We start from the raw sequence: 72089 nt of genomic DNA, 5'->3' as shown, positions 1-72089 counted from the left end.
TCCATCAGAGAGGTCTCCAAATCCGTAAAACTTACATAGTGCAGCTTTACATCCATTCATTGTGGAGAGGTAAATGCAGGGCATTTTAGGGCAAAACAGTTCCCAAAGAAAACCTATTTTTCAGATTTACCACTATCTTACCATCAACATTACATATAAAAACTCAGAGTAGGTTCACTGGTCATTTTGAATACTAAATAAAAGTGCTATATTTGTATTGCAGACATTGTGAACCCTGGTTCCTTTTACAACCACTGTAAAGAAATCCAGGTCTTTCTTATCAATTAACCATTACACAATAAAACACTCTCAATGACTTTGTTTACATCTCCATGTTTCTCAATTATGCAGAAATTTGAAATATATGGTGGAATTCTGCTATTAAAGTTATGAAACAGGAATTCTTTCACAGAACTCTGAAGAACCCTTAAATAAGAGTTCTACTAGTGTGCACCAGTATTTTTGATTCTTGTTCAAAACAGCATCACCTGAATGTGGTCTTCTATACAACATTTAAAGAGATGTTATCTGTGCTTTTCTGATGATGCTGATAAATTCTTAATATGGGCTGCTTTAATCAGCCAAATGATACATCAACTGGGAAATAATATAGATGAATACATACATTAAAAGTGATCAATGCATCGCTGCTCTGTCAGTCAGTGAAACAGAACTTTTAAAAGTTAACTTAGTGCCAGTTTCAGAGCTTGCTAACACAGCTGAGAGAATTCATTTAGCTCCATGGCAGACTGTAAGTGAATCCCAGTTTAATGAAATCTCTCTTTATTATGAGTCACTCTCCCCAGGGGCTTATAGTATGTCCCATACAAGCCCTCAAATCCAGGACGTGTAAAAAATGCACAAGTGGCAGGCAGAAAAGTGAATCCTCTGTAAATATACTATTAAGCAAGCAAAGTACTGAGTCTTACTTCAAGTAGGTCTGCAAAAGTTTTATGGCACAGAATACATGGAACTTTTTATTTTACCTGAACTTATGATGCCATTAATTAGGTCCACTGTCAGAAGTTGGACCAGAACCAAAAAAACTCTAGTGCACCAGCCTGCTGTTGCATTAAAAGCCAATTTATTGAGTTGCAGTTCATGTTTTCTCTGCCAAATCAAATCCAGACAATTTGCTCAGTGCTTGTATATTCCACACAGTGCAAGTGGAGAGTACAGTCTTAAAAATAAAGGTGCCAAAGAGGTCCTTTAGAGCAACAGAATAGAAATGTAATAGAATGTAATAGAAAAAAAAACACTTTTGGCTGCCTAAAGAACCTTCCATTGCAAGGTTCTTTATCCTATTAGTGTCCATGTCTGTTTTTAATATATTCCATATGTTCTCTGAGCTTGCCAGAGCACATTTCTCAAGAAAATGTTCAAATTCATAAAACTGTCTAGCTACAAAGTGAGTTTTTATCACTTAATTAAACTGAGTGACAAGGGAGAACTGATTTGTAACAACACAATCAAATTAGAAAAATCTAATTTGATTGTAAATTAAAGAATGCAAATGACAATAAAAAAAATCAAATGAATACTGTTAAATGTACATCCAATGCATAACTACAAAATTTCATCACTTCAGACCAGTTAGAACAAGCTCTGGGGCATTTTCTCTTAACATCTTATATCTAGCTGTCGGACTTTTGTAAATAAGGTGTGTGAGAGCGAAGAACGAGTTTAAAGAACCTCCACATAATGTAAAGGTTCTACACTAACTAAAGACTTAATGTTTGATGTCATGAAGTGTGCTCTAGTTACTCTTGTGGAAAAAGAAGCATTCTTAAGTACATCCGGAGCTGGTCCTGACCTCCCTCGGGCTCTAAGCAAAATTCTGCAAAGGGGTCCTCCTACCTGACCCGTGAGCCATGTAAACCATTTGCAAGTGCCACACAGTCACACCTGACACCCCAGTGCTCCCACTGCAATCCTCCCTCCTTTACAACAGTATGCTCCATCTGTCAGTGTAAGAATAAGTAGACATGTACAGAACTGAGTGAGGTATAAACAAACAATATTTATTGAACTGAATATTCAGTCTTGTAGAAAAGTGAATATTAACATTAACATAAATACTGACAAATGTAAGCGTAGCCCTGAAAAATGATAGATTATACTATTATTACATTTATCTGCTGTATCAGGCCATTCAAACTGGCTTCCCCAGATTTCCTTTTATACATTTTCAAATATTAAATATTATTTATGCAATGGCTTGGCTGAATACTTGATGGTAATTATTTACTGAGAGATGTGCATCCATATGGCCCAGTATGCCCAGCTAATCGACATTTTAAATGAACTAATATTTCATCAATAGTCAATGTGTCACACATCCCTCCAGACATGACTCCCAGAACCCTCTGTGTGAACAGGTGACGTTAAGGAAGGTTACCTGGTTCCAACTATCAGAGATCAGCTTCCCCTGACTATTGATGTTCTTCACCTGTTTTATCTATCATGTTACTAGATTCAGTTAGTTTATAAGCCTGGTCTTTAGGCTAGGTTAGTTGTGAGGTATTGCTTCTTTCATGGAGCTTCTGAGCTCCATGTCTGTGTTCTGATCTACTTTTGTGTATCTGACCCATTGTTTGTATGTCTGACTAGGACTCATTACACAGTGCCAATCCATTGCCTGTTCATTTTGCATTAGTCCAGAGTTCTAACTAAACCTTGACTGAGAGACTAGATAAGCATTGTCTTGTTTTAAAATGATATTCACTTATGAGGAGTGAGCCATCATGCCCATATATTATCTGGACTGGACAGGCCTCCATAGAGGCTGCTGCTGCAAAGCGTGAGTTTCATCATGAACACATTTACACACAATGCAGTTATCTTAGCCAATCTGCAGATTGTGAACAACCGTTGCCTGTTGATGTTCATTAAACATAATAAATAGTTGCATTTCACCCTCACAGATTACAGAGAGATGCACTGCCCAGCTAGCACAACTTTTATTTGTTACATCATTTGCTAACATCAGACTTGAAGAGGAGAGAACACAAGCTTATCTGATTGCTGTTTGCACAATTTAGTCTCATGTTCCTTTTTTTGTGACCTGATGGATAGTTCCGCTTCATCCTCTCATTGAAGTTGTAATTTGCAGGGCCCTACGCAACGTGTAGCAAGCTTATGGGGCCGACTGACTCTAAGTATATCCAGTATAGTATACTTGAAGTATATAGAGAATACTACAAGAACCTTTTTTTTAAATATTATAATATGGAAATATACTTTTATTCCTTTCTCTGAAATGTATATTTTTAAGCAAAATTAAACTTCAGTAATATGTTATAACATAACATAACATAACATATATGTTATATATGTTCAATAAATGTATTTCTTATTACACTAAAGCATACTTAAACAAACTTGTCATCAACTTAAGTGGTTTATTTAGTGTACTGTTAGACATAAAGGTACTGTGTGGGTATATTTTTTGTTCACCATGGTACAAACAATGTAAATGTATCCTCAAAGGTACAACAGTAGTTTTAAGGTCCAACTCTTTACCTTATATACATTTTTTCCCAGGTGAAAAGTACGTATTTGTCCCTTTTCATAACCTAATGTTTTAAAACAGAACAATAAAATAAAAAGCCTGGAGATGAGACGGGCTGTGTGGAGTCACTACAACTTAGAAAATATAATTTCAATGGATTACAGTACAGTTATGTTGCCTAACTAAAGGTACTGAGACCCCAGTGACAAGAAGGGTACTGCTCCAGTGACAGTTTCATACCTTTATTTCTGAGAGTATAAGTATGTTTTAAAGCAATGACTTTTAAAATATGCTTTAGTACATTTTAGTGGAATTTTAGTTGCAATGTACTAACTAGCAATCAAATGTTGGCATCAGCACACCCAAGAGTATACATTTAAAATATGAAGTAGAAATAGAAGATTTTAACATTATTTCTATATAATTTAAGTATATCTGTTGTGTTTAGTTAATCCATATAATAGATTTAAGAGTATAATTATGTGTTTAATGTGTTATATAAATTACACTTAAATACATGTTTAATTTGTTGAATGTATTAAAGTCTAATTAGTTCTATTAAAATCTAGTATAAAGTGCATTTAGGTACAATGTAACTCAATAAGTAAATGCATTTAATATTTATTTAATCATAGCTTAGCAACAGTTTAAATGCACTTACGTTGTCATGAGTCCTTCCAATATATTACACTTACCATGAAAGCATTTAGTATTTAAAATATGTACTTTTTCACACCAAATACATGTTTGAAAAGTACACTTAAATACATTTTTCTTTCACAAGGGTAGCCATTGTGACATCAAATCAAACTTTATGACATCTGACATGACTGTTACCGGTTAATGGTGACATGACACTCTTACATAACAGAAAAAAAAATCTGTCATGACCCCTCATGACAGCATAAGACATCTGCCATGTCATGTTTATGGCATGCTTATGTCAATGTTATGTAGCCAGGCTCAGGTAAAGTGTTACCGACTTTTTCCTAGAACCATACGTCCATGTCAGGAACCATTTAGGAACCTTTCTTTTAAGGAGTGACCTAGTTTTATTTGGTAAAAAGAATAAATAAATCAATCAGATACAGAAATTTTTTGTGAGATTCTGCCTCGGCTCATAGGTTCCAAGTTCTGACGGAGAAAACATGGCTATTGTGACAAGCATCAAGTGCCTTGTACAAATACTCAGGAGGTCTTTGGCACATGTTCAATATTTCACAGAGTGTGCTGTTTGTGAGACGTTCACAACAGCTTTTTGACTTGGGTTCCAAAAGAGAGAGAACACTCGGTCCCTCACTGCCTCACTGCTCACAGACTGCTTTCCCCCCTTCACTGATGACTGCAGTGCTTTTGAGAATATCACTTATCTGAGCCATAAGCTGAGCAAAGACACAGAGAACATCAAAATGGCTGCCATAGATGACAGCCCCAAAGTGAAGCAATCAGTCAGACCTTTTATGACTGCACCTCTGACGTGTGGCATATGCTCCAAATATTGACGACACTTAGGTTACAGTTTGATTAAAATGTTTCCTAATCCTCATTTTTGACTTTTTGTGTAACGCCTGCAATGTACATTACTTTGCTGAAGCTTGCTACATTTACTGGTTGCCTGCTGTTTCTCTCCTTCTGTTTATTTATTTATTTTTTATTTTCTACCTTAGCTGCATCCTGAGATCAGACAATGAGAGAGTGATGTAATATAGCGGCCTGGCGGACTCTGTAATGCAGTCAATGGTATAAGTCCTGCTGCAATTTAAAACTGCTTATCCGAGCTGAATCCAGATGGGAAATCACTCCCAAACAGTTTTCTTTCATAAGCACTTGCGCCTGAGCTATGTTCATCTCTGCAGAGTAGGCGCTCAAATCGCTTTAGAAAAAATATATATATGTGGCCACACAAGCTCGCCAGCTCACAGACTACTTTCCTGGCTTCAGTGTGCTGGGCCAAATGCCTCAGTCTCCTCATACTGTCACCAGTTTTCAATATCACCACTACCATCATGTCAGAGGAGTGTGTGCACAGTCTCAGTCTCAGTCTTATATTGGAAAATTATTGGCCAAGAGCAGGCTTTGTACAAGCAAGATATAACTACCAGATCCTAGAAATCCCACTACACCAAATCGCTTGTTTCTTTCTTTGGCAGAATTTTGCCTCCTCCTTCCTAAGTCTACTTAGTAGGGATGTGACACAACACCACAAACGCTCTTCAGTACTGCCTTTCGTCGACTTGCTGCCACCATTTCCCCATAGAGAGTTCCCTGAAGCCATCGTTCCATTACTGTATTAGCTCAAGCAAAGTTTGTCACATGTTCACTTTAAGAAGTGAGTGAACAAGTCAACATGAATGTAGTCTTCACTAGCAAAATCAAACCTGAAAAACATATCAGACAACTGCATTACATTAAATCACACTACATTAAAAATACTTTTACTGCATTCAAACTTGGCTTTATGTGTCAAACTAATCTCTTTTACCTCTATACCAAACTGCTGGTGTAACGTGCTCTGCTAGCTGGCTAGCAAGCTAAGGCATATACAGCTAGCAACAAAAACAGGACAATGCATCACAATACTCATTTTAAACTTGAAGCTTAAGCCAGACAAACCGATTATTCACATTACACATAGATTGTGTCCATTGCTTTTGGACTTTTCAAAAAAACGGTTTGCATAACAAAGTTTGCTTAGCTAGCTAATTACCTGAGGCTAGCTTAACCTACATTGTCCTGTGAGTGGACATATGGTGTTATTGTGAAACATAGGTCCTATAAACTTATAACCCTGTTTCCAAAAAAGTTGGGATGTTGTGCAAAATGTAAACTAAAATAGAATGCCATAATATACAAATCATGTATACCTTATATTTAACTGAAAATAGTACAAAGGCAACATATATTGAAACTGAGAAACTGTATTGTTTTTAAAAAAATTATGCTCATTTTGAATTTGATGCCAGCAACATGTTCTAAAAAAGTTGGGACAGCGGCATATTTACCACTGTGTTGCATCAGTTCTTCCTGTAACAACACTCTGAGAAGACCAATTGCTGTAGTTCTGAAAATGAAATATTCGAAGAAGATGTTGAAAAAGATGTCATCTGGGTGGCAGCATACATTCTCAAAACCTGTATATATAATTCAGCATTAATGGCACTTTAACAGATGTGCAAGTCACCCATGCCATGTGCACTAATGTGCCACAAAGATCCTGGCTTTTGAACTGTGTGCTGATAACAAGCTGGGTGGTCTTTAGCCCAGAGGATGCAGTGTCCATGATTTCCAAAAAGAATTCCAAATTTTGATTCATCAGACCACAGGATACTTATCCACTTCACCTCAGTCCATCTTGAATAAGCTCAGGCCCTCAGAAGTTGGTGTTTCTTTTTTGCATGATAGAGTTTTAACTTTAACTGTGTTCATAGACAGTGGTTTTCAGAAGTGTTCCTGAGCCCAAACAGTGATTTCCACAACAGAATCATGTCTGTTTTTAACGCAGTGTTGCCTAAGGGCCTAAAGGCAATGGCTAGCAAATGTTGGATTTGGCCTTGTTCTTTGCATACAGAGATTTTTCTGGATTCTCCTAATCTTTAAAAGATATTATGTGCTGTTGATGAAGAAATCCCCAAGTTCTTTGCTTTTTTACATTGAGAAATGTTGTTCTTGAATTGTTGCACTATTTGCTGATGCAGTATTTCACAGAGTGGTGAACGCCTACTGGTCTTTACTTCTGAAATTATTAACCACTAGGTGTTTTTTTTTAGCATTACACAATTTTACCAGTTTTGATGCCCCTGTCCCAAATTTTTAAAACGTGTTACTGGTGTCAAATTCAAAATGGCCATTTATTTAAATGGACATAAATATAGGGTTTAAATGATTTGCACATCACTGCATTCTGTTTTTATTTTATGTGAAACTGTATTCATGTTGAGTTTAGTACATCATGAGTGTCTTTTTACATTTCATCTACAATTTGAAAATGTCTCTAATGATGAGATTTGATGTCAAAGTGGATGTGGTGTGAACCTGGAAGTTGGTGTGGTTAATACAAGAAGTATCTATATATAATTTGCCTTATATATATATATATATATATATATATATATATATATATATATATATATATATATGATTTATTTTAAAATTTAAATCATTTTAATGCACTGCTTATTTGTACCTGTATTTGTATCTGTTTAGAACATATTATCTGTTCATTTTGAATAATGTATTCATATTCGGTTGCATCCCTGCTACTTAGAACCTCTGTGTTTTCTGATATGGAAAGCTGCAGCGCCCTGATCAGAGTGAGTTTTGAAGCTGTCCAAAGTAGGGGGTATGCTTTTTTTTCCTGGTGTGTTTTTACATGTGATAGATCCACATATTTTCAGGAAGAAGTATTTCCCACCTTTGTGTTTAAGTTTGGTTACTGTGGAGATGCCATCTGAACCGTCACAACTGCAGGTACAATGAGGGTGTGATGTGAGAGCCGGGCGAATGGTACCCCTGGCCCTCTGAGAACAGGATTCTGGTGTGATCATCACAGGGGGATTAGCTAACTATTCCACTGGGTCCCTGACGAGCAAAGAGAGCAGCCAATTAAAACATGAAGGAGGGCACTCTCTCGCTCCTACGAAAAAGGAGGTATTGGGGGGGCTGTAAAGGCAAGGGTGAGATATAAAGATTCACAGTTCTCACAGTTTGCTTGTGCATCAGCCCCGTTTTTCTTCACTGTGTTCCATCTGTATCGGGGAAAAAAAGCCCCGATCTGAAGGGCCTTTGAACCCCTAAAGAAGCATGAACTACATGCCTAATTTGCAGTTTTATGCCAGAACACATTCACGTCAAGCCTACAGAGGTTGTGACATGAGACACCAAAAAAAAGTGACAAACGTGTCACGTCTTCATGATGTTTACCCATTCTGCATTGGTTGCCCTTTGTTAGTGGAGGGGGGCTGGGCTTATACAGCAGCTTAATCTGGCTGGTAGACATGCTTGTGGAGCGAGAGTTCATGTTGTGTGGGCCTTGCTCGTCCCTTGGCACTCCTCACTTCTTGTCGCCTTGAAGAGCCAGCCTGTCAGTGGGCATTAGACAAGAAGCAAGTTGCCTTAGCATGGATAAACTGCTCATTATAAGCAGCTGCGACTCTGAACTGCCCTCTTATTTTGCAACATTAATGCTAACATGCTAACTAGGCAGCAAAAAACAGACTTTGCCTGCTTTTCAATTAGCCCTTCCCCTCTAACCCTTCATTTCTGGCTCATAAAAGACAGACAGAGATCCATTCTATCCATTGATTTCAGTTAAAAGTTTAAACATTAGTTAAAATATTAAATCATAGGCACCACCTTAAGTGGTGTACTAGGTTAAAGTACTGCTTAGCAGTGCAGAGGTGAGCATTAATGGTGGAATCTTTTCTTAAATGCTTGAAGCTGCACTATATAAGATTACCTAAGTCAGTAGAAAAAAAAACACACTAAAATATTGTCTGTGCGCTGTTGCGAGTCAACCTGTAAAGCCTGAAATAATATAATAATTTAAAACACAGAGGCCTCTGGTCAAATTTTTCAGGAGCTTTTTTGTACCATGTCACACGTATTTATGTATTAACTTCACATGCACAGGCTCAAAAAAAGGTCTTAAACGCAAAATCAACATGACAATAGATAATTCACTTACATCTTCAGAAGACACATCCTTCACCAAGTTTTTACTTAGGTCTCTTTGAACCATCAGATTCATCTACTCAGGGAAGGTGTCCAAAGCACAACTGTTGTTATAAAATTCTCTTCCCCACATTGCATGCAATTACAAATTTCCACCATAGAGGTCTCCAAATGTCCAACAACATACATAGGGTAGCTTTAAATCTCAGCTTTTGCTGTTTCACATCAATCACAAGTTTGTTATATATTTTGCTAAAGAGTGCTCAAAACCAGTTGTTATATTGCATTAGACAGTAGTTATGTGTTATATTGTGTCACATTTTCATAATGGTGTAGGGTTTACAAGACTCAAATGCTAAACATGGTCAGTAGTCCAAAAATGATAAAGTGGACAGGTCCATGCATTCTATTCATGCTAGCTTTCATCCAAAGTTGATGGTACCCTCATTCTCTCAACTGTTTTTCACTCTTTTAACTTCTCATTGCTCCTTTCAATGTTTTCTTGGGAGGGTTTGGGAGTGAATAGCAGGGTTTGTTTAATGAAAACATATCATCACCCTGCATGCAGCAAAAAGGGAGTGTTCAGGTAATCAAACTGGCACTGCTCCCTTATGTTTTTCCAAGGTATGCTGAAGCTTGGCACTAGATGGTGTCAGAAATCACTAGCAGTGGTGGCGATGTCACTGATTTGAACAGCAGCTGCTGGGAGAAGCGTAAAGAGTGGCAGTTGCTCGGGCCTCTGTGAAATGTGCCGATTAGCCATCTTAATTAGCTGTCGTCTTCAGCACCAGCCCTCTCTGCATGATGGAAAGTTGCTCTCCAAGGATCGATCACAGGGAGGAGGCAATCCGTTTTGAATCTGCTATAGCTCTGTCCTGCATCTTGGTGAAAGGTTGGCGAAGTTAGTCAAGGATACCATCCTGGGAATTTATCATGGTGGTTTGCGATATCAGTCAAGAGCACTCCAACTGATTTTCTTTTCAATTAAGCTAATGTAGTTTTACCTTGAGGGCATTCGACACAGGGTGAATAAGTCCATTTCTTAAGTTCCTGAGCTGCCTGCATTCCATACCGACCACCTTCTTGGAATCTGCCAACTTCATGAAGGTTAATAGTCTTCATTCTAAGGCCAGTGTTACAGGTATTACTGCACATTATATGGTATGCTAAGTGTGTACTTTGTTACCTTCTTAAAGCTCAGCCTCATAGTCTTCATGGCTAAGAAGAGCCTTTTTGTCCACTTTTTTGGCATTCTGTTCCATACCATATTGTAATGAGGCCACTGTGTCCTGCTTTTACCACACGCTAAGGACCTCACGATCCGAGCATGTATGAGTCAATTAGCGAATAGCGAGGATGAGAATGGGCTGAAGGTTAATGGTATTAGTGAGAGGAGGCGTCCTTCTGTGTTTTGTGCATAGCCAGTTGCTCTAGTAATGTCAGAGCAGAGCGAGCAGAGGAGAAGAATGGGAGTTAATGTCATTAACCCTTTGCGTTATTCAAGACACTCAAATCCATTTCTGAATCATTAGATGAGAGACCCATAAACTGATTCCAGATCAGCGCAAAAAGGAGACGAATGCTTGCGATTTTGCTGACTGACGTGTGTAGGTGGGAAAATCGTAACGAGTGTACAGGGGTGACATCTAAGCACTGCTTCATGTTGCCAATTAGTGCTCACAGATCCATGTTGCAATGAAATTCTGAGCCTGATCTAACCAGCTGAAAGCCTCTGAGATCAGCCCTTCTACAAAGGCTTCAGCAGTGCCAAAGCATTACAATATGATGTCTGTTCTTGTAGCTGGGCCTCTGGTGTCACTCTCTAGCAATGTAACGATGCAAGCATCTGTTGGTGTGTTTGAAATGGTAGTTTTGGGATGGCTGTGGTGGTCTGGTAAAAAGAAGTAACTTTTACTTTTGAGTTCTTCTTCATTTATGTTACTTTATAAATTACAGGCCTATCTAAGCCAGCCCTGTTATATTTTCACAAATATATTATATCCCACATTTTTCTTAAAGTTATGACATTTGTGTGGTTTTATTATTTTATAATTCATGTTCCAACCTCACTTCATCACATACAATTAAACAGGCTGTTTTTGTTACTGTGCCTTTAGGACTGATATATGTAAATGAGCTCTGTTCTGATTAGCTGCCCTAAATTTGAGAAAATAAAAAAGACAAACAAAATAAATTCAAAGTCACATGTTCAACAGGAAATTGCAAAATCAACATTTTCTGAAAATCATGGGAAGAAGAAAAGTAATATTTCTGTTGTGTTTTCATTATTTTCAATGATACTGTGATTTTGACAGGCAGGGTCACTTTGAGTTCAATCCTGTTACTTAATTATAGTTTGAAAGTTAATTATTAATACAGAATAAGAAAATCAATTAATCATTAGAATGTCCCTGACGTTCTTATGCTATTCGCAGGATGCTAACCATATTGTGTGTATTTGCTAAGTCTATGCTAAAAGTTTTTTTTTATTTATGTTATGTTATAAATTATATGCCTATAATAAATCATTAGAATGCCCTTAATGTCCTCATGCTATTAGCATAGATGCTAACGACACTTTGTGTATTTTAATTCTCTATAAAAAAAAAACTGTGTTACTTTTAAGCCATTGTTAGCAGAGAATCCTTGATCAAAAAATAGAGATAGATACATTGCTCCTGAACAACTCTGATTTAATGGTTTAATGAATGGCACCTCAATCAGGGAATCACCCACATATATATTAGATACATTTGCCTTTAACATGCTGTTACAGTATCTGAAAGAATTCATGTGTTCATAATTCATTTTAATAAGCTCAAATTTCATGATATGAAAGTTGTATGGTCAGTTCAAGTGATTACATTCATGATATTACTGCTCAAAAGTATTATAAAAGTAGTTCAACCAATTAATGCTAACATGGCTAATAAAGAAGGCTAATGAAGATGTCATGCTACAGCTCACAAACAGCTAGCTGCAACAGCTTTCCTTCATCGTTATTTATATTAGCTTTGCTTTGCTGAACTAGGCCTTTAGGAACTCTGTGGACTGAATGGTCCTTTATGATAGTTTCTGCTGCTCTTTAGACAGTGAGCTGTGATACGCCAGATGGCTTGATGCTATTTTAAATTAATATTTAAGAGATTTCAGCTGTATACTGAAGTAGAAGGATACTGCTCCTTTTCTCTGCTTTAAGTATGCAAACAGCCTTTTTTGCTTTACTGGATCTGAATTTAATGGATGTCTGCTCATTTTGCAGTGATGATTGTGCCTGAAATCACAGATTATTGATCTGTATTCAGATGAGCGATAAGACAGAAAAGATAACGGATATCCTTTAGAACAGGGGTGTCAAACTCAACCACTAAAGGGGCCATATTAAAAAATCTCAAGAAATCAGTGGGCCAGAGAAAAAAATGTTTTTATATAATTTTTAATTAATGTTGTGCTATAACCTGAACTGGCCATTGTTTATTCAAAATACGCAAAATTTCAGCAGTAAAATACAGGCACATATAGTAGACCTTGAAATATTACATGAATACTTGAAATATTCAAACTTTAAATGTCCCCTGGATCTCAGTTTTTAAACCTACCTATTTGCTTGAACTAGACACCTGGTATCTTTTCTTTGCTGCAAGTTCATTAAGACTTGGGCTCAAGTTCTGAGCTGCTGAGCTGGCGTTAGGTGTTTATATTGGTTGAACTGCAGCCAAAATGCAGCTAGTGCGTTTGGTGATATGACTGATGTGGTACTGAGTAGAATTTTGTAGAACTGAGGTTTAACTGCTGTCCCATAGATTGTCATTGGGGTAGGAGAGTCAGAGCGCTCATTACGTTGCAGTGCATGCTGGGGACTGTAGTGCAGCGCATTGTGAAACGAGTTAATATTAATAGAAAATTAAAATACTTTTGCGGGCTGAATAGGATTGTGTCGTGGGCTTGATCTGGCCCGCGAGCCTTGTGTTTGACACATGGGCTTTACAAAATAGAAAGGCAAGATATAATAATAATACACTGTTAAAATAATACACTGTTAAAAATTGCTGGTCCTGTATACATCCAAAATGTTCCACAGCAAGTTTACACATTTGGGCTATCTAGCACCTAAAAGCAGGTGAGATTTGGCAGTTTTAGAACAGATTTAAGATAGGACTGCATACATCTCCCACTTTCAATCCTCAAAAATCAATAGATCGAACTGGCTATTGAGCATCAGAAAGTCTTATAGAATGTGCAAAACACACAACTACCGAGATGCCTATGGGTATATGCTAAAATGGTAACATTAAATCTTATTACAAGGCCCTTTTGTGCAGCACATAAATGAAAGGTTCCAGTGCAAGCCTGGCTCAATTTTACTGTCAACTGATGCTCTGCACTGCAATCAGTGATTGTCTGCGAGAGATTAAAAGATATTTTCCTCTTCAGGCGGAGTAAATTGGTTTTGGATTAAGGCTGATTGATTGCCGCGGAGGTATACAGCAGTCTGTTTGAAATGCTCAGTTCTGAACACACACGTAATTTCAGCCGAGCTACTTGGGGAAAGCATGCCGGATGGAATCGATTGATATTATGTAGCAGTTAGCAGTATTGCATTGCATTGCTTAAGGTTATCATTAAAGACTTGAAGAGATATTATTCAAAGGTTCATCTTCTTGTGGTTTTGGGTGTATATGAGTGTGTGTGTGTGTGTGTGTGTGTGTGTGTGTGTGTGTGTGTCTTTGTGTATCATGATAGCCTCATATCCACAGGGCGTGTTCATCGACAGTAGAGGCCTATTGTAATGGAATATTTATTGGAGAAATGTAAATAACAGTGACCTCTAAAACTTCAGCTCAACCAGGAGCCTCATCTGTCAAAGTAAAAATGATAAATATTTCATTGCTATAGATATTTTCTTTCACAAAATGCTTCATTAGAGCATCCTTTATTACTGATGAATGCTCCAAACCAAGGATTTCTGAAAGTGATCAGATTGAAACACAGACACGTGGCCACATAAGTGTTGATATTTGGCCTTGTAAACTTTGTTGCAGCTAGAATGCATATCTGTGTAAATCAGTTTTCTTAAGTGAAATAATATTACTGCGACAAAGTCATTTAAAATAATGGCATTAATGGTGTTGGCTTGATCAATAAGCCCTGACATATGCAACTTTAATGAGGGCGGATTGTTTATTATTATTCTCTCAAAGGTAGAATTCGTGTCATAAGTGAAAAATTACCTGTGAAGTTTCTCGTCCCTGTAAAGTCATATCGCACTTTATTTTACTACTATGTACAATTAATTTAAACTTTAGTCAAACTGAACACAGTGTTTGCGTGGGCTGACGTTTTTGAGCATAGCTTCAGGGGATGTTTTATTGCATTTGCTTCAAATCAAAGCTCCTTAGCTGCTAGAAAAAAACGAGAGGAAGTTTTCAGAAGTTTAGCAAAAAAGTTTGACAATTCCTTACTGATCATCGAATGAAAAAAGGATAAATTAGAGAGCTTAAGCTATCATCAGCCTATACTGTTTAGTTGTAAAGAGAAATAGCCTTGATGATAGGTTAAGAGGAGTTTGATCATCACTGAGTCAGAGCTCTTATGTAGGTCACAGATAAAACAGATATGATGTGTTTAGTTTAATCAGGTTCAGAATGGCCTACACTCTTAAAAGTAAAGCTGCTGAAAAGGGTTCTTTGTGTGATGACATTGGAGAACTTTTAGTTCCTTTCAGTGTGTGATTCTTTGGAGAACGAAAGTGCGAAAAAACCTATGTGTGTGAAAACCTGTGAGTGCAAAAAACCTATTTAATGTTTACCACATATAATGTGTATATTCTTTAAACCTTTAAAAAGTTCTTCACAACATCTTTTTCAAACATGATTCTTCTGTGAGTTCACTCAAAGAACCCTTTGCGGCACCTTTATTTTTAGGAGTGTAGGCCATTCTGCACCTGATCAAACATATTGTATATGTATTAATCCTTTTTAAAGAATGTGCAATCATATTTTTCAAAGAAAGTAGAAGAATTAAGTAAATGTGAAGTGGGCCATAAGATTGTCAACTTATACTGTAAGAATAACAATTTATGAAAGCAGTATAGGTTGATACAGTTAGATAAGCTTGATCTGTGAAGCCTAATTATTAAAATTATATTACCAAGAAAAATAATGTTGCTAAGTCATTAAATCAAATCATCTGGTTGTGTTTGTGACACTGAAAATACAGATACTTTAAACTAACGCTTTGGCCAAAAATCAAATAAGACACGTTTGGTGTCTGAAGTTAGCTTGTTTAGTTTGCACTACAGCTATGAAGCTAATAACACTAACAGCTACTGGACTAAGTTAGCATGGCTCAAACTGCATATCTAAGAGTTTACACTGTACACACTATTTGCAGACCAACACGCTTATTTCCTTTCAAGACACGTTTTGCTAACTGTCCTTGTACACTGGGCAACTTGCATTTTATGTGCTCTACATCGCTTTTGTGTAGAACTCTTCAATCACCCTGAAAAGAAAAAGATCGACTGGAAATAGTAAAGTAGTCTATGTCGTTTATCAGCTTCTGTGCTGATAAATCAGACCAAAGGTAAGATCAGTGAACGCTGTAGTGGAGGAGGCATTAGTGGTTGGAGTCCTTCACTGATCAAAATCATGACAAACCAAAACAGCCTATTTTTACATTAGCTTGTTTCTGCTAGCAGCACCACATTTGCTAGTTAATAGAAGCAGTTAAATGTTCTGCTTGTACATGCTGTAACACTAGCTTGCTAGCACAGCTTACGCTGATAGTTATGTTGCTGATGTTGTTAAAGTTAAATGCAGTGACAAAAAAAACACTCTGCAGCGCGATTTAGATTTTTTCTGCCTTCCGAAAAAAGAGTGTGAACCCTGCCTAAATCATCACACACTTGCCTCAAACCACAGTTGTTCAATAATTTTAAATACATTTGCGGTTTCTAACACTGTACGACATACTGTTCTCCTGTTCTCCATGAAGATGGACAAAAGTATGGACAAAATTCAGGATTCAAGATGGCTACTACTACTGTTTCAGCTATACAGTGTACTTTTCCTGGGAAAATCTGATTATCTTGGTTTTACTTACAATGTAACTTTTTCTGAACTTTATCTGTATCCTCTTTCATTGGCCTGCTTGCCCAGGGGCATTGAGCAACCACCCCTTTCTCTAATAGTGTCACATTCTACTTAGATATTCTGGCTCTTGGACTGGCCTTTGCTTTTGTTCAGAACAAATTAATTGCCAGTTGAATTAAGTAATCTCCATCAGTTCCCCCTGGAGTAATAGTAGGACCCAATTTCCTGTGGTCTGGATATTCTTTAAATCCAGAGGGCTCCCCTTAGACCCATTACTAAAGGTGATCCTTCAGACTTTGTCAAAGAGAGCCTCCGTAACTCACAGTAGTCGCCACTCTGCCAAAAGCTAAAATTGGTCTGTGGGGCAGAAAGAGAGAGAGAGTGAGAGAGAGTGAGAGACTCAAGAAGAAGGGAGGGAGGGAAGGCCAGAAAGAGAGATAAAATGGGAAAGAAAGATGGCATTAAAAGCTACGCATCCCTTGACCCTACTTGAGGGTCACCTACCTGAAGCAATTACCAAGTATCCCTCTAAGGAGAGGCCCCACTGGTCGTTACAGCAAAGTCACATGACGTATCTCTATGTCTTCTGGGAGGAAAGAACTTTGAAAGAGGGAATAGATGTGCTTTGTGTGTGTGTGTGTGTGTGTGTGTGTGTGCTAGGGTAGCGTCCAGTTGCAGAAGCTTTATATTAAAAGTACGACATATGTTAAACTGAGAATTTGGAGCAGGCTCCTGGGGCTTTTTTTAAATGTCACGGATGCTCAGCAGAGGGCCTTAGTCAGAAGGAGAGGGAAATAAACCGGCACAATAAACCAACACATGGCGTCGCACCTGGATACTGACGCCCAGCGTCTCCCGGCAAGGGGAATAGGACTCATGCATCTCACACTTTGACGTTATTCTACGCACAGGCACATTAAAGCTTCAGAAAATGGGCAGTGAGGATACTTAGAATCACCTAAACCTTTAAAGGAATATTCCAGGATTCTTCAAGCTCTATATACCACATCTGTAGCATGTAGCTGCTTACCACAGACAATAATTATGATAAATTACCATGGAACTTATTAAACAAACAAACAAAACAGCACCTGCCCACTGGCTTCTATTGTAAGTCTGTATCAAGATTTAGAAATTAGGCTGAAAACGATGGAGTGTTCCTTTTGACCCCTTTAAATCTCATGCTTATGACATACTAAGGCTTATTATTCAGTTTCTACATGGACAGTGCAAACTAAGTTATTCTTAGGTTATACAGAGTGTAGTAAAACTTCGGGCCAACTGGTGGCCATTTAAGGGGTTAAAGTAATAGGACTCATTGATCATGCTCATACCTTACTTATTAGTATCATAAAAGCTACTGAGTAATGGATTGTAGTTACTGTAAAATATGCTGTAAGATTAATACCTGAAGAATAAGCATCATTTTAAGGGTTTGACCTTTTTTGCACATCTTTGTAATATTCTCACAAATTGTGAGATTGCTATAACTGAATACTGACAGTGTTTACAGTATATGCTGTTTATATGAGTTTCGGGGCTTGAAGTCAATTGGCATTCAACAACACAGTTTGTAATGTTTAAAATATAAAATTGCTATGTTGACACTGTATACACCCTGATTTCTAGTGCTTGTATGCTATTTTATAATTATATAAATAATTATACTGAATAATAAGCCTAGGATTATGGTAACTCAACAATAAACCCAGGATTTCAGAGCTTGAGGTCAATTTGCATTGACATTCTATTTAAGATGTAGTTTTGGTACGGTCTGAATGTTAACACTGCTTACAGTCTGATATGTTGTTCTAGACATTACTTAAACTGAAAAATGGGGGTTATGAAAACTTAATAAAAAACCTAGAGTTTAAAAGCTTGAGGTCTATTTGTATTTCACATTCTTGAATCACACCATTTGTGATTTGACATAGCAATGTGTAAGATGTAGTTTAGGCTTTGTCTGAATGTTGACACTGTTTACAGTCTGATTTGTTGCTCTAGACGTAGTATTATAACTAAGTAATATACCAAAGGTTGTGATAACTCAATAAGCATAGAGTTTAAGGGCTTATAGTCAGTTTGCTGTGAAGTTCCTGAACCACACCATTTGCAATTTTCTCAAAAAGCAACAGTTAAGATGTTATTTTGGCTGTGCCTGAAGGTTCGCAAGCTTATAGGTTGATTTGTTGTGTATACATGTACTTTTTCAATAAATCATAATATCTGAATAATCAGCCAAGAGTTATGGAAACTCAGTTTGAGTTCTTAGGGTCAACTTGCATAGCTTTTCTTGAACCACCACAACTTTTGCAATGATCTCACAAAGTAAAGTTTAACATGTGGTTTTGGCTATGTCTGAATGTTGACACTGCTTACAGTCTGATTTGTTGTCTATATGAAGTTTTGTGTTATTATAACTGAATAATAAACTAAGGGACATGATAACTCAATACCAAACCTAGAGTTTAAGGCTTGAGGTCAATTTAGACTGGCGTTCTTGAATCACTCTATTTGTAATATTCTCACAAAGCAAAGTTTAAAATGTTGTTTTGGCTATGTCTGAATGTTGACACTGCGTACAGTCTGACTTGTTGGTCTATATGTAGTTTTTAAGTTTTTATTATTATGACTAAGTAATAAGCCAAGGGTTATGACTCATTAATCAACCTAGAGTTTAAGAGCCTGAGGTCAATTTGCATTGACGCTCTTGAACGCCATCATTTGTAATATTTTCACAAAGCAATGTTTAAGGTGTAGTTTTGGCTACGTCTGAATGTTAACACTGCTTACAATTGGACTTGTTGTGTCTATATGTTGTTTGAAACATACACACACAACCTGTGCTCCAGAAAAACGTGCCTGGCGATGATTGGCACCGAGTGCACCCGCGCTTCCTCTGTCTCCCAGTGTGACGAAACTGTCTCCCCTTTTAAGTGAAGAAGTGTGACATCCCCATTTCCCTTAAGTGCTCTGTGTTTTAGTGTGCTCGCTAATTAGACGGGTAATAGGAGTGGCTCTGATTGGCATTATAAACGCCTCACCATCACTCCTCAAACTGTTCACGCCACCAGCCTCTTCTCCTTTCGCATCGGCTCCTCAGAGTTGCCATCAGAGGAATTATCAAAGATAAAAAGACATTATAAAAAAAGATCCTCCCCTGACAGATATTATCATTACAACCTTTTATCAAAAGTACAAACTTGTTTTCTCTCTCTCTCTTTCTCCTCTCTCTCTCTCTCTCTCTCTACCTCATTCTCTCCCTCCCTCCCTTCCTCCCTCCCTTTCTTTTCATCCCTTCGCACACCATCCTTCACTCTTTCCCAGGGTGGTTTTTCGGCAGGGAGAAGAGAGAAAAAGGAGCTTGAGAGAGAGTGAGCGAGAGAGGGAGAGAAAAAAGAGCGAGAGATGGAGGGAGACAGAAAAAAAGAAGACTGAGCTCTGTCAATTGGAGTGAGCGCACTACTAAGTCTGGCTTCACTACAAAGGTTAGCAGATCTGACTGTCAATACTGTCAGAGGGATGGAGTCTTTGGGAAGAGGAGGAGGAGGAGGAGGAGGTAGTGGAGACGTGGAGGTTAGGTGGTGGTGGTGGTGGTGGAGGGGGTGGTGTGGGGGGAGCAGGAGGGTTTTTGCTTTGAGAGAAAGAGATACTTTGATATTTCGGAATGTTAGAAGGGTGAATGTGGAGAGCTGGAGGTTGGGGATCTAATTACCGGGCCATAATTGGGGGCTGGGGAATAGGTTGCCGTCCTCTCAACTCGCTGCAGATCAATTATGTTAAGAGAACATCTGTAAGTAGAGCTTAATGAGGTCCATTAGAGCAACATGCGCTGCCTTCCCTAACGGTGCTTGTCAGCTTCTTGGATGAGCTGGAGCGCGCTGCTAACTAGGGACCTGCTGGAAGGTGCTTAAATAGGGCCGGCTCAGGTCCGCCTCAACTCTGCTGCCAGAGAGAGGAGACGAGAGGAGAGGAGAGGAGAAGAGAAGAGAAGAGAAGAGAAGAGAAGAGAAGAGAAACAGTCGTTTCAGCAGAGAGGGGAAAGGAAGGGAGGGAAAAAAGGAAAGACGCTGCTTTCTGTATCCATAGGAGGAGATCCAGTCCAGGCTAGACCTGAAGCATACGAGCTTGGCTGCTGCTTTTTCGCTCGGTACGGTATCCTTAGGCTTCTAACATCTTTAAAGTGGCCAGCGTACGTGCACGCGCAAAACAGGCGGAGCGTTTAGTCGCGTTTCTGTGTGTTTTACATATGGGGGCGTGTGTTAGAGTGAGGTTTGTGGACGTGGAGCGTGTGAAGGGTGTTTGGTAAGTTTTTAGGAGGTGAGAAGTGCGTGTGGGTTTGGTGGGTGGGCATGGGGGGCTTGATGTTGATGTTATGTACGCTAGCAGTGGGTTAGTAGGTGTGGTGGAGGTGCTAAATGGGGGCTAATGGTATGAGTTGTGCGTCTGTTTACTTTTTTACTCCAGTATTGTTGTGAGAATATGTTTCTATTTGCCGAGAGAGAGAGAGAGAGAGAGAGAGAGAGAGAGAGAGAGAATGTATTCGTGCGTGTGCATGACTGTGTGCGTGAGTGTGTGTGCGCGCGCTTGCGAGTTTGCGAGCGTGTTTGTCCGAGAATTGTGGACTCGTGCGTCTGACCGCTGTCCGTTCGCAGGTGCACTGCGAGCGGTGCCGGGACTATTTCTCACACAAACAGAGGCGCGCGTGCGCGCACGCACCGATGCTGCCGCTTTCCAGCTCATCCCTCCACATAACTCACATATCTGTGCTGAATAATTGACGTGATAATGCGATAATGCGCGAGATGAAGTGGTAGTGGGGTGGGGGGTAAAGGGGGGAAGGCGAGCCTCGTGCCCCCCCCCCATCTCTCTCTCTCCCTCTCCCCTTCGCGCGTCTCTCCCCCGCAAATTGCATGATTACGCAGATAGCCCGCTTTGAAATAATTCAATCCATGACAAAACCTAATTACTGGCAGGTAATACCCTGTCAGCTTTAATGCATCTCATCACTCATAATGGTAGCGAGGAGCGTTTTATGACCCATCTCATTAGCGCCGCGCTTTAGCCACAGTGATTGGCAAGAGGCCGCGAGCCACCAATGGACCCGATGCCTCTGACCCCATCTCCTCCGCCCAAACTGAGAGAAACGAGAAAAACAAAGTTTTTGGACACTGTCAAAAGCAGAAATCTGTGAATCACTCTCCTTGGCAACGCAGGTATCAATGAGCTCTAACGGGAGTAAAGACTGAGCAAAAGCTTCTGAGTTACTCTACAGAACAAAGACACACGTGTTTACCTCTGGAAATCAGCACTAACTGCAGTAGCGCGTGCTGTAAACAAGAGCCAGACAGCATGAAAATGAACTCTTGCTGAAATGGTCCTACTCTGTAAAGCTGGCTCTTAGTGCAGGCCGGTGGGATAAAGTGGTTTTGGTGGTCAGACCCCGGCCTGCAAAGATGACCACTTGTAGAGCAACGTTGGAAGTGTTTAACATGACTCTTCAGGATTATTATGACTGACCTTCACATCGCGCGCTCTACACAATAAGTCTAGGTGACATCTGTTTGATACAGAACTGAACTTCGTGGCTTTTTCTTAAAGTCTTCCTCTCAGAAAGCGGTGGTCTGGAGTGGCACGTGCACACGTCACTTGTGAAGAGCTTCGTCCGCGTGCATTGGCCGTTTAGAGTTGTAAAGTGATCTGAATGTATCACTTTGCAGCCTGTACGCAGAGAGAGAGAGAGAGAGAGAGAGAGAGAGAGAGAGAGAGAGAGAGTGAGAGAGAGAGAGAGAGAGTTTTAAAAAAAAACTGTAGGAGAGAGTAGACTACAAGGCTCGTTTGTGCGCGCGGCTCGACCTCCCGCACGCGCCAACGAGGAGAGCGCGCGAGAGTTTGTGTATAGACGCGCGCGCGCATACGCTCGCTCGCTCGCACGCACGCGACTCCCGACTATCAGTTATAAGTGAACGACCTTTTTCCTCGCCGTGTAACGTCTCACGCGCTGCGAACGCAATAAAGCTCGCGACTCGAAACTGCACGCGCTGTTCGAGTCTATGAGGGCTCGCGCGAGAGGAGCACCTGTAGCTGTGGGTACGAAGAGCGACTCGCGGAGATCCATGTGGACCTCATTATTTTCCACCTGAAGATTCCGCGGCGCCATGTCGGCTTCGTGAACTTTTTTGTTGTTTTTCTTCGCTCGGAGATATCTGAGAGAGTTGGGAGTGAGCGCCGGACTCCAGGGTGAACCTTCTGCTGAACTGGGCCAAGAAGGTGAGTGAGGTGGCTGGTCGGCAGAGGACACACTTTGGCTTAATTTCGACTTCCTTTAATTAATAAAATTAGTTTTTTAATTCAGTGAGACGTTCTTGAGATTTGATTCTGTAGCTCCGGCTTTATTAGCATTATTTGGTGCTAATGCACTAAAGGATGATGCCCAAAGAGCAGCACTGCGTGAAACCACGTCTTCAGAAGCGCTGTGTTTTTTTAAAGGACTATTTCTTTCACCGCTCTTTATGTGTCAGATAATTGCACCCATGCAGCAGTATGAGTACAGATGCTTAAACACGTGTGAATAGGACAAAAAGGTGTTAGTGAGTTTAAACTTGGGCTTTTTTCCGTTGTTATTACTAACATTAATAACACTGGCACTGAACCTTCGACGATTAAAGAACAGAGCGAGCGAAAAGTCTGTGTATTTTTTTCAGTCAAGCAGGCTAAACAGGCGGGCTGCTGATCCGCTCGTCCCCCTGTTTGTTTTGTCTGTGAGTGAAGCGGCGGGATTATAAACTGAGGGCGCCGCGGAGGGGTTTGCCTGAGCAGATGCCTTTGTCGTCCGCGCTGTCATTTTGCTCGCCGTCACTCGGCTGATGCTGCTGCTGCTGGATCTAATTTCATAGTCGAGCACTGGTCGTGACGAGACGCACGGTGTTAACGGCGTGTGGCGCGAGGCGATAGCGAGTCTCTCTCTCTCTTTCTTTCTTTCTCCCCCCCCTCCGCCACCGGTCCGACTGTGTTCCGCTGATTGGTGTTTTCCTCGTTTTCCCCTCTTTTCTTGTGAGGGCGAAGCTGGATTTGTTACTTCTAACAAAAGCGAACCGCCCTCAAAGCGAGAGAGAGAGAGAGAGAGAGGGAGAGAGAGCGAGCGAGAGAGAGAGAGAGAGAGCGAGCACGCGGCTGCTCACTTTACGGAGACCGAGGGGAAAAGCCTTGGCTCTCTCCTCCTCTTGTTGAATGGTGTGTGGTGGTGTTTTTTGGGGAGCTGAAGCGAGTCGACCAATGCAGAAAAGGGAGAAAAGTTTCGGTAAGAGCTTCCATGTGTGATTTTCTGTCGTTGTCGCGTCATCGTCAGCACTGTGGTGCTAATGCTAAACTGTTTACGCTGTTTCTGCGCTTAGCTAGCCTGTAGTTTACCTCGGAGAACGCGTGTCAGATCGATTTTTCTGAATCAAATCGTTAAACCTACCATGTATTTGTGTTGTGTGTACATTTTTCTCACCAGCAAACGTGTCGTTCGGGCTTCGCGTAGACTCCTGAATGTATTTTTTGTCGTTTTTTTTTCGTGAGGTGATTTCAACGTCTTTAACGGTCTCTGAGTTTAACGGTTTCGTTTGGTCGTGTCGCGAGCTGCTTCGAAAATTGGGTTCTCTGTAGCAAATCTTATTGGCCTTTTCCGAGCACCGCGCTGCCATGGCAACCGTAATTAAAGTGATAAGCGGGTGAAATGTCAGCATCTCCGGCTCGCGCAGCTGTGACGCGCTTCAAAGGAGGGTGGAGGGGGGATCAAATTGGTAGTTTTCTTTTGCTCAAGTCTGTCCAAAATAATGATCAAAAGAAAAAAAAAAAAATCAAATCTACATCAGGATTTCAGTTGTAGAATAGCTCAGTAAAGTGCATGCAGAGTGTCCTTGCCTGGGAGAGCGGGATGTGATGAAATGGCCGTGGAGTAAAGACTAAAAAAGGGGTACACATAAAAGACGCCCATATGTAAGACCTCAGCTTAGGCTAGAGGAACAGATCGTCGCTCAGCAATCAGTAGAACAAATTCTCCTCCTGTAGACCCGCACACAAACTCCCAGACTGGTCATCTGGACGCAGAGCGCTGAAAGAATAGGGCAGCATCCCAAACCACTTACTATACTATAGTATGCACACTATATGTACTAAACTATTTAATGTATTGCTGATGGGTGTGTACTGTTTTGACATGCTATTTAGAGTTGTAGTGGACACACATAGGACATGCATTGTTTACAAAAGAGCCATCGTCTCAAGCTGCTTCTGAAAAACCTACGGCAGGCTGAAGTTGAGGAAGGGCAAGACTCGAACTTCTTTGGCTGGGTAATGAGAGGTGCCGGCTGTGTTGTGTTCCCCGGGCTGGTGCGGATGAGTGCTGCTGAAGAGGAAGCTCGCATAGCAGAGGCGATCAGCCGTGCGCTCCTCACACACACTCACCATCCAGCCAATTAAAAGCTCAACGGCTTAAATGCAATGGCTTCGCTCATTACCGCAAACAGAGTGGCAGCCTTGCAGCTTTTTTTTCTCTTCCTCTCTTTTCACAAAAGCTCCACTTTTAATCGGCTCCTTTAAAAAAGAAAAAAAACTTCTAAGCGCAGCAGCGTTTTGTTTGCATTCAAATGACAAATGTGTTGAGGGGGGTTTGTGGCCTTTTGTATAGTTTGCACACTCATGTCTGTGCATTTCCACTTTTTTGGCTAACCCTTCAACAAATTCCTACAACTTGAGAATGGCTCTGTAGCAGAGGAGGGTCATTGCATGCCGCTTTGCTCTGCCTAGTGCAGCGTAAGATATTTGTTCCGCAGTGATGGGACAAGATAGATTTACTTTGGTGGTGTGTTTGCTTGAATTTCACACATGCTCTAATCTCTTATGTTCCGCATCTGTGGCATACAGTCAGTTACCACTGACAAAAATCCCTTTACATAGAAAAGAACAAAACATAAAAGCAACAGAAGCCATTGGACAGTTGCTTCAGCACCTGCCCATAGGCTTCTTTTGTGCATTTCAAGTTTTTTGTTCTTTTACTAAGTACTGGGAAGTGTGTCAAAATTACTGTCCATGTTAATTGGCTGTATGCTACAGATGCGGCACACAGAGATTAGTATTTCTTTTATGGTTTGAGAATTTTGAAGCATTACTTGCTTAAAGGCTTAATTGTTCTCTGTACTGCTTGTATAATACATTAACTTTAGTAGCACCACAAAACTCTAGTTCCAAAGGCTTCCAGTAGCCCCCTTTACTTAAACTTTGCTCTTACTTCTGCTTGCAGTTTTGCAATTAAGTCTGTAACATATATATTCAGTGTAGGCACTGTAGGCTGTGACAGTTCTCTCTGCAGCACAAGGTGAGCAAGGCGTACTGTCCTGGTGTCAGCACAACAGGCGGGAATCAGACACACTTGTAATGGAGGACAAAAACTTACTGGGGCAGGACAAAAGGGGAGCGGGAGTGCAGGCGTCGGGTAGAGCTCACTCTCCTCTGTATGGAGGGAGAATACTAATTACAGGCCGTCTGCATGAGCCCGCATTGTTCCCTCTCTACCCAACAAAGCCCTTTCAGAGCCTAAATGGGGGCTACACAATGACTGCTCTGGGGGCAAGCTTCTCCTGGCCCCTCCCATAGAGAGGGGGAAGAAAGAGTGAGAGCAAGAGATGGAAAGATGCTAGCAGCTGTGGCTAACTGTTTTTTTTTTTTCTTTCGTCGATAAGTAGCAGTGTGTTTGCATGTCCTTGTTGACTTGCCAGATTTCTTCCCACTAGAGCTGATCTATCCTGTAATCAAAGGTTTGAATATATGGGGTTTTGTTGTTACATCAGTACACTCAAAAAATGACCAAAGGCAGTGAAACGGAAAATATTTCAACATTCATTGCAGTTTCATTTTATGTTGCGGTGACAAAGTCTGTATATACAGCCTCTACTCCATTTAATTGAACACAATTGTGTGCCATAACTAAATTAATACAACAGTTAATTTTTTTGAATGTTGTTCAGTCTATTGGTTGTCGTTTTTTTTTTCCTCATAGTCTTTACTCTTTTCTTAATATTGCAGGTATACAAATGCTCTCCGTCCAGCCGGACACGAAGCCAAAAGGCTGTGCCGGCTGCAACCGGAAGATCAAGGACCGCTACCTGCTGAAGGCCCTGGACAAGTACTGGCACGAGGACTGCCTCAAGTGTGCCTGCTGTGACTGTCGCCTGGGCGAGGTGGGCTCCACGCTCTACACCAAAGCCAACCTCATCCTGTGCCGGCGGGACTACCTCCGGTAAGATCCTCCACCACCTCACTTTACTCTAAGACAGCCCAGTATTTATCCCAGCCAGTTTTTTAATGAGAACAGCGTATCCCAGCCTAATGCGTTTTTCTTCTGTGTCAAACACACTTGCACTTCATGGCATGTGCTTTGTATGTGTACATTATGAACAAACTAATACTGTTACTTTTTTGAAGTTACAGTTACATTGTTGAAACAGATGTGTTAAAACCCACATGTAGTGTGTTATTTTTCAATATATGAGTATGTCTTTTTAAGGACGTCATATTTGTGTTACTTTTGTCATATTTCTCGTATTGTTTCTATAAAACATAACTGCTACCAAATCACAAATAGAGTGTATCAAATACAAACGGTAGGATGTACTAGCAAAACAAGAAAAGACTATGAGAAATTACACTGTGAGAATGCAGCTTTACAAGAAATTTCTCTTACATTTAAATGGGGTCATCAGGTTTTTCCTGATTGATGGGTGAAATCAAACGCTACATTGGCCACATTCAAAAGAGGGCTGTCTGGTCAGTGTTCTGAATGCCTTGTGAAAGCTAATGTCTAAAAGGCCATGATTACTTGCAGCACAGGTGTTCCTACTATTCTCCCTTGCCTTTACATATGCTGTTCTCTTTATATACAAAGGAGAACTTTATGAGCCAATAAAACGTTAGTGTTTCTGCTCCAGTTTAAAGAAATTCACTTTTTTGATCCAATCAGTCTGTGGGAGCATTGAGCTTTTAGACCACCCCAGATCCTGCTAATTTTCTCTCATTGAAAGAGGACTCAGTGTCCAGTCCAGTGAGCCCTACTATGCTTTTAACACTTTTGTAGCAAGGCATACAGTGCCAGTTTGATGTGGGTTCATTTGTTTGCACACTTTTCAGTAATGCTTGGCTTTGCCGTAAGCACATTGTGGTGGCCCCATAACACCATTGATGCTGGCCTTGTTTCTCTTGTATCGCAAAAGTATTTTGGGCTTGTCAGTGAATTTTTTTTTGTTTTGTTTTTTTTTAGATTATATAGCAGGTTAGCACTTTCCCCAACTTGCTTTTGAAATGTAAGTCCAGCTTACAGTTTAATCCTGAATTTTACATACTATTGGCAGCAGTAAAATAAATCAGTAACAGACCACAATGGAAAAAATGTGTCTTGATAAAGCCTATTTTTTGTGTTTTTTGTGAATATAAAAAAACATCTTACTTTTGATGTACTAAAAGATTATCACGAAAATCAGGTTAGCCTGATGCCGAACCATTTAGTATCAAAATTATGTGTGTGCCTGCTGCTGAGTATTTTCATTAAGTTTAGGATATGTTGTCTTTTGTTGATGATAATCATGGTGATAATTATGGTGATGAGATTTAGCAGGAGGGGCTCCAAAGGGCTAACATTATGATAGTTCCCTGCTTTATCTGCTAGATGTTTTGATTCCAGTTCCTGCAGTCTTTTCATCAGGTTGCTTTTTTTGCATTCATAGAGGTGGAAAGATTCTCTTGTAGTGATCCGGTCTAGTAAGCTCTGTTCGTTGTTAATGTCAAAAAAGCATTTAGTTTTACACCAGTGTCACGTATAAGCACGCATGTACGCAAACTCATCGAAGTGCTCCAGGGATGCAGGGCTTTTGTGAAAATGGTAGGAGCTACAGTAGGTGCTCGGTGCTTTTCAAAGTCACAGTTCATTTAATTTGGGTGGGAGGGATGAGGGTCTCCATTAGGCGTGGTGCGCACGAGCAGACTTCAGGGAGACGAGAGGGAAACGCTGCCAGAGGGCTGAGACTGTGCTCAGATTACCATTCTACAGCAAGCCTCATTGGCTGCCCCCTGCTAAAGCGCATCTCCATTCAGGACAGCACACACTAAGGGTGGGCGATTTGGCAAAAATATAACATCACAATTCATGATACGCAATTTGTGTCACAGTGTTTAGTTTTTGTGAAGTTTGCGAATATATTTTAGGTACAAAAATCCAAATCATCATATTGCTGATATTGCTGTTCTATGATGAAACTGCGTAGCCTCTGACTGCATCTGTATTATTTTAGATTAGCACACCGATACATTAATCTTTTAATGATACAAGCAGTTAAAGGTGGGCAATATGACAATAATTTATCGTTATTGTGATAAATTTTGTTATCGTGTCAAACAGTATGCTTTTCAGAGAGTATCGTGGACATCGTCAGTACATAAAGAACACAGATCAGCTGCATGTTTCATTACAAAGAAAGTATAGTTGCTTCTGTTTAAATGGATTTAGTCCAGTACAGCATGCGAAATGTTAAATAAAAGGCATCATCTCCAGGGCGTTTGAGGTCACATTTTAAATGTTGCTAGTACATTGTGTCTGTATGTCAGAATATTGCAGTACATATTGTGTGTCATGAAAATGTTTTAAAATCATGATACAATATTTTTGCCATATCCTCCCCATATGTAGTTGTTTGCTGACGTTCTCTGTATACTCAAAAAAGCGTATACACACACACACACACATTAGTGCCTTAAAACAACAGCAGGATCATGAAGATGACAATAAATCTAAGCTGTGGAAGCTGGCATCTCTTTGATAGAATATAAAGCATAGTGTTCTGCTAATGCTTTTTGGCAGATGTAACACATGAGGCCCATAAGTAGTTTGTGTTAAAAGTGAGGGATTAAAAGTTCATTCCCTTGGTAGCGTTGTGTAATTCTTTTCTTTTTTTCACTCAGTAATTGCCTGAGCTGTTTTGATGTTTGTCAGTGTTTGTGAGGATATAGACACCTCTTGCTTCTTTCTTTCTTTCTTCTCCATCATCAAAGTTCAAGGTGACTGAATTGATTTGATTGTGGCTATCATGAGAGTGGCCCGTCTGCCTGGCATCTCCTGGCTGGCGCTTAATGAATGGCAAACATGGCCGAGGCCCGGCTCCTCACATCGCATTTGCAGCACCACAAAAGAAAAGCAGTCTTCATCGACGAGACAATCAATGGGCCACTCTTACAAAGCACTACCTCTCAACTCACGCCCCTCGATCCGATCGTTCCCTTATTTATTTTCTTAAGTTAACGCTGCAATCGGACACAGAGATAAGAGGGAGACTTAATCCCTCTCCCTCTCTTTATTCTGTGTTCTATTTCAGCGTTCTATTTAAAAGTGAATTATGCTTGGATTTATTATACACAGCCATCCGGCCCCCCCTGCCCACCCCTCCACACAGAATCAATCCAGTCCTGTTTAGCAGTGTGGCATGTTATTAAGGCTGACATAACCAGGGTTAATAGAATTCTTCAGGGGTCTACAACCATGAGCGACCAAGAGCAATGTGATCCCACCAGCTGAGAAATAATAATCCCTATCACAACGAACACAAAAACAAATAAAAAAAAGAACAAAAAAATATATAATTTTTTTCCCCAGCCCATCTCCCTCGCTGTATATTGTATTATCAAATAGAATGTAGGACTTTCTTTAGGCGAAGGGAGGGGCAGGAAGTGTTTGGTCTCCGACTGTCGGTTTCTGAGGAGAGAAAATCAGTCGATTCGTATTCAGAGCATTGAGGAGGTAATTATTGATAGAAGGTGTTATCATATCCGGCTCGGTTCTTGTAATGCACTCAGAATGTGGGTATATGGTATTGGGCTGCCATATCGCCAAATGATTCTTTTGATATTGTGTTGACGTCTCCATTATTGATAAAGGTAATAACAGCAATAACAGTGTTTATGCTGATGTGGTTGCATTTCAGAGCACAGAGTGATAAGGTTAAAAGGAGCAGACAAAAAAGAGACGGACACATTTAAGTTGGGAAGGTGGAGAAATAAACTGTCGCAGCCTACAGAGAGTAGCCACAGACAGAGAAGCCATCCGCCAAGGCCAGGATGCAAGCAGGGGGGAAAAGCTGTTAGGCATCAGTTAATGGAAAACTGTAAATTTCAGGCATCCATTTTAAAGACAGCACAGGGAGACCACTTATTTATTTATCTATCTATTCATTCATTTTTTTTAATCCAACTTCAATTTTCCTCTACAGTGGTTTTACTAAGATTGTAAATGCAGGCCAACTCACAGAAGCCGTCAACATGACTGGATTTATTACCGTTTTGGAAAGCAGGCTATCGGTGGAAGATAACCGACATGTAAAGCATGGTTTAGTTGTAATAACTTCTAGTCTCCCTCAGTCATTCAGAAGCAACTTTGTGGACCACATCCACCTTGTACTGTATAAACTCATGGAAATGAACCATGAAAATGTATCTTTTGACTTTTTTCATATTTGCATCTGCCATATCGTGGCCAGTGCAGAATTCACATGCATTTTATGTGTTGTCTGTCATACAAAAGATCAACAAAGTGTGACACATTTGCCTTATCTGGAAGAAGTTGGGAAGTGAGGTAAATTGAATTGAATATATTGTAGTTTTTTTTTTGTGATGTTCATCTTGTTTCTTTCTTACCAGTCCAATGTTCCTGATGTGTTCAAAGCTTATGAATAGAGATGTGACGGTTTCCAGCTGTTTGGCAGGAAACACCATCAGAGTCGATCAGTGAAGTTCTGTCCAAGTTACAGAGGGCACACGTCTATGAAAGTAGATCATACGTCCACAACAAAGTCAGCCAGTGTTCCTGGCTTAAGTGTAATTTTGTGCAGTTGTCCTTGAAAGGTCCCACAAATGTTACATTTGGGTCAGTGCCAAAAAGGGGCCTAAAGAATAATGACCTAAAAAGACAGAGACAGATTGTTTGGAAGCACTTCTTTTTTATGTGTGCACAAATAACTTTGTCCAATCAGCTGTTTTATTGAACATTTCAGATGTGGTGCAGGTGTGCAATCTTGTGTTACTCTTTGACTCATTCTGTTTAACATTTGGCTTGATATGATTACAAAAAGGTCATGTAGGACTTTGTAAACTCAGAAAGTTCGACTACCCATTTGTGCCCTCAGTAAATAAATCACCATATGATAATTCATATGTCAGCTCATTAATTGTTCACTGATGATACATTGGAATCGTAGTGCAGCAGTGTCGTCAGTGAAAGGTTAGCCTGGGCTCTCCAAGGGGACCAGTGCAATGCAGCCTGCTGTAGTTTGTCATGGGCTCTCCCCCCCTGTTTCTCTGAGGCTAGCTGAAAGATTGAGGCCAGCTCTGCTTCTAATGACCAGTGCAGATGTTCTTATGAAATACTGTCTCTGCACTTCACAACTGTGGGGCACCAGGCAGGACTCGGTCAGTCGCTTTCTATTTGGTCACCCTCCTAATGGTCTACAAAGGGCACTCACACAGATAGAAGTAAGTGCAAGATGCAAGTGTGTATATATGTACATGCATGGAGTTGTGGTAAAGATACGGTGGGATACAAAAGTCCACTGGTGAAAATGCTTCTTTTTTGAATTCCTTTCTAATTTAATAAAAAAAAAATACAATGCAAATGATATTATATGTATAACCATTTGAGTGGAAAGTAGAATCCTTGAAAGTTTATGTGAATTTCTTGGTATTTGGTATGTCCCCCTTTTGCTTTAATGACAGTGTGCAGTCTCACTAATTTGTGTAAAAGCCTCTGATCAGTAGATCAAATCTACCTGAGAGTCGTCTGAACATGTGTTCCAATGGAAGGAAAACATGCTCCTTTTCACAAATTTGCTTTAGTTTGAATACTCATGTGGAAATAGTACAGAATTTTGAATATTTCTTTTGATATTCTTTTTCATTATAATTGTCATAACCTTTCTTTGTTTTAAAACTTTTAAGATTCAGAAACTTTTTGTTGATTATTTCAAGGCTTAAATGAAAAATTAACATATTTTCAGACTCTCTCAGACTTTTGGACCCCACTTAAATATATCCTGCAACCTTTGTTTAACCATATAGTTGTAAAGGCTGTGAGACTTGGAAAAGCTTCATGTCACCTCCAAAATTCTGTAAGACATATTTTCTTATCAATTTATGTGTGCCTAAACAAAAATAATCGTTCACAATAATTATTATTTAATGCATCGCAATATATTGCAAACTGGATGTTCCATTTACAACAGTAGGCATCGTAGAACAGAGTATTGAACTAAAAAGTTGATCACATCAGTTCAGTGTTACATAAATTACTTTGATTTCCATTGAAAAAAATACTCAAATGTGTGTTTATTTGATGCAGCATTTCAAAATGTTACATAAACATTTCCGTTTAATGTGTTTTAATGTTTTTTGTGGTATTTTATGATAATTTAGTTTTTAATTTATTGTTATTCATTTCATTCTGATTCACAGCATGTCTTCATATTACTGATTCATATGCCATTCTTGATGTTATTACCTAATATGTGAATCACCTTGAAAAAAAACCTTGTTTAATCATGCAAACATATTGATGTACATAGCACTGCTCTGCCCTCGATAAGTGTTGTAGGACAAATATTTGCATCGAAAGTGGCAGCAACATTTTTAGAAGTGTTAATGCATTAGTTGAGATCATGGTGCTCACAAAGAATTACACTCTTTGGCAGGTCAAACAAACAAACACCTCTCCAAAACCTTTTATAATCAACCCTGAGTTGGAATTAGAGTAAGTGGAGTTTCATATGTTGTTTTAAATTGTTGCATTGCCTTTTTTGTAGGATAAACAATTAAACTTCTCATTCGGTTCACCTCATGGATGAGTATAGGTGTTGCAAGTGGAAACGACCTACACATGTAGAGACAGAAAAAGTAGGTTCTGCATTGACATACATACATACATACATACATACATCATCTAAACCGCTTATCCTTCTGGGTTGCGGTGGGGTGCTGGAGCCTATCCCAGCTGTCATTGGGCAGAACGCAGGATACACCCTGGACAGGTCGCCAGTCCATCACAGGGCAGACAGACAGACATACACATTCATACACACACTCACACCTAGGGGCAATTTAGCATGTCCAATTGGCCTGATTGCATGTTTTTGGACCGTGGGAGGAAACCGGAATACCCGGAGGAAACCCACACAGACACGGGGAGAGCATGCAAACTCCACACAGAAATGACCCTGGTCGCCCATCCGGGAATCGAACCCAGGCCATTCTTGCTGTGAGGCGACAGCGCCACCCACTGCGCCACCGTGTCGCCCCCATTGCGTTGCATGTGCATTGACATACAGTATTTTAATAAATATTGTATCACAAGGAAATCAATACACCCACCAGTTCAAGAACATCTTATAATGTAAGTTACAATGTGTACTGCAGTGCATGCGGCATTCTTCTATTTGTATGCTAAAATATAAAACTTAGAGGTTTAGATTACAGTTGTGCACAAGCTGAGTAAAACTGAGCACGTTTTGCTGTCTGGGCTGAGATCCGGATTGAGCTAAGCATTAAGGCTACACATATTAAATAGATGAGGTAAAAACAGCTAGAGAACAGCCTCAGGTTAATTATGGGATGTCTCAGGTGAATGTCCCTGGAATACAAAATTTCAGAACATTAAGACACTTTATAAGAATTTATACTCCGCCTTTGTCAGCGGTGTCATCTCCTCGTTGACAAATCTCCACACTTCTACAAGGTCAACTTTTGAAAATGCATTGTGCTCAACACAATTTTGCTCGGTGCACCTGTAGGTACACCTGTGCTGTGATTTTCTTTTTGCAAAGAATGCTGATTTTTCCCTCTCTGTCTTTTTAAAGAATGTTTCTTTCTTTAGGGTGATCAGTGTACCAGCAAATACCTTTGTCTTTGCTTACTGTGTCCTTGTAGTGTCAACCTCTTTTGAAGCTGATGCACAGCAGCTCTTGTACATTAAAGTATTGTACTGGTTGTTGCTAGAGCTGAACGATACAGAGAAACTATTATACAGCGATTCTAATGCGATAAATTAAAAATATTGGAGGTATGATTAAAAATGGACCTACATTATTTCAAAACAAAATTATTATGTGTGTTGAATTACATGGATGCCTTAATTTGTCAAACTACCTACACACTACTCACAGTACAGGCTCACTGCACACAGCAAAAAAAATTGTGTAATTGGTTAGAGACTCCTTTGCTTTTGCATTCTTTTCCAGTAGAGGTGGACAATATGGAAAAATATTCTCTCAATACATGAAGGCATTTTTACAATACACAATCCATACCATGATATTTGATGCATAGACAGAATGTGCTTGTAGTGCCACATTTAACAACTACTGTCAGAATCTACGTGTTCAGTGGTTTTTATTGAGCGTTTTACAAACCTCACTGCACTAATTCCAGTCAAACATGGTCTCTTTGTAATGAAATCTATTATCACAATAACAAAATTTATCACAATAAATATAAAATATTGTCATATTGCACACCCATCAGTATGGCAAATGTCATGTATTGTGATAATGACTAACAGATGATGTATTGTGCAGCCCTAAGTGCAGCGTGCTCTCAGGCTCTGGAGGCAACCTGTTGCACTGCTGACGTGGGGTTAGACATTAAGCTCTGAGATAGACGAGAAGACGTCACGACCGTTCGTTAAAACACTCATTAAGTCTTCAGTTGCTCAGCATAGACTTATGAGGTCCTATTTCAAAAGAGGACATTTCAATGGCTTTGAGGAGGCAAATAGAGAGCGTGCACTATTAGGAGCTGCCTTTAGTCTAGCAGGATCAGAGGCACTTGAGGTGTGGATTCAGCAGCTGCACAGTGTCTCTTAGACCCCGATAGCCCTCTGTCTCTGCAACACTTGTTACCATAGAGCACTCAGTGTGTACAAAAGGGCCTCTCCCAGTGAAGATTTTAATGGGCCTGCAGCACTGGACTCTTTACCTCCTTATCCTCTAGGTCTCATTAGATAGCCCCACATCGCCTTCTGTCCCCTTACTTCTGAGCCCATGTCCTCACTAGCACTTCTCAAGGGCCCTTGTGGATGCCGGTTTTTCTTTAGTAGCCTTGTTTTTGTTGTCATGCTGTTGATATCAACAGCCAGTTTGTCTCGTCCTTAAAGGGTAGCTGGCATTTATCAAAATGACGAACGCCTTCGCTTTTGGAAATTAGGACACTCATGCGCATACACGGTGAAGGGACTGATTTAGGTAAACTGCTTCACTCAGCCCTAATAGCAGTAAAGGAGCTAGAAAGGGAAGTTTGAAATTTACATTAGTTTAATTTGTAGTGGTATAATTTATATAATTTAGTATCTTAAGCGATCAAACAGTCAGTTTGTAATGCTTTAGCTCAAAAGCTAAAAGTTCTTTCTTGGATTTCCAAGCATTGGAGGAATGGGGAAAAGCAGGAGCAAATAGTATTCACTTAAATAATAATGTACTCTAGTTTGTATAGACTAGGTACCAAAGTTAGGCTATTTAGCACAAAGGGTCTGCATGGAAGTTGACATCATGGCATCTGAGCATGCTCATTTGAACCCATCTGTCATCTAAGCTCTAAGATGTGACTCAATGCAGGAAGGTGATGTGCACAACATAAAAAAGCATTACATTGTGCTCATTATTTTTGTTGTTGTTCTTTCTTTTTTGGGAAACAAATCAGACCTGGAGAAAGGTCCACTGTCATGGGAATATATTTCAGGAGGACCAATGCAGTTTAATTGTGGAATTTAGCTATTATTACTTTTTATACAAAGTTATTTTCACATCTTTTTGCTGCCAAGCAACAACTAGTGCTTAAAAAGAACCTGGATGTCAGAACCTGGTCTTGGGAGGTAGAGCAGTTCAGAGCAGTATGGAGATGTAGGGTTAGAATTGTCTGATTTGAAATTATGTTAAATATGCAAATTGTAGTCAAGATTTTTAATGTGTAGATTAGGGAGGCACCGAAAATGTATCAACCGAATAAGAAAAACAGCCAAAAGTTGTGATCAATAAAAGTAGATCAGATAACCATACAATGAAGTTGAAAATTTATTTAACTTTTACAAATATTTTATTTTACAAATAATTTTAATAGTTATAAAAAAGAAGAATAGTGATTAAGAAGACTGTTTGCTTCTTTCACTCTTGGTGCAGACACGTTCAAACAGTTTGAGCAGCTGCAGAAAAACAGTGAAAATATTAGCTGTTTGGAATGATTTCATACTTTCTGGAAAAATTTCTGGAGGAAAATTAAGCAAGGAATTAATAACCTCTGATGATACCAAGTATCAAGAGGTGATACAACTGCAAAAGAATTTCTCCACTACAGGTTTAATACCACTTTAAAACATGAGAATCCCGCATGATATGAGGAATACATCAAACAACAGGAGCAGAAAGGATGGTACACAGATGCCCTCTGTAGCTACAATTTTTGAAATAATGATAAAATTAACAAACAACAATGCAAAAGTACACTGAATATAATTAAAAAAGTAAAGGATTTAATTACCTTAGATGATCATCCTGTCAAGAACATTTGATCTTGTGGCACATACTGAAGCCTACATACGCTGATGTAAAGGAAGCTGGTTGACTAGGTAAATTAAATGGTTAGATACAACCTAATAACAGTTTAGATATATTAAGACAGTAGGGAATGGTGTTTTGTATCAGAATGATCCAGTTAGTCAGGTTAGTGAGATTTGAATGAGGCTACTAAGGTCAAGTGCACGCCATAAATTATAACGTCAGAATATCTTTGTCAAATAGCTTTATCATTGCCTTCCATTAGGTGCAAACCGGATCATTACAAGTGCAAAGAAAGTTCCAGAATCTCAGTTTTTGTTTCAGAGCTGGTCGGTGGCTGTATTATTTGTTCCCTGCGGCTCGTTGTATGATTCCTGCCCCCGGAGACTCCCCAACCAGGCTGTGAGCTGCAGCGGCCTCTGCATCGCCACAAGGTGAACTATTCCCCGCCGCGCGTTATTATTAATAACTGTCAGCCAGAGGGGGTCACCCACGACAACTCCTTGAAAAGAACCCAGGGCGAGGCAAGTAGGCCGCAGCTGGGCGCCTTGTAAAACAATACCCCCCATGCCCCCTCCCCCCTCCTGCTTCCCCAGAGGATCAGTGCTTAAGGCAGGAATAATGCATGGGGGCGATTGGGGACTAGAGCGCAGCCATGTTTGCGGCCGTGAAAAATTAAGATGTCACCACCTGGCACTGTTGAGCATACCTTTTGCCAGAGCACAGAAGCTATCTGTTAGAACAGAGCAGGGCAAAGGGAGGGACTTTGAATGTCTTTTTTTTTCATCCTCATCACCCTCTCCCCCCCTCCTTTCCATTTATTCTCATCAAAGTTTAGTGTTCCAGCAGCACTATTAAATTGAAATGGGTGCAGAAGGTTGGAAAAAAAAATTGTGTGTAGCTCCTCTAATTGGTACAAAACCGATGTTGAATATCAGGAAGTTATATTGGCGATACTAAGCAGTATGAATTTGCTTATAGGATGGAATACGCTGGGTATAATTTTAATTGATTTTCATTTCGATTTTTGTGTTGATCCATTAAAGTAAGTGGTCAAAATAAGTGTTTCCACAACCTCCTTACAGCAGCTGTAGTAATTCTAATCCACCAAGTTTCTATTAAAATGAATGTTACTGCTGATGTGTGGTGGTAATGGTGTATGTGTTGGGGATGGGGGTTGGTTGGGGGGGTAGTGACAGCAATTTATTCATGCTAACCTCCCCTCCTGTGTACTTTCTCTTTGAATGCATTACAAATCCTGCTTTAATTTTCTCTGCGGTACCACATAGACATCCAGCTACATCACTCCAATCTCTCCAAATGAAATTGGTTTCGGAGGGGTCAGAGTTCAGTGAGTTGGTCTGTGTTATGATTTCCATCTAATCTGGGAGAGGAATATAAAAGCCTAATCCGCCCTACCTTTTCCAGCCACTGTTACATTCTCATGCCTGGCTAGGGGAGCCATAGAAAGGTGGCGGTGGCGGAGGGGTGCAGTTTTTCTCTCACTATTTGTTTTGTGGATTTATGGAAAGCGAAATGTCGGACGGCTCTGACTGTGCCATGCGTGGACAGACTCCATGAGTCCGAAGCTAGATTAAATGTCAACTTTGACCCTGCTGCTGATCAGAAAGGGCCACCCAGGGGCTGGAGATGGGGTTTATGTGGTCCAAAGGAGGAAACTGAATGCCTGTGGATTTATTGCTGCGGACTGCTGCTGTTGCACTGAATTCCCTCACTGGCACATTTTTCATCATAGCCTTATTATGGAAGGCAAATGTCCACCATGAGTCCTTTTTTCAGAATCACAATTTAATGTTTAAAAAAGAAAAAAATCAATTTTCACCCAAAAGAAGTGGATTGTTTTTCCCTTTATTCCACCTTATTTTCCTTCTGTTTCAACTTTATATCACTCTCATTGCTCTCACTTGATAGATACATCTCACACATCAATGAATGTATTTACTTTATTTTGTCTTCACTGTTTAATCTGTACTGATGGTGTGAGGGCAAGAGTCAGCCAAGAAATTAAATCAGAGAAATAGCAGGGTGTGCACAGTTTATCGTTTTGGATTCATGGTACCTGAGGCAGTGCTGCTGCGGCTAGGCTTGGTGGACGCAGACCAGCAGCGTGCTAGCAGTAGAACACACTTGCCTCATGCCACAGCTACCTGCTGAGTGCAATATTATCTTTTATCATCCCAGAAGTGGAAGAAACTGTTTGCCAGCAGCTTGCTGTTCCTTGTTGTTTTTGCGGTATTGATTTCTGCCATTACAGGTTTTTTTTTACCCCCCATTATGTAGTGATACAATTCTCTGAGGTTTGATTTGTATTGACAGAGCAAAGGCTCTGAACAAGAGCAAAGCTGTTAAGGATATTCATTAGCTCCATGTGTACTGTAACTCTTGCTAGCTCCTGTCTTTAACACACCTGATTATTGGCACTGTCTGTTTCTATGCAGGATGTGTGTTTGCAATGCCTTGCCTCTATTTCTCTCAGCTGATGATAATCAAATTTATGCTTGTTAGTATTTATGTATCTGTTTTTTATTAATCCTTTTTTATTGGGTTGTATTATATGTCCATCACATTTGTTACAGTTAGTTCTGGTTCACAGTAAGATGTTTTAAGTAGTTGTCATTGTGATAGTCATTCTGCAGTCAACGACAATTTTACGGACATTAGAAAAATGTATGTCCTCATCCTTTTTTCCCTAAATTTTCTTTCTGATGGCATTAATTTGCAGAAACTGCAGCAATCTTAATGAGTAAATTAAATCAAGCACCTGCTGACTGAATTCTGAGGGGTGATCATTTTTTGCACACTGACAGACTAAATTTAACTTTCACCGGCAGACATTCTTGCCAATTCCTTTTTCTTGCCCTCCAAACCATTTGATATCCTTGCTCCTCAGAGATTAACCTTTGCGCCCTTAATAAATGGTCTATATTGACATCAAAGGGACAGGGAAGATGGCGCATGGCCTTCTGGGAAGGGGTCTCGGGGCTTCCTAAAAGAGCTAGGCCCCAGCTCTCTTACATTAACAGTAGTAATCTGGGGCGGCCTTATGGAAATTACCCTCTTCTTTGTCTTTTTAATTAAACTTGAACGTAGTTTGGAGGCTATTTGACCTTTCCCAGCCCCTCTTTGTGAAGATTGCTGCAGGTCATTTCCATGCATATATTACCACCGGTCTGCCCGTCGCTTCTTCTAGCCTGACCATGATCCGCCAGGCTTTCCAGATTAAGTCTGAGTTGTGGTTAAAGAATACCGGGTAGGTTCTTATCTACAGTCATTGAAGATTCTTGGAGAGGATCAGGAGCATACTTTGAAAGAGGCCTCATTTTCAGCGTGGGCTAAGTGAACGAATATAGAAAAGGTTCGTCTGCCCACTCACATTTTTTCATTGTGATATCAAGTTTCATTGGTATTAACAAAAGAGGACCAAACTGTTTTTTGTTTCCTTTTCAAAGACCTCCCTTTCATCTCATTTCAGTGTTGTAGGTGCTCTCTGAAGGGACAACTTCAGAGCATATGCAGTTACCACTGTGTTATGAAAGGAAGCTGAGGAAGGAATTGCATTTGTTTTGTCTTAGAGATAACTTACCTCCCAGGTCCATGCTGTGTTATGATCGCAACTGCAGTAGTCCTGCGGACTGCACATGCTAATTGAAAATCAGGCGGTGTGTTTCTGAGGCCTGGTGTACCCTGGCCCAGCTGTGGTAGTGGTGACAGTGGTGGGGGTATGGGGGAATGGGGGATGTGGGGATGAGGTGCCATCGCATACTTGGCTGGCGTCTCTTCTCTGCCGGCATGTGAGAGTGTGATAACCAGCCTTGCCGTTTGACACGCGCAGATATGCAAGCCCCCCCGCCGCCCCCAGAGCTTTGGCAGACACTGATCGGCTTTTGTTTCTGGGCTCGGCGCTTTGGAAACCCACCGCCATCTTGGCTTGAGATACACCACAGCCATTCGAAAAAGCTTGCAGCTCAGCCTCCAACCTGTCTGCACAATACCTCCAACCCTGCTCGCCTCTCACCTGCGATAAAGCAACACGCGCAACCCAGGAAACAAGACGAGAATGGATCCCTTGCCCCAAGAGAGAAGGAGGAGAAGCTGTGTCACGGCTCCATTTTAAGAAATCCAGCATGAATTTGGTTGCAATGCAAAAAAAAATATCTTCGTTGATGCCGGTTCAAAAGCGGGTACCTCAGATTCACTTGGCCCATTCAGATGCTCTGGGGGTATGGTGCAGCATTGACAAGGGAGAGACTCTGTTTGAAGATTTGCGCAAAAGCTTAGCTCCATTTTGCTGCCTTCTGGCTTCTCGTTTTTCCCTTTTACTAGCAACGTATGAGAGTGTAAGTCAGTAAGGCTGTGAGCTCTCCATTTCATCAGGCTGAGGAACATTCTGCCTCTGTGGCTGCACAAGTTCAACAGGGCTCATCCAGGTTCGTGGGGTGTGAGAAGCACATTTTTTAACAGTGCCTAATAACATATTCTTACTATTCTCCAACAAGTTAAGCATAACTGAAGAAACATGTTTAAGTAAAATATTATTATTATGTTATCATTACTTCAGGCTCTTTTTCACATACAGGTTTCGAGATGCCGATATACCCTCCACACCTCATTTGATATGTCTGCTATAGGTTTCTCCAGTATTATACTTGCCAAGTGCAGCCCCCAGCACTAACAAAGCCCACTCTGGAATTCTGAGCCCATCAGTCTACCTCTCTCTCTGTGTCTGCCCATGACTGGCAGCTTGGCGGACATCATCAGCAGTTGGTGTGGCTGGCTGGCAATTAGCCTACAGTATACGAGGGAGAGGGGGCAGGCCTCAGCCCCTGGCCCCACCCTCTGTGTAATGAGCCTTTTATGGAGATGAAGTAGGGCTAGATGGGAAAGTGAAGGCCGCAGCCCTTCTCAGTGTGATGAGGGGAAAGAAACCTCCAGATGGTGATTGGTCCATGTCAAGCCCATTTACAAGAGCTTGATTTGGATAGGGAGTGCAGTCCCATCCTCCCTCCCTTCCCCCAAACACCTAAACCCCTGAGTGACTTCTCAATTAGTGTGCGGCCTAGCGGAACTGCAAGACGCCACTGGATGCTCTGTGGCCCCCTCTGCTTCTGCAAGCATCCGCAAGCTGAGATCTCTCCTGCGACCACATGGTCAGGGTTATTACGCCGTGGATACAGCATCAGTACACATGCTTATATTGAGCCCAGCAGACCGCAGCTCAGTCTGGCTGTGAAGGTAAAAGCTGAAGCCTGATTTTGACCACAGGTTAACGCAGGTTGCTACTAGTTCAGCTGCATTCTTAAGGACAAAAAACAATGAAAAGTTAAGTCTCACATTTATCACATTCTTCTCGCCAGTGCTGCGCAGTATATCATTTGTTAAATGCAGTTGCAGTATTGGTCTTTGCCCTACTGGTGTCATAGAAGGCTGCAATATGAAAATAAGCCTCCTCTGACCAGTCACAATGTTTTTCACTGTGTGCTGTGAATATTCACATTTCCATATGAGTATTTTTGTGGGTGATATTCCATGTAATCTAACAAACTTATACTATTTTGATCAAAGTTATGCAAACTAATTTTCAACCATGTCACAATACTGGTTCACCAGAGCTGTTTTATAATATTGCAAGGCCGAATCGCAATGTATAGGAATATAATCCCAATACTAGTGTTCTATTTATGTTGTGCATATATAAAATAGTCCTATAGTCCTGTTCCTCACTGATGGGGATGTCTGACCATTTACTGTTGTATTATACACAAAGTGCACAGTATACATGAAAGAAACTGAAGATTTCTTTCAAATTGCTTAAGTGAGCCAAATTAACACTTTCTCAGTGATGGTGATGTCTGAACCTCAATCACTGTTGTATTCTATACATGCTGTGCAGCAGGTTATACATGAAAGAAAGGGAAGATTTCTTTTCTTTTCAAATTGCATAAGTGCGCTCCGTCTAGGCCAGTCACTTGACTGTACTTGTGTAAAATGAGATGTAAATGCAGCCATTTTAACAGCCTGATTTATTCATGAGCGGGCCAAAAGAGAGAGAGGAATGCAAATGAGCCTCTCTGGCTTTGCCCTTGGCCCGGGCATAGCCACAAACAAGCCCGTCTCACTGAAGGAATTAACAGCTTTATTATCTTACCTGACAATATGCCCCACACTTGACAGCTACCTTGACTTCCTGTGCGAATGCTGATGTCATCAGCTCCTGTTGTTTCAGAGCCACGAGGATCAAACCACGAGTAGCTCAGTTTGACATGTGTGCAGTTCTGGGGGGAATGAGAAGAATTCCTCTTTGTTATTGTATGTATATATATATATATATATTAGGGGTGGGAATCTAATAAAACGATTATCGATGCATCTCGATGCATCTTTTTTCTGTATACAGGATTTCTATGTTCCTACTGTCTGAGGACTTGGTAGTTTTAAAGCAAAGTATTTGTACTGATCCATGATGTAAATGCATTATGGATCAATACAAATGCTTTGCTTTAAATATCTAAAATATCTTTTATTAATAAATCAAATGGAAGTGATGTGGCAAGTGAACTAGAAGGATCTCATTCAGAGACACTGCTGCCACTCATCTGCGATAAAATGTGCTGTTACCCTGAAATAAGATCCAGTCCACGCAGCATGTTAAAGCCATCCTTCCCGTTTTCTTTAGTGATCTTATAACTTCGGTTTTGGTCTCGTTGTAGAGAGTGGGGATGTGTATTTTCAAGACTGGACGCTGAATCTCGGCTCCAAAATGTGCAGCATAGCGCGAGAGCCCTGGTTCTCAATGACCGAGAACAGACAGCAGACAGCAGGTCACATAGCACCAAGGTCTGGCCTCGCCAGTAGCGAACGAAAAAACAGAGACTAAGACGAACATTTGGAAGACTTATTCGCATTTATAAGCAGCGCGGTTGGTTAAATCTGCAGTGAGAGTTTAAAAAAAGTTGCGAAAATGAACTCACTTCTCTTTCGAATTTTCCCGTTCCACCTTAAATGGTGCAGCAGTTACATTTGGCACCTAAGGCAAAATTTAAGGTGAAACGGGAAAATTAGAACGAGAAGCTGGTGAATGAGAAGTGACTTCAGCCTCGTAAAACAGCCGGATGCTGAGACATTTTACAAGAAACTCTTCTAGTTTTGAAGAAAAGTTTTCTGGCGGAGATGGAAGGAAAGCGGCTGTAGGCGAAGCTTAAAGCAGAGCAAAGTAAATCTGCGTTTTCGTTTATATTTTTAGCCCATACTACGACATTAACATATACTGGACATTAAATGTTGTGGCTCCCAAGGTGGTTTGACTTTGTTGGACAAAATGGCTCTTCTTAACATTTGTGTTGTGACTCCTGACAGAGTGTGCCGGTCGGATTTCTCACTCATCCACTTGTGTTTTTGTTATGTGCCGCCACAGACTGTCCGGGCGCTGCACTTACCCACTTCCAGTTCCGCCTTTTGCGTTCCGTCAACATTACATTATAAATTAAATATTTAGAAAATCGATTTTTGACATTTGTTAATCGATTCAGAATCGCTCACGTCCGCATCGCGATGCATCTAAGAATCGAGTTTTTCCCGCACCCCTAATATATATATATAGGTTTTCTTTCTTCTTACGTCAGACTGGTGCAAGACCTTAGGAGACTCGGAACAGAAGTAATGAAATCAGTAAGTGAGTGATCAGTATTATCCGCGCTAACACACTCCGTGTTAAGCCTACTCTCCTGTGTGGTGTATTCCAGTGGAGAGGTGTGTGGGGGTAGCGCTGTAGAACTGTAAGTAATCAATGCAGACCTAAAATCACACACAGCCTCTTCATTAAATGCCTATCTGAGCATGGGGGAATAAAGGCATGGGATTAATCCAGCTGTCTGCGTGTATGTGTGTGTGTTTGTGTGTGTGTGTGTGAACGAGAGAGGGAGAGAGAGAGAGAGAGAGAGATGAGGCAGTTGCTGTGGGTGCTGCCGCAGCATTGATTGTGCTGAATCTCCGCCACTTTTCCATACACTTTTAATCTCTCTGAAATGCTAAAGAGGCAATCAAAGGGAATCACCCTGTGTGTGTGTGTGTGTGTGTGTGTGTGTGTGTGTGTGTGTGTGTGTGTGTGTGTGTGTATGTGTGTCAAAGTGCGTCAGGCCTGGTGATTTCTCAGCCCAGCTCTTCTGCATTGGGGCTGTACACCCTGATCAGTTGCACACGTATACACACCAGCTTCCCTTAGCCATTAAAGCCGAGGCTCAGAGAGAGTCCAGCTTCCAGTAGCTGTACTGAGGCTAGGCTAACTCTTGTCCATGCATGACAAAACCTATCATAGCCACTTCAACAGCCTCTGTACATAAAAGAAAAAATGATACTAAGAGTAAATGATATGGCAGAAAATGTAACATCATGATTTCTGAAGACATTTTCACAATATCATGATACTTTTATTTTTATGACGTTTAAAAAAACAAGTTGAAACAGACTAAATGCACCAATAAAACAGTAGCGCTGGGACAAATGAACTATTAATACAGTTTAGCATTTGCAAAAATAAATACTTAAAAAGGTACATGAGGAAAACAACTGATAGAACTGAATTAAAAAATAATGGGCTGATTTCAAATTAGCTACTTGTTACTATACAGTTCATGCAGTTACTATACACTGGTTGTTGCTGTGTGAAAGATCTCTGTAAATCTATGTCTGTTTTTTATGATGCATGCAGTTGGTGCATTAAGCCAAGTTCCTGCGGTAACAGATCTGAGTGGAGGTAAAAACACACATGCTACCAGTTAAAAAAATAAAAATGTATTTATTTATTCCATGCAACCCGTAAAGCTAAATTTCCACTCATTATCATAACTGAACTTTTTAACGTGTTGGTTCTTATGATGTCCTACAGTAATACTATTTATTCTACCTAACAAAGATGAAATTGTTCTAGAAACCAAACTATATGTAGTACAGTGTACATTTCAGGACATCCTCAGACCACAGCATCAGGTATCAGATGTCATACAAAAACTGCTTTAGATGTCATAAAAAACATGAGTTAAAGTATGTTCCACATTTTAAATGGCCTCAGGTAAAATAGCTCAGGAGAAGAAGGCATCAGGCTAAGCTAAGCAGCTACAAACCTTCGGACGTCAAAGTTCAACAATAACATTGGCGATTTTGTTCTTTGTATCTAATAAGGTTAATTACAGTTTCATGATAAAATTAAAGATGACAGTATACTACCACCACAACTTTACTGAGCTTTGCTGTTCTTCTGATCTTTTGTTTCACAAAGATTAAGCTTTAGCTCCCCAACAATCACTGTGCATACTCACATGTTAGGAACCGTCTCAAAATTACTAGCAGAAAGATTATGGCTATTATTATTTTTGTTATGTTGTCCTCTTTACTATTATTTTAATCTTCATGGAAATAAATAATAAAAGTGTAACCATGTATCTCAGCTGTTTCCCACACAGTTACCCAGGACACAGTTTATCACAATCACATATCATTTTATAATATTGCTTAGCTCGACCTGATACTGTTCTATGATGAAATAGAATTTGAGATAGACTAGTTCTGTGTAGCCTCAGACTGCATCCATGTAAGATACATTCTGCTTAATTTACCCATGATTTTTATTTTAGCTTAGTGCATAACAGCATAATTCTTGACAGCTATTGTTTTTGTCCACAATTAGATTTTTGTTCCAAAAAGGTCCTTTTCATGAAAGGAAAAGATACGCCATAATGAAACAGTTAAGTCTTTTTTACTCCTCCAGTCAAAGTTACCGCAGCGCTGGCCATGCACATGTTCACAGCTCCAGATATTTGGATTTGATCAGGCCCAGGGCTTTTGTGTGCTCTCATTAAAATAATTGGCTGCTCTTGGTCCATTCATTAGAGACTCCTCTATTGTTAGGCATGGGTAGCGAGATCATTTGCCCTGATTCTTTCCTCCCTACCACACATTGGAATAATAAAGAGACATCACACCCGGGGAAGTGGAGGTGCCGCTCTCCGTAACGCATTACTCTGATACCCATATGTCCCTGGCACAAAGCAGCAGAAGCTTTTGATACAGAGAGGGGGTGTGGATAATTAATTTGATTTTCAAACGAGGAAGGGAGGAAAAAGCGTATTGATCATGAGTTCATTTGGCTTTATCTTTATTCTACTAATTACTTTTAGTCTGAAGAACATTAAGGTGGATTTTCATTTCAGCCGACAGTGGGAATTCTTGAGAAAAAAATCCCAATCTGTATTTTATCAGTGATTAAAACATTTCAATCATTATGCCTACAAAAAAACACCCCTCAAGCTGAATGCAGGGAGCCATTTAGAATTCCATCTAATTAAAAACCTACATTAAGTATTTCTTAATTCTCTTAGTCGTGATATAAAAAGGGAGGAAAGTTAATCAGGTAGGTTTTTTGAAGTCATTTTTGCAGATTGGATCTGAAAAAAGTGGTGCTATTGAAATTCAGTATACCACTCTTCTCAGGGATTGCCTGAGTGTGATAGTACTCTGATCATAACATCTGATCGTGCACATTTTAGAACACTGCAATTTTAAGCTTGATCTGATCTCCGACTATTTTAACAGCAAAGTTTCCTTTTTTGTATCATAGCGCTTTGACACTCTGCACCACAGAATTTGTCCAAAACATTTTTAAGTGTAATCTTAATTGAGATGGGCAGATTTCTCTGTTTTGACAGTTGGCCTGAAGACAAAAGAGTGAATTTTTAGAACGTGTCGCCACACAGCAGGATAGCTACCTCAGCCTCACCACACTGAGTTTTGTGAAGCACTGCTCACGTGGAACAGACCACTGTACGGGGTGGTAAGATTGTGTATGAGCGTATTGAGAAGCCTTACGTATGTTTTATGTAGATTATATGGTGTATTCCTTGCCTCGCTATGCATCTTCTCCTGAAGAAGTCTGTCTCTCAGGACCAAGTACCAACAAACTGCATTACGCATTATGTCGAGACATTAACCTTGTAAAAGTACATCACTTAGAACCTGTATTAATGGATTTGATTCTTCAGTGAAGGTTAATCTTTTCTGCTGTCCACATGCACATTTTCATGTGGCATTTCAAACAAAGCCTTACACAGCCAATCACCATTACAAATATATTGTTTTTTAAATGAAATTTAAGTTCCTTTACTGCAAAAAAAATCTAAAAAGCCATAGCACAAAGAAATGTGACATTCCTGCTAGCCTCTGTTTTGCGTTTTAATGGGATGACATGGAGATGTTAAAAGCTCTGAAGGCGTCTGGTAATTGCTATGTTGTGATTGGAAAAAAAGCTTGCCCACCATTAACCTCTCCGCACTAAAATTCACTTCACATGTCTGGCAATTACCTCGCCAATAATGCCCATTCTTGCAAATGTGTGTGTTCTTGACTTCCTGTAATTAAATTGGGCTTTTCACATGTAATCTGGAAATGCAGAGAGGTCAGAATGGGCACCTGTAATCACCATCAATCGAATCTGAAGTAGAGGTGCAAATACTTAATCCTCTGTTTTTCTTCCATGCTAAATTGTCGTGATGGAAGGGTCAGGGTTTCAGTCGATGGGTCAAGGATAGGACGGTGTACGAGCGTATTGTTTTCTCTTTCTAGTCCTTGACAGGTTCTAATGAAATGGAGTCTTTGCAATGAGTGAATGAATAGATGTTCTGTTTGTCCTGATGGATGGGTGTTTTAGCATATGTACTGAAAAGAGAAAAGACTTCTTTTTTCTTTTTGTAGTGCGAGGGTCCCTCATACTTGAATGGAATTCATCTCTCAAGAGGTTTTTTCTCAGTAAGAAGTTTGGGAGGTTACAAAGGTTAGAAGTTGTTCTTTGAAAAATGAAAACGTTTTGGAGCATTCTGCACACTCAAAAGTATTTTATTGATCTCCAAGACTATCAGTCATTAAATTCAACTTGCACTGGTAAACATTGTTTGAGCACATATCTGAGGCATGAAATATAAAGGGGAGAAGAATCCATTTGATGTTTTGGCATCAACACTATACACCAATATGTTTAACAAGTCTGCATTTTGACTCAGAGGTGTCAGAAACAATGGCCCCTATTTCCATCTAGGAGCTCTCCACAGCAGCAGTGCCACTGTCCATCATTTTGTTTCCATTTGAGAAGCTAAAGATCAAAATGCTCGTATTTCCATTTGAACTAAATGGTTTCAAGATCAGTCGACTGGACGCATTATGTTTTTGGATGGTCCCCTCCAGTTGAGATTAGCTTAATTAGCTGTGAAGAGCACTGACTCATGGGACTGCGCCTGTTTGGTGCAGATAATTGCAGGGCTAGCGTGGCGCACCCTGGCGCCCAGCTTGCGACTGCAGGTGGGTTGGCACTGAGAAGTGCCTATCGAAGTGCACATCTGGGCCCTGTGGGGGTTGAAAACTTTCATTACACCCTCTTCAAAATGCCCTCCGAATCCCCGCACACCACTGCCAAATTTCCTCGCTGAAAGGCCTTCCAAGCTTTTGGATGGTTGTATTTATCAAGGGCATAATTATTTTTTTGTTTGTTTCACTATGATTTGCAGTTAAAAATGAAAGGCCGGTACAGTGCCTTTTTCCATTCTGTTTGCTTATATGCTCAAATGCAAATGTTTGACTTCCCTTATTCCTCTGCAGGCAATTTAAACCACCTTCTTATCTCGTATTTGTTCATCTATGTTATCTCACTTATAACGTAGTCATTTTCTGAAGTTGTTGTCTTCTTACAAGACTGTTTACAATTAATTACCTTGTAGAGGCAAACAGAGCCAGAAGCCTTTCGTTGTCAGGACACAGTTGACCTATCTATGCTCCACCCACAAATTAATTCTTTTGTAGCAATTGTTGCTACATAAATTCAGTAACACGCACTAAATTTCTATATTTTGATCAAAACATGAGTTGTGCATCTCATAAGATTGAATGGATTATTGCAAGTTCTGTAAAGCTTGTCCAACCTTGCAAAAGTTGCTGTGAAAGAAAACTTGTGGCGCATGGGAAGGTCATTTAACCTTTTTCAGTAGGTCAGTTTGTATGTGTTAGATCTCATGCCTTTTCTACTGAATTCTGTCTGCTGCACTTACTCCAATATCCAAGATTTGTAGGAGAGAGAGACAAAAAGAGGGAGAGAGATGTGAAGCTTAATGAGTGAGGGATGAGATGGTCATGAGATGCTCATGAGTCTGAAACATGTGCACAGCCTTTCTGGGCGATTAGCTCAGATCCCTGACTTAGCCTGAGCAGACTGACAGTTGGGTGGAAAGTCTGCTCTGTCCTTACTGCAGCAGCAAGAAAGAGAGAGAGAGAGAGAGAGGGGGCCCATAATTCATCATTAGGATATCAGAGTCCAGGTGCAGATTAGAACTGATCCAGCCAGCAGCCAGGCAAGGCAGGGCACTCAAGGAGGAAAATCTTATCCCACGGACAATTCCCAGGTCATGCCCGGCCTAATTGAAATAATTTTGCCCCAAGAGTTGTTTAATCTTTGGAAATCGCACATGCGGGAGGCTGTAAATTGAAGAAAGCACACGTCTGATCACATCTGCCCACTCTATCCAGCCTCTATCTCGCAACACCAAACCCTCCTCCCCTCGGCCTTGCTCTTTTATATCTTGCAACCCCTCTCCAGCAGGCGGACCGGCGCCTCTACCCCCTCCGCCAAACACTGACGTTTAAAAGCTTACGCCAGTGCGGGGTCTGTGGATGCTAACGCTGCCGCATGCTAGCACAGGGGCGCCTGCTGCTCGAGACGCAACAAATCATTTGTCTGTTATTAACCCTGAGCCTGTAATTATGCAGATTGCCATAGATTTTCCCTGGGTGCCGGGAAGTGAGATCCAGGGGTTGCTCTCAGCGTGGCAGGCGGACGAGGGAACGGCCGTGCATTACTGAACTTGCCACATTCATCATGTTGACTGATGGCACGGGGAGCCGGTCCCCGGGTCCCGGTGGTTAATGTAGTGGGTAATTAACTGTCATTTGCCTGGTAATAGGCCGATGATCAATGGTTTGTGAGGAAACAAATTCTAATTCGGCAGCTGATGAATGCACGCCGAGGCCGGAGCAATTGAAGTGGCGGGGGTGGCAGAGGGGAAGGGGAGGAAGCCGAGAGAGAGAGGGGGCCGCTGTCAGAATTTCAAATGGCTCTGGAGGTGGCGGTGTTATCACTCTTTCTTTTTTTTCCCCTTTAAAGAAAAAAAATAATGATTAGCCCTCAAAGAAAGTAACGCTTAATTTGTTGCCCTTGATGTTCACAGAATACCCAAACAGATGAACAGCAGAGACTATAGGTCTGATGAACTGAGATGAAGATGTTTTGGGTCATGATATTTCTCTGGAACCAGTTTTTCTCTTCTTGCTTTTTTCACTTTGTTTTTTGTATCTCATTGGATAGCTTATGATAATGATAAAAGGCTCTCGTTTGAGTTTGACAGCGAGTAAATTACATGAATTTTGTAGCTTGGTGAGCATGTTGAGGTGACACTGTTTATGCATTCTCCAACGGGGCGCTGTCTAATGATTACAGGCCAGCAGAGTGCCTGGATTTCGCTTGTGCGACCACTGGGCTAAAGCCTTGTGGAATAATTTAATTGGTGTCTGTTTTTCTCTCATCAAATAGGTACCATTCAGCCATGAGACGCCACTGTGCACTTCCAACGCTTTTTGTCTCCAATAAGGTGCTGCTGTTTGCGCATTCTCTTTCAAATTCGAAATGTGAGCCGCCATGAATTTTAATTTCGTGTTGCCTCTTCAGCCTTTTTAAATATACATGCTATTTTGTCAAACCTTGAGTTGGAGGGAATGTGATTTCCTCTGTAACAGGCTTTCTACTCAGCTCCTGACCAGACTCAAAAGTTAACCAAGCCTTGAGCTAATCTGCCCAATCGTGACAAACAGACTGAGAAAGAAAGAATATGTTTGTGTGTTGTATTGCATTTATCACCCACTGTTGATCGGATCATTAGAAGCTAAGATTAGAGATGCTAGAGGCTGGTTGGTTTTGCACTCTGAACTCGTAGGCCTCTTAGAGACCACATTTGGAGAACATGTGCCTTTTGAATTCATTACTAGCCAAGCACGCTTAATTTGCCGCCTCCCCTGAGAGCCATTAGCGTCTGTGGCATCAAACTGGCGGAGCAGGGAAAGACAAGTGGCAGGTAGGCCTCCATCCATCTCCCCCTCCCACCTCCACTCCTGCGTGGCTTAGGCATGAGCTTTTTCTCCAGAGACGTGAGTATTTGTTGCATCGTCAACATCTGTAATAACTGTAGTTCTATCACATTTTTTATTACATGACCTCAAACTTTAGAACGTATATTTGACTCTGTATTAATGCTCTGAATGGAGTGTTTGATAAGAGAAATGCAGTGATGTTCAGATCATCTTTACTTTTTAGCCATCAACCACCTTGTGTCCTAAGAATAAGACATCTATCCGCTGATTCATTATTAAACAACTTGAACAGCACTGAAACATTTCGTTTATCAACATCAAGATATACATTTTCCGGAATTTTCGTGTTACTTTTTGGCAAGCTATCTAGTCTGAAATTCAGGAGAAACCCACGGAGTGTGCATTAAAATGAAAAATTATTCCTCTCAGCCAAAGCAGGCATCTTTGAATCAGTAGGTTTAAGTAACTGACGACTTACACTACATTTTGAATTATAGAGCAAACAAGTGGAGAAGAGGCTGAGTTTCTGTGAGGCGTCAGGACTCAAGTGTCTCCTCCTTTATTTATAAGCTGAAAGTCAAGCCTTTTTGAAACTTGAAATAGTTGAGTATGTGGAAATTGTGACTTGAAGTAAAGTTGTCAGGCACTGAAAGAAGAGTCAAACCAAAAATCAGTAGCCAGAAGTACTTTGTGTGTGAAGAAGAGTTGAGAAGTATATCCCCAGAAGAACGGCAGCCTACACTGAGATGTTCTACTGATTGATCCTTGAGCAGCTATAGAGGAAAAAGCTTCCCTTTGGACTTCGATAGCTTTCAAGGTCGATTCCTTGCATTTTCTTTGTGCATTTTTGGTTTGTGTTCCTATAGGACAGTATAAATATTCATATACAATACATTTTTCCACTTAGTAGTTTGTGATCCCTAGAATACAGTTGGAGGTGCTTTCTGTTTGAGAGCTTTCAGTTTCAATCATTGTTTCTTTGCCATACAGGCATGTAACCAGTACAAGTACATGCATATAAAAAAGGATACTTGCCAAATGTCTCCACAACAGCAGAGTAAACTAATCAGTCATATACTCTATGAATGGGGCAGCTCAGCTTTTATTTAAATGGCTTGTGATTTCAGCCTAATAATAAGATGCAAAATGTGCAGGTAAAAGCTAATATACCATTAAATTGCTCTGTGACATAAATGTAAATAACTACATGAATGTGTCATTTCCCCCTAAATGCCCACAAAGATACGTGGGTATTTATATGTGTAAATGTTTTTTTTCCGGCTGCTTCCTCAGCTTTACCTATCCTGTTGATTTAATATCATGATTGCTTATATTTTAATCTTTTCAGCCATGTGTGTAAAAGAGCATGCTTTGAGGAGACAAATGTGCAGAGCAAGCAGATAAGCTGGTCTGCATGTCCGAAGGTCCATCTTGGTGCAGGGAAAGACACATAAGGCTCTTTCCCCAAGCTTTAAGAAATGTTTTCCCACACATTAAGACACTGAAAGTAAAACTGAAATTGACAGAGCATCCTTACATTTGTACTGTTTGTAATGCAAGGATGATTTAGAGCATTATATAAATATATATACACATATAAGACATATATGAAAGTGTAGTTGTGATGTCACTAGTTTTTCCTCAGCAGTGGACATTCAACCACATCACCTTTAATTTCCTGAGTTGAAGCAATTGAATGATTTCTGTAGCTGTGGATGGTGGCAAACTGAAAAAGATCCTTCGCACATGTCTTGAGGATATGTGTAGGTGTAAAGTCTACTGCCTACGTGAGCATTTTTATTCTACTAAATTGTATACACACATAACACTTAGAGAGCTTCTGCACAAATTTTATCTGATTCACGTTGAGTTCTTGTTGCTAAGTCTCTCAAAAGTGAAAAACTGGATGTACAACCTAGATCTGTTCAGCTGTTCAGAGATGTGGTGAATACATACCAACACATCAATCTTACAGCTTCTGCCTTTGCACATGGTGCTTCCGTTCCAAAGTTTTTGTACGTTATGGTAGCATACTATTCTTCTAGTTTGTCTGTAGTTCTTCTGGTTATGCTTAACGCATACTGTGACTTCTTGAGCTAGTCAAACCTTTTATGTCATCACTGTCATATCAAAACCTCCAATTTGTTTATATTTTTATATTTTATATTTTAATAAAAGCTTGTTACATAAACGTATGTTAAAGTTACAAACTTTTTTCCATCCTCTATAAAGTTAGCATTCTGGAGATATGGTATTTCAACTGTAACCTGGTCTGGTAAAACATCACTCCAGCTGCTGATTTCCCATATCGTTTACAACTGTGTGTATTACTCCACCTAACAGGACCCCAACTGGGGTGAAGCTGAAACACAGCAGGCAAATAAATGCAGGTTTATTCCTCACTCAGGGGGGCATGCAAGGCCTTGTGTATTTGCAAAGCCCACACCTATATGCCCATTTGCCCAAAGCAAAATTGTGTGACAGACCCATTCAAAGGTGTGGGCCACTTAAATTTAAGAGATGGGAAGTTGAAGCACTCAGATTGTGAGAATGGTGAAATGCAATGCTATTTTGATTCAAGCTGACAACAAAAAAACCTTCAGGCATCACTTTTTCATATGGGCATCGTCTATCATTTATCAGATGAAAGCCGAATGTTTTCTCTGCCTAAAACAAATCAGCTTTTTATCCCAACAGCATTTTTCATGGAGTCTCTTTTTGTAACCTTACATTGTATGCCCTTCTCCTTTTCCATTTTAATTCATCATAATTGTAGGTGGGTGCGTCTCCTTCCATGGCTGTAAGAGTTTACAGCACTTTTAATTTTTTGTGTCCTTTTATGTTCATCATATTTAGATGCTTTAGATCAATTGCATGTCTTTGGTAAGAGTAAAATTAAACCCATAATTTCATCTGTTTCATGCTGAGGCCTTCTGGCATTTGCACAGAAAAGAGTAGGGGACGAAAGATAACACAAATGTATCTATATTTAGACAGCTCAAAGGGAAAGGCATAATTCTCTTAATTGTATTGGTACTGAACCAATGACTGAAACCTCATTTGCTCTCCCCCAGTTAGCCTTCATTGTCTCAAGGTGTGTTGACAGTAGCCCTTAATTCTGTAGGTATTCATAAGAGTACAATCTATCTATTTCCTTTTTTTTTGCCTGTAGGGAACATGCTTTCTGAAGGTTAATAAACAACCCTGCATATCCCGGGCCCTGAGATCATTTATCAGATTGCGATCTCTTACAGACTCAGAGAGTGGCATGCAGTTTTATCATTTTAACAACGACGGCTAAAAGTGCCTGGAGAAGTCTGCCTAATAGGTTATTTTGTTATATGATTTTGTTATCAGATCTCTCTCTCTCTCTCTCCCTCTCTTTTTCCTGCCTCCCTTTACTCAGGCTAGGTCGCGATGAAGTAACAGTCATGAATCCCTAATGAATCCTCTCTCTCTCTGTAATGTCCCGCAAGCAGCCTCTAAAATAATAGGATCTTCCCTGGGCAGAGTCTCAGCTGCTTGGCTCTATGGTGCTAACCTTGTCTAGCCCATGTCAGTGGCACTAGTCATCTCCACGATATTTCCATTGCACTTGACCTGTCCATCATACCTTTAGGGCACCTTCTAAGTCCATATTATTATGATTGTTTAACCCATCACACTGAGCTGTAATGATGAGCTTTAGGGAGAAGAAGCCAAGCCAAGGCAGCACGGTTTTGCTTTTGCAAGGGCAGGAAAGTAACCCTGCGCAATCCGTTGCATTCTGCCGCATTTCCGTTATTGATCTTTCACTATCTGGGGATGGTCTTCCGAAGGGGTTGAATCTTTGTTTGTTTTGGCAGGTTGTTCGGCGTGACGGGGAACTGTGCAGCTTGCAGCAAGCTCATCCCAGCTTTCGAGATGGTCATGAGGGCCAAGGAGAACGTCTATCACCTCGACTGCTTTGCCTGCCAGCTCTGTAACCAGAGGTAAGCACTGCCAGTCTGTCTTCCTCCAACCTGTGGGAACCATTGAAGTTTTGATCAGAGCCACTGTGTTAGCTGACATTTCCATCAAACCTGAAGCTCAGGGTTGCATGCGTTTATGAATACGTGTGTGAGGAGTGAAGTCTCACTCAGGTCTAGATGACGCTTGTCAGTAATCCTTTCACACACTCCTCATCATTATGATTACTTGCTGTCATCATAAACAGCCATCACACAAACTAGGCCATGTTCAGACTGTCATAGCCCACACATATTAGTCAAGAAACATTGCTGAATCCTTGATGCAGGCAGTGAAACGGTTTCCCTGTTTGATTATCACACACTGCATATAGCTCATGTTGGAAAGTATTCCACCGAGATGTCTAAAACTGGCAAGCACTCGCAAGATGCACTGTGCTTGTGTGTTTTAAGTAAGTCTAAATTGTGACCAAACAAGGTATGCAATATTTTGAATTATCATACATACTATTTTTTTTCATTGCCTGATCTGTTTTGTTCCATCATTCCATATGGAGTAAATTGCACTGTCAGTCCTCTTTCACCATGAGAGAAAACGGCTATTTGTCATCTCACCATGGATAACTGTGGGAAGGTGAGGTCAGTGTAGCGTCCATCCCCTTTACACTTGGAAGAAAGCGTGAGCATGGACAGTTTAGCAGAGATCTCTCTGTTTCTCTGTCTCTTTCACACACACACTGAGAGCAGTGCACATCAGCGGGACAGATTGCAGGCTCTGGTTACGCACAATTAGCACTGGGTTATTGTCTTGCCACTTCACTTGACTGTGCGAGACACGCTCACCTAATGCAAGAAGTCAGCTAATCTTCATCAGCAAGGGCCCAGCCTGGGTCCACTGGCCTGCCTGGCATTAAAACCCATTTAGACCTGGGCAAATCTTTCTTTTTACATTAGGCCAGCCGATCAACTGTTTAATAAAATCGACGTCAGTTCCAGGCATTCTCCACTGAGGCCTCGCCTGCCCATCACATTTTCGCCCGCCCTCACGACAAGATTTATGGCATAGTGTTGGCGCTAATTGCTGTTGTTGCTCACCCTGAGGCTTAAGTTCTCCTGTAGTTTCTCAGCACTTTAGAGCTGTGATGTTTGGAAAGGCCTTCAAGTAATAATCAAATTAAAACTTTTTGCCCCTTACCCTGTAGGTAGTCGATTAGCCAGGACATATTTGATGTCCAAAGTGTGTTTCTTTGGTTTTGCACAGGAGCTACAAGCCTAATGTAGCTATCAAGTAATGGAAACTTATAGTCCACAAATTAGCACTGTGAAAAATGCTATATGAAAGACTTCAAGCAGATAAAATAATAAATAATCTAGGTGAACACAGTTTTTTTTTGTTCGTTTTTTAATTTATAGGCTGGCAGTCCAGAAGAGCCTATTTCATCAGACCTCCTATGTGGGGAGCAAGACTCTGGAGAATGGAGCCTCAATAGATATGTAAATCCACCCCCTCTCAATGCCATTTGACTGCGCACAAATTCATTTGTCAACAACTTGACGAGATATTATCTACACAGACACGTACACATACACATGGCACCTGACACTTCTGAGCGGCTTTGTTGTTCCCTCGCCGGATTTTTGTGAAAGCGCCTCACAAAATTTTACACGCTTCTCTGAAAGAAAGGAGGATGGAGGAATGGCAGGCCTGTGCGTTAGACTGCTGTCACACTGATGGCTCCATGCGTCACCCTTATATCGGCTCACGCCAGCGCTGTGATGTTCTTTGATAAACATCAGTAAGGACAGGCAGACTCTGTCAACTGCCTGCGATGGCAGTAGATATTCAAAAAAAGGGAGGGAGCACTCCCTTCAGTTTCAATTGGCACTCATACCAAATTCAGTTTGAATGTTGATTTGCTTATCAGGGGCTTCCAGTGCAGTGCACTCCTTGCTTGCTTTCCACATTTAGTTCTGCAGGCAAAATTACAAAGGAACCAAAACCATAAACCGCAACCATGAAAATGAACCATCACTGTTTTATGTTGGATTTCTGGAAAAACATCTAAGAACCTAAATTTTAGCTGCCACGTGGCACGTTTAGCAGGAGAGAAATTAATCATGTGTCATACAGTGTTCAGGGTTTTAGAACATAATTGGTCATATTCTCATTAGAATAGAGTAAACTGCTTCACACACAACAGCTACACAGCTAAAAGTGATGGTTCCTAAATAGTTACTTGGACATACACTTCTGGGAAAAAGAAGGCTTATTGGTATATGAACTTTGTAAAATTTCTTCATACTCACACATCTCATTTGTAAAAATGATTCTTGAAAGGACCATCTGTTGAAGGTTCTTTACATTTTTATGTAACCAAAAAAGATTATTTGATGACATTGCTCCAGACAACCCTATGTGACGTATTTATTTTTATGAGGGTACTGGATGATGTGTCCAACACATCCCCTTAAAATCCCAGGCCAATTTCCTACCAAGGCTTATTATTCACTAACCACAGGTTGTTCAGAGCAAACTAGTGGAGCTAGTCTTAGTTTTTAGAAGTGCGTAATAAAACTTTGGGTCCGCTGACAGCCCCATGGCCATGTAAGGGGTTAAGTTGGTAGAAAAATAGTGAAAATAAATAAAACCTAAATTAAGATAATAAGAAGAAAATAAGAATAGGAAAATAAAAATTAAGTTTATTCAATAATTTCTTTGGTTTACTATAGAGATAATGTAGAAATAAGCAGTACTTCTCCTTTGGTGCTTGTGCTGTGTCATTACACTGCCTCAAACAAGCTACAGGTCTTTGTATCATTTGTTAATCATTATTGCAATATTAGCTTCATGTTTTTTACTGAGTGCTATGAACATCATGATCAATCTCAGATTTTCCATCTGAGTTGGAAAAGGCATTCATAAAACATAAAATCAAACCAAAAAAATCAAAATGTTTATAAATAATTTTTTTTAGGACAGTTTTTGTAATTGATACAATTGACAATTAGGCCAGCTTGACAATTCATAGGCATACCAGTGTGTTTTAGTGTATTGTAAGGCATACTGCAATCACAATCTGTAACAATATAATCACAGTTATAGTATTTTGTCCATATTGTGTCACTCTAGAACAAATATAAATAGGGCCTGGCCTATAGTAAAGTCATCTAATCCATTTTAGAAAATGGCAGTCATGGTCTCACTGTTAGATTCTGTTACACAGATATGGCTATTGGATGTTAGCAGGGTTCACAACATGTAATTACTCTCCCTCTAAAGGGTCAACAGTGGCCCAACATTGGTGTTCGGTGGTTAAATGGCTACAATCAAGCTCATAAGCACACCATAGCCCCCCTCGTACCCCTACACATACGCATCAACACAGCCATCATCTCCTTTAAAGCAGCTTTATTAGTCAGTGCAGCCCACACAAAAGCACAGCTGAGAGGAGGGAATGTTACATACTGCCAGTGATTAGCCTGATTTCATCAGAGCGAGCTGCACTGAACTGGACTGACTGCTACGCTCAGGCATGGAATGGAAGCTATTTAGAGACACTGAATCCATCTCCCTGGTGCTAGATAGACAAAATTTGATCGCACCAGATAGCATTTTTCAGATATGAAAAGGGTTACTTGATATATGATTTGTTAATTTATATTGTGGTATTAGCCATGAAAATACTGATTTATTGATATATGTGGAAGACCACAAATCCCAGTATTCTAGTTTTGATGTGAAACTAGATTCAATGACATTTACATGATCCCATAGAGGTAGATTTGATAAAAGTAATGAAGACCAATCTTTAAAGGAACTATTAACTAAAAACTTTATCTCCTTGCTATTTTGAAATAAAAAGAGTTTTATGTTGTGTGCTAAAGTTTTAAAACATACTGTTCACTCTGCAGTCCTCACAGTCCATATGTGGAAACTAAGCTGCAAAAACAGCCCATTTTGAATTTGATGTTTTTGCAATGTCCTTCAAAAAACAACAGATTTAGTTTACAGTCTACAGCAGTGGAGCTCAGCCCATTCACGTTGAAGTTATAAGGGCTGTTTCAACGTGGACAGCTATTTGAATGAGGCACATTACTGCTCAGCCAATCAGAACAGACCTCATTTTAGACATATTAGCCTCATTTACATATATCAGTCTTAAAGGTGCAGCAAAAAAAACAGCCTGTTTAGTAAGGGATAAAGAGAGGTTGGAACATGGTCATGTAAACATGAATTATGACTGTTTTTGGTACATAATTGGGTTCACCAATTAGTATTAATTTCATTACTGTTATATCAAAACCTTTTATCTTCATTTTTCTGTTTTGTATTTGTTTTTTACACCATTTGCCAGCTGACCCTTTGATCATGTGAGCATTTCATGATAAGTGGACCAACAGAAATTCCTAAATTCCTTGGAATAAAATTGTTACATTAATGTACATTTAATTACTTCTCCTTTAAAGTCACCATTTCAGAGATATGGGTTTGCCAAGCAAATTGCAGCTGCAGTATCTAGCAGTGCAATCATACTATGGCATTTTGTTCACAATGTGCAGCCCTATATATGATTTATGTGTCTCCCAACACTTGTGCAAGAAAAATTATCATTTGTAGCCAGTCAACTGTTTACAATACAGAATAGTACAATACTAGGCCCTATCCCCTGCGTGTGAATTTCCCTGTCTGAAACCTGCCCTTAATCTTTTGGGGTTAGATCAGAGTCTCATCACCTGGGTTAGAGTTATTTCCTCAGCTTAGTTAACAGCTACTGCCCTGTCATGTCTGTATGTGTATGCCGTGTGTGTGTGTGTGTGTGTATGTATGTGTGTGTGTGTGTTAGACGTTGGGAGACTCTAGCCATCCATTAGCCACAGATCAGCCCTGAGGGAACAGCTAATCGATGAGCCTGTCGTCCACTCGGGCCTCATCAGGCTGCTTCAGACAACTCGGCTCGTGCCGATGAGCCTGACCACTGCCGCCCAGAGGCTCCCCGGGGACAGGCACAGGGACATGGGCCCAGGGTCCCATACTAGGGGGGATGTCACCGACGAGGCTCTATGTCCCTGCTAGAGAGGACAGAGAGTTTGCTGGAGCCAAATTGGGCTGGACAATGCTCAGGGACTGCACTTGTGCAGGAGGGATCAGTGTGCTGTGGACTGTGGGAACCAAATGACTATCCTTTCCCCACAGATAGATCAGTGTGTCTCAGTGCCAGTCTAATGGTGCTTCTAGTGGTCACTGAAAGGTTGCAAACACCGCTTCTAATGGTCGCCGGAAAGTTGGAAATAATCAGTGGCACAAAACGTTTCATTGCTGGCATAAAAAGATCTCATATCTCTAAAAAGGGTAACTTCATAGGAGGAGGAAAAAACATATTATCTGTTCATGTAACAACAAAAAAAACCATTAAAGATTTGTAAAGCATTTGCCATTTTAAATTATTTAAAAAAATACATAAAAAAAAAACAAAAATTGGGCAATAAGGATTTCTAATGAGTTGCTTCTGTTGTGTTCTTGTTAACTCTGTCCTATTCTATTCCATTCTCTCCAGCGCTCTCATATTCTGTCAAGCTCTCTTGTATTCTCTACATCCCTCATTCAGTGACTGCCTGTTATTTTGTCGAGGAGATGTTACTACTATAGTTAACACAGCCCTTCCAGGCAAATCGCAGACGTAGCCATACATCATTAAGTGTGCTGCCTTGGAAGCTATCTTTTCTTCAACTAGATGGGTCTCAATAGACATATTCATCATGACTGTCAGACCTGAGGGGGGCAAGGAGTAGGAGGGAGGGAAAAGAAGGAAGGAAGGAGAAAGGAAGAAGGAAGGAAGGAAAGAAAGATAGAATTAATTCCATCAGCCTATGTTGTCAAAGTACAAACTCAAAATCAGACAGTTGTATCATTTTCCCAAAGTAAAACTACTGAAAAGCAAGTGAGGATGTTGAAGTCAGGCAAAAAGCATTATTGAGAGGGAGGGATGGCACCACATAAAGCTGAGGGTAATGCCGGTGCTCTGAACATGTGGTGATCCGTAATGACTGCAAGAGCTGCAAGACGGAGGGCAGCACAAGGGCATTTATTACTGCTACCTCTGATGGGCTGCCTGCAATATCCTCGTCATAATTGGCGCACAGATGTCACAGGCGCTGTTGACATTTCGCCAAGCAGAAACAATTTGGCGCTATGAAACAGGGCGGTGACGAGACTAAGAGGCAGCAGAAAACACAGGCTTTAAATAAACACACAAGGATCCTATTAGCAGAGACACAGAGAGAGAGAAAGGGCTGGAGGTACGAGGAGGAGGAGAAGGCCCGAATGTCAAAGAAGACAGACACTAATGGATTCCCAGGAAGAATGTGTCATTTAAACAGGACGTTTTTATTGGAGCCAGTGACACCATTACATTAAGCACACCTCTGCTTTGTGTTAATCACCATGTCAACAAGCAGGATTAATGGATATTACTTGTTGATACTTGATCCTCCCTAATGGCTGTGGCTGCCGCCTGACATTGTCACCTGTGACTAATAGAAAGTTTTCAAAAGTTTCACCAGCAAAGAGAGCAGGATTAGATGCAGTTTATTCCGGGCTGTCTCTGTCGCTTATTAGGCGCTAGAAAGACGGAAAGGTTAACTTATCTTCGTTCAATTGATCTTTCTATCCCCCAAAACAATGCAGTGTGGTCAACAGAACATATTTAAGCTCTCTTAATTGGAGGCAAATGGGCACGCAGGGGGATTGAAGCCTACTTGCGTTGTTTGTGCTCCTGTTACAGCCTCAAGCAGAGAATGAACTAGTCTTTTAATCTTCTGGTAAAAATGGTGATGGGGGAGCGTCAGGTACACAGACATACCGAGAGAGAAAGGAGAGGAGAGAGAAACTCGGGTAAACAGAAGCGCGCACTCGTAGTCCGACCTTGTCGAACTCTCGCTGTGAGCAAGATAAGCGGCCCTCAGGACAGCTCGACACAGAGGAGCTCTCTCTCTCTCTCTCTGTTTCTCTATCCCCCTCTCTCTCTCTTTCACTGTCTTACTTATCATTACCCTTCTCACACTCTCTCTCTTACTACCTGCTCTCTCTCCCTCTCCCTCTCTTCCTCTCCCCCTCTCTCTCTCTCTCCCTCCCCCTCTCTCTCCTGGCCAACAAAGCCTCCTTTCTGAAAGGTCAAGTGAGACAGTGGCCCGTTGGGCAGGCTGCAACTGTCTTCCGTCTTTGCGATTTATTTATGTAGCAGCTGCAGGTACAGGAGCAGCTCCACGCTACTGATGCACTCCAGAGATACATGCTATATACCATACACACACACCGCTTTTCCTCAGGTCAAGTCCTACTCACACAGTAACAGCGAGGTGGTGGGTTAGCGCTCATGGCCGAGTTTCGTTGCCTCAGTATACAGAGGAAGACTCGTACGCTGAGGGAAGCCTACACCTGATGGCTAATGATGAGCCCATCTGTGATTCTCTCACATTAAACAAAACCCCCGTATCTTTCTCTCTCTCTCTCTCTCTCTCTCTATCGTCATCTTTCAGGTTTTGCGTCGGCGACAAATTCTTCCTGAAGAACAACATGATCCTGTGTCAGACGGACTACGAGGAAGGTCTGATGAAGGAAGGCTATGCCCCGCAGGTCCGCTGACCCCTGCATGACCCTTTTCGCCTGCAGGGGGAGAGAGAGCTGAGAGAGGACCCAAAAGAGGACATGCAATCAAACACCAAAAGCACTAGCATCCTCTCCAGCCCTTGTCCTTGATAATGTACATAAGATAGCCCAGTTATGGGGCACTGCTGTACAGAATAGCCATAGAGACTTTTTGTGAGTGGGAAAGGCGGGGTTTTCTTACGCCCCGCCCACCAAGAGCAAAGTGACGGTGGTCATGGACATTGCTGTGGTTCTTTTGAAAACGACCCTGCCTCTCCCCTGCCCCACATGGCCTTATGGAGACATTTGACCCCTTGGCCTGGCACCTCAGCTACACATACAAACACACACTGTCTCTCTCTCTATCACACACACACACACACAAACACACACACACATACACACATACACATACATCTAACCCTGCAAAACGCAGCCACTCTCCAAGACCCCTCTCCAAATCACAGTGACCCCCATTTCACTCCCTTCACAGGCCGAGGACCACAGAGAAGGGAAAAAAATGAGAAAACAATCAAGGAATTGATTGGTGAAAAGGCACAAGTGTGGTATGGCTGTGAGAGAGGGAGCTGTGTCAACATAAGATCTCAGGTTGAGTGGGTTTCCTTATTTCTCTTTTCTATTACTTTTCTTCTCTTTTCCCTTTGTGAGAAAAAAAGCGATAGGCAGTCATCCTTAGCCCCGTCCAGCTGAGCACTATTCAGCTCTCCTTTGACTTACCCCCCATTGACTCTTTCTTATGGATTCAGCAGATCCGCCTAAAATGACTACACTTAATGATGCAATTTCATTAGTAAGATTATACCATGTTCTGGGAAAAAACACCTGCTTTGTATCTAAATTCGGCCTTCAGAAATGACTCAGAATACATGGAGGCAGTTTGATGATGGAGAACATACACTAGACAATTGTCAGGACACCGGGTGGGATTTGGCACAAAGTGAATTTGTGAGGTGGGGTGGGCAGGGGGGTGGGTCTGATTTACTTCTTTTATACACTGTATTTATTTGATAGTTTTTTTTTCTTTTTGTCATTGTGCATCGTACTGAGGCTTTGTCCTTGGCATGTTTATACTTGAATTCAATCACTGTCTAGTTGCTGAACCTCACAAGTGTTGCCTCATTAGCTGCACGCCGGCAAACACTTGTGCTAACTTGAAGACCACGTTGGGTCACACAAGCTAGAAGTGTTCATGTATCTTCTGAACTCTTGGCTTTGAGGGTTTTTCCCCCTTTGGCCAGGTGTTTGGCTGTAGGCTCAGAGCAACCAGCTAAGTGCAAGTTAACACTGCTGTACCAAGCTTAAGCAGCATCCCTTTGACAGACTTCAGTTAAACTGAGGGTAAAGCCGAGATAAAACGACAAAATGATTTGTAAATGGTTGTTGTACATATTTGGAAAAAAAAAATATTCCTTTTTGCTTGCTATTATATATTGATTTTCTTTTTATGTGTCACTCAGCATGAGATGTTTATTTTTAGGACACGTGTACATACTGTATTGTAATCATTTTAATCACAAATGTAATACAGTTTTATTGTGTTAATGTTGTGTGCTGGTGGTGTTTTTTTTCCCCATCCTTAAGCCGCTAATCCGGTGGCGCGTCCTTGCGAGAAGAAGAAGGCAGCTAACAGGCTGGTTTCGCATAGTCTTCCGTCCATTTCTGCCAGCAAGTGTTTACTGAAGCAATTTAGGTTAAGTGCCTCACTCAAGGGCACAAGTGTAGATGCAAAGGAGCCAGTGGAGGCCTCTCCGGTCGCCACTCCATTAGCCTAGCCACCAGACCATGCTGTACTCTCTGCTCTATGATTGATCGTAAGTGCAATCATTTTTGTCAGCCATTTTGTTGTCATTGCACCTCAAAAATCGCCACCCTCTTTTTTTATCCCCCCTACTGAAAAGCAAGGGGTAGAAGCATAACAGCCAGGGAATCTGTCAGCTGTAGAGTGCATTTAGAGGGATCAGCTGAATTGAAGAGTAGAGATAATCACCTTCAGTGGAAACGTTGGGGGGTATTAATGTATTGTGTGGCGAGGAGACCGAAGCATTTTAAAATGGCTGAAAGCTGAATTCCTGCTTTGCCTGCGCCAGCCCTACAGGCCCCGACTGAGGCCCACACTCAAACCACTTAAAGCCTTTTGTAGTTTGGTTTACAAGTGAAGCCAGAAGAGTGTTCTAAGATCCTCCTTACTGTACAAGTAAAACAGTGAGATTAAAGTTCCTCTAATTAGGGAGGCAGTTTAAAGTAGCCTGTGAAGTTTGACAATAGCAGCACACTCATCACATTACAGCCCATAATAAGCAGACCAATTAAACTAATTGAATTTCTTTAGCCTGAAACACAGAGGGAAAAATGTCTTTGATTAGACTCAAGCTGTTAAGTCCCTCAACGGAGACAGAGACTGCTCTGAAACTACACTAAGTCTTGAAGAAATGGTGGGAGAGGGAAGAAAAACACTAGGTTAATGATCATTTTCTCATGACTTATCAAGCGAATGAGCGAATTTTGTGTAGCCTGTTGTTGTAATTGCATTAGGCTAATATGTATTGTATTTTCCACAATGACAGTAGCTTATCGATGCTGTACCTACGGAACTTTGACACCTGCTCATCCAACATTTTCTTTGAAATCTGGGGTATTAATAGGGTGTTTGTCCCACCTTTACTTCAGGAACAGCCTGTAGTTTACTAGGAAAGCTTTACACTGGATGCTAAGGATATGATTGAGCAAGGTCAGGTAATGATGTTGGATGATTAGCTCTGGATCACAAACGACACTCCAATTCATTATGAAGGTACTGGATGGTGCTCCTAACACAGTTCCAGTGCAGACCAGTGCTGGGAGCTTTATACCCTTCTAGTCAACACTAGGCATTGGGTTTAGTGACCTTAGACTCATGTCAGGCCACTCCAGTGTGTCACAAACTTTAATGGGACATTATCCTGCAACTTTTCGTGTGCAATTTCTATTTGTTTGAGTTTAACATTTTAGGAAAAAAATAAATAGAATATAAAATGTGTCGTAACTTTTGCACAGGCCACATTTTATATTCTGTTTTCTCAGTGTGTTAAATTCAGAGAATAAACTAATTGTGTATTAAAGTGTGTTCCCTTTAGAGCATGTGTTCTCATGTAAAAAATTAAACATATAATGGGGCCAGGGGCACCCAAACTTTTGCATATGAGTGCACAATGCAAGTGACTGCAGCAGTTTAATATAGTATCTACAGTGTAGGGGGCCAAGCACTTGCGTCACAATGTCAATCTATGACATCCACGTTCTCTGTGTTAAACAAGCCTCTGCATATTGCCTGTGGTTACGAGAATTAAAGCAGCCATTACCCCATTTGGAGAGAAAATTCCAGTCTTCTCCAGTGCATTCTCTAAGTCTCAAACGCCTCACCTTATAACTTCATCGTCGCAGTGAACAAAGAGCGGTTTCATCAGCCCTTTTTTTATCCTCTGAGAGAGACTGGCGCTGCAGAACACCCAACTCGCCAAGAGCACACGGAGAAACGGCGCATGTAAGAAACGGTGTCTTATTTAACATGCTGTTGTTATTGTATCAGACCCTTGCTACTCGCCTGGGCATTTGTTAGAGATCTAAAAGCTGAAGAGAGCAAAGAAAGAAAGGAAGATAAAGGGAAAAAAAAACACATCTCAGCTTCGTCCCCCCTTAGCAACGTCGATGAAGCACAGAGGAAGACAAGAAGAGGGAAGAGAACGAAAAAAATGCAAGTTTTCTTCCACAAAATAGTCATTAGGAGCATTTAGAAAAAGCATTAGCTGCCAGGCCGCGTATCGTTAGCCGCCTCATCCCCGTGCCGCAGCTGACCCCAGAGTCTCCGTTAGCCCCACTCTCCTCGTTTGGCAAACGGCTCCAGGGGCGAAAATAATGATCTACGCAGACATGCCAATGCTATCTGGACCAGATAACACTGCCTTAATGACTCCTTATCCTTCGGCCCCCTTTTCGTAGAGATGGGTGCCCTGGCAAATGTATTCCCGCTGTTGGGTCATTATCTCTTTATTGCAGCGATAATAGAGTTGAGTATTTTTGGGTCGAATTTGTGTGTGCTTAGCCCGTGGCAAAAAAACAGCCTTCAGATACATTAGTCAGCCGCCAGTAACAATGTGCAGTGGTCAGCGTGCTACTGCAGATCATTGACTGGTATTGCCAATAAACAGTGACATGCTTATTTTACTAAAAAACTGATAATGATAGCAAGCAAATGGTGCTCCAAATGTGGCTTCTTTGAGACTCTGCCAATCCTTAGAAGCAGAGCAGAAATGTAAATCTCTCTGAATGAAGTGCTGGCTAGATTCGGAGCGGTTTGACAGATGAGTTTGGTCATTTGAATGGTCTTTTGCATGGGGTTGATTACCCAGGCCTTTTCATAGCTCAAGGCATTATCATCATCTTAAACTCAGCTAAACCCCTGCGCATGGCACAAGAGCAAAGCCTTTCAGGAATTTGGCAGCTATCAAATCAATCAAGATGATAGCCGTGGCAGCCGTGCACCTGACCTCACACATACGCGCATGCTCTCACCGATGTCCTGTTCCATTTTTTATACATCAGTCCTAACTCCGCAGATTCACATAAGTGGCTCAGATAATAAACTGTAAGTCAGGAAGAATGATAGTTATTTCACCTAGAACACGCTCAAATGCCACTGGCAATTTCTTCCATGAAGCTCAGTCCACTGATGTGTCATTTAAAGAATGCACAATGTGTTATCGGCGGTGAGCGATCTGCAAAGGCTGCCTGCCATTATCAGGAATGTGCTCTGGATAGCATAGCACAGGGCAAATGACTCAGGGAGATGGGATGGGGGGGTGAGATTCAGAGGCCGTTCGCCTCTGTGAAGTTTTCCCTTTGATGTGGCACACTAACCTATACCAGATGCACCAGGCCTGGTCCACTAGGCAAGGACACAGAATTGCACAAGCGAGATCAACAGCTACAAAGATATTCTGTATCTCCCTTTTCTCTCTCTCTCTCTTTCTCTCTCCCTCTCTTAAACACACAATCGCACATTATACATTTACAAATGAGGCAGGTTGTGCTTTGTGGAACTGTGCAACTGTTTTAATTAGACTGCTGCAAGTCATCTACCCAGTGCTGTGTGGTTGTTTTGGTGTCTTGGTGTGATTGCACAGCTAGAATCCCATCCCTGCAGCAGCCCTGTTTGTTTATTGTGCACCATTTCCATTTTGCCTAATCTAGAACTGGAGAGATGATTGTATTCAGCAGGGGTTGCTGGAACCATATAACCGCCAACAATAACCTTCACAAAATCCTTCAAAGGAGAGATACAAACGATTCATTTTTCTGCCATTCCTGTATTTTTTATTTATTTTTTGATCGGCAAGGGCAAACACAACCTGGAACGTCTTACTTTGTCTGACTGAAATGTCCAGGCAATGTGAGATCCTTCTCAGAGATTGATACAGGAGTAATCGAGTGAATCTGCAGCATCGAGGAAAGGGTGTTAGAATGAGGGGCAGGGAGATGCGATCCCCCCACTTGATCCTCACCCAGCTCAGAAACATTGTGCTGTCCTCCGAGGGCTATTGGAAGATGATGGCTTGTTATCTCAGCAACAAACACCAACAAAAGGGGTGATGAACGAGGTGGGGAGGGTATGGATCTGCTAGGCATTAGCACATAGCGCAGCTCTACTGTATACCTACGGCCTTGAGTGTGTGCTTGAAGCTGTAGCACTATGTCAGGCTGTATCCTCCAGTGGATAAGAGCTTTATTTCAGGTGGGTAATTGGACTCCTGGCTTTTATGGTCTTATTTGCTGGCGGGAGTGGGTAAGGGGGGCTTGTGTACACAACAACAGCTGAAGGTTATGTTTGTGCCCGAGCGCCTGTAGGATCACCCGGCGTATATAAACCAACAGCTCCTCCGCCACAAGTCGAGTTGACTCTGCAAACAGCGAACCGACTTCAGAAAGCACTGACCCCTTGCTGACCCTAACCCGCGTCAACTCCAAGCACAATGAACCAGCCGTGCCTCAGCTGGGTTCGAGCCTCTCTCGAACGAGAGCGCCCCGGCATAATCGGAGCAGCTTCTAATGGCCACTCAGGAGACCCAAAGGCCAGCAGAGGCTGCCAATCGGCTGCTCCCGTTTTTGACATTGGGATCTCCGCATAGCAGCGGATTCACGCAATTACCGCCCACCATCATGATGCTGACAGCCAACAACACCTGACCGGGTTCCCACGCAAAAGGACAATTGGGCCTCCACATCACAAAAACTGATCAAAAGAGGTAGCAAAGAGCAGACAGCCATGATTGCTAAGGTACTGCACCAGAACTAAATCATGATTGTGGCATCCACAGGTAAGATTGTACCTTTATGTGGGAAAAAACCCATGGAACCTACAGTATATCTGTAGCAATGTAAATCCGTGCATACAAGCAAAGACTGATAAAAGCAAGAGCAGCAGCAATGTGGTGGTAACATAATCAGTCAATTTAAGACTAGCACTGCACACATTAGCATCATATGGTGAATACAAACATAAAGTTGTATTGTATTGAACGAGAGGCAACGACACATGCTGATACATGCATTGAGTAGCTTCCAGAACTCGCAGTCATCATAAATCCAACAGTATACATGAAACAAAAAGGATGTTTTTGAAGCAAAATTACATCTTTTTTGCCTTTTCAATGTGGTGGTTTGAGTTTGTGCACTGCTATGGCTACTGAACTGAACTCCTAATCACTGTGTTGTTTGTTCTGAGACATCCCCCTGACTGCAATTGGTCCACATGCTTGATTGTATCACCACATGAAGCAGGCCTCTAGTGGTGCTGAGTGTCAGAAAGACGTGCATCAAGTTCTTTTATGTATACTTATGAGTGTGCTAGGCGGTAGTTCAATTTCATTTAGTTCTTTGAAGTATGCTGCCAGGCAGGGGTCAACACTCATGTAGGCAGGTAAACACAAGGATAGTCCATGATCAAAAACCAGAAAATACAAGATCAAGGCTCAAGACACAGGATGAAATGGATAAAAACAGCAGCTGAGAAATCCAAAGAAATTTGCAATATGTTACAAACTACAAGGGAAACATTGGTGTGTATATGTGAGTTAATTAAACAAGACCCAGGTATGTGTGATCATGAGTAGGTTAAGGCAGTTGGGAGTTGACCCTGTTTGGAGTTGACCGATCCAAAAAGGCAAGATCCATGTGCTGTCTTTCAGGGCAGAGACACTGTAGATGTGTCTTTAAGTGAAGGCAGCAGCCGAGGTAGGAGAGACTAGCAGTGGTATACCAAGGCTCTTCTTCAGCACTTAGTCACACACATTCGAGAGAACCTGAGCAAGCTGTACTAACATGTGCCAGAGAACAGAGCCTCTGTCTAGTTAGCAAATGCAAGGCCACCTAGAGGAAATACTGTAACATATTTGTGTAAACATGGTTAGAAATACCCTCTTAGAAATGTCAGTAAGAATAGTAATGAATCAAATCACCAGTGTTGAGTGGGGCATGACGATGGAGTTGGAGGCATTACCCCACTAAATGACCCCTTGACCCCAGGCCTGTCTGCCTTTGCCATAATAATACGTAGTGGATGGGGGGGTTCAGGTATCTTTCGGATACTGAAGACAGTACAAGTGTATCACTTCTCAAAAGTAGTATTCATACTAGACAGAATGAAGGAAGTTGTTGTCTGTTCCATGTTCCTGTATATTTGTTTGCTTATTTGTCAGTTAGATGTGTTTATATTAGCAATGGCGAAGAAAGATGTCTGTTTTCCGCCTCGACTGGTGAACTGCGACCCCCTGGTAAAGCACGCCCACACGCATGCTGTGCATTGTGGTCCCAAACAGCTGCGGGTCAGATACGTGGGATGAAATGTGTGTGTGTATGTGTGTCTGTGTGTGTGTCTCTGTGTGTGTCTTTATGTGCGACTCACTCAACCTCCAAGCAAATGCTGTAAAACGAGCGATTATTTCTTGGGTGCTTGTGTAAGAGGAGTCTTGACGTTTGTTATTCCAGTACAACAATGAAACAGTGATCACAGTGATAAATTATGCAAATATATCTCATATAACATTAATAAATCAGCACAAGATTTATTGATTATCAGGATACCTAAGAACCTGGCAGTCATATCGCAGAGAAACAGTACCTAAGCATTCTTCCCAACCCGTGTTATCATATAAGGATAAATATGATGTTCAGTTCATGTGATATTAAAGTCTTAGTCACCTTGATCGAAACCTTTTTTGAAAGAATTTAGGTTTAGTGTAATCAAATTAGGACTATTTGAAACTAGTGACACCTACCATATCAGCAGGCCACAGCGTTCATTACCATTGCTAATAAGAGGAACATCTGCTAGACCTAATCTCCACCTACAATACGGCTGCTTTT

The 72089-nt window shown here is 41.0% G+C and overlaps 1 protein-coding gene across 3 annotated transcripts; it reads left to right on the top strand.

Annotated features, from left to right (window-relative positions):
* Positions 1-20291: 20291 nt before the first annotated feature.
* On the top strand, positions 20292-65234 carry lmo3 (LIM domain only 3). 3 transcript variants are annotated; one of them, XM_036577576.1, is made up of 4 exons: positions 20292-20425; positions 26344-26557; positions 55925-56050; positions 63563-65234. In XM_036577576.1, the coding sequence occupies exons 2-4, from the start codon at positions 26352-26354 to the stop codon at positions 63666-63668; spliced, it is 438 nt and encodes a 145-aa protein (XP_036433469.1). In that variant the 5' UTR covers positions 20292-20425; positions 26344-26351; the 3' UTR covers positions 63669-65234. The 3 variants fall into 3 exon arrangements, with proteins under 3 accessions (XP_036433469.1, XP_036433468.1, XP_036433467.1); XM_036577575.1 differs by lacking the exon at positions 20292-20425 and adding an exon at positions 22278-22545; XM_036577574.1 differs by lacking the exon at positions 20292-20425 and adding an exon at positions 22629-23575.
* The last annotated feature ends 6855 nt before the right edge of the window (positions 65235-72089 follow it).

This window comes from Colossoma macropomum, unplaced genomic scaffold, assembly GCF_904425465.1.
Source record: "Colossoma macropomum unplaced genomic scaffold, Colossoma_macropomum, whole genome shotgun sequence".
NCBI lineage: Eukaryota > Metazoa > Chordata > Actinopteri > Characiformes > Serrasalmidae > Colossoma > Colossoma macropomum.
Note: the sequence above shows the minus strand (reverse complement) of the source record. Positions and strands in the feature narration are given on the sequence as shown.

What these genes read in the sequence shown, in the direction of transcription:
- lmo3 (XM_036577574.1), top strand. Translation starts at nt 23,506, where the DNA reads ATGGTGTGTGGTGGTGTTTTTTGGGGAGCTGAAGCGAGTCGACCAATG. An exon ending in GAAAAGGGAGAAAAGTTTCG is followed by an intron (nt 23,576 to 26,343) that starts GTAAGAGCTTCC and finishes TTAATATTGCAG; the next exon opens with GTATACAAATGCTCTCCGTC. An exon ending in TGCCGGCGGGACTACCTCCG is followed by an intron (nt 26,558 to 55,924) that starts GTAAGATCCTCC and finishes TTGTTTTGGCAG; the next exon opens with GTTGTTCGGCGTGACGGGGA.